Source organism: Canis lupus, chromosome 25, assembly GCF_048164855.1.
Source record: "Canis lupus baileyi chromosome 25, mCanLup2.hap1, whole genome shotgun sequence".
Taxonomy (NCBI): domain Eukaryota; kingdom Metazoa; phylum Chordata; class Mammalia; order Carnivora; family Canidae; genus Canis; species Canis lupus.
In genome coordinates, this window is record NC_132862.1 from 3,068,910 (window position 1) to 3,126,128 (window position 57,219).

The window sequence follows — 57,219 nt, forward strand, 5'->3', positions numbered from 1 at the left end:
GGGAAGCTGAGTATTCTGTGCTGAGTTGTGCTCAGGATCACAGGCCCACGAAGGGCTGTCAGGACCCCAAAACGCCGCGGTTGTGGGTTTTATTTTTTCACCACTCCCCATGATGGGCCTCAGGTTAGGTGTGCGGTTGCACATTAGCATCTCTGGCCTGGACAAGGCAGCCAGGAGCCTCTTGGATTTTACTGTGTACCTCATTCTTCAATCCCCTTTACAATCTCCATCCCCACAGGCATTCTGGTGAACTTGCTCATGTCTATTTTTTTTTTAAAGATTTATTTATTTGGGTGCCTGGGTGGCTTAGCCGGTTAAGCATCTGCCTTTGGCTCAGGTCATGATTCCAGGGTCCCGGAATGGAGCCTCACATCGGGCTCCTCGCTCAGCGGGGAGTCTGCTTCTCCCTCTCCTTCTGACCCTCTCCCCTGAATTTTTAAAAAAGATTTATTTATTTATTTGGAAGAGGCAAAGAGAGAGACAACCGAATTGGGGGGCAGGGAGTAGGGCAGAGGGAGAAGGAGAGAATCTCAAGCAGACTCCCCGCTGAGTGTGGAGCCCTCTGGGGCTCCATCTCATGACCCTGAGATCCTGACCTGAGCTGAAATCAAGAGTCTGAAAAAAAAAATCAAGAGTCTGATGCTTAACTGACTGAGCGTCACCCAGGTGCCCCTTTGCTAATGTCTTTAAATGCATACATACCCTTGAGAAGAATGTGACATTGTTTTGAATATGCATGCATTCTATTATTATTGCGGGGGTAGGTAAGAACACTTGACATAAGGTCTACACTCTTATTTTTAAGTATAAAATACAGTATTGTTAACGAGAGGCTGTATACTGCATAGGGCTCTAGGACTCATCTTATCCTGTATAAATGAAACTTTGCACCTTTGACTACTAACACCCTATTTCCACCTCCCCACGCCAGCCCCGATAACCACCATTCTGCCCTCTGCTTCTATGAGTTTGACTATTTTAGATCCCTTGTATAAGTGATATCTTGGGGATGCCTGGGTGGCTCAGCGGTTGAGCATCTGCCTTCAGCCCACAGTGTGACCCTGGAGACCCAGGATCAAATCCCACGTCGGGCTCCCTGCAAGGAGCCTGCTTCTCCCTCTGCCTGTGTCTCTGCCTCTCTCTCTCTCTCTCTCTCTGTGTGTCTCATGAATAAATAAATAAAATCTTTTAAAAAAAAAGTGATATCCTGTAGTACTCATCCTATTATAATTTCACTTAGCATTATGTCCTCTAGGTTCATCTGTATTCTTGCAAATGGCAGGATGTCCTCCTTTTTAAAATATTAATATTAATATTAATTAATGCATGAATAATATTCCATCATATATATATATCACATTTTCTTTTTTATTTACTTAGAGGGAAAGAGAGAGAGGTGTGTGCCTGAGCAAGTGGGAAGGGGCAGAGGGAGACAGAGAATCTTAAGCAGGCACCATGCCCAGTGTGGAGTCCAATGCAGGGCTCAATCTCATGACTCTGAGATCATGACCTGGGCCAAAATCAAGAGCTGGATGCTAACAGACTGAGCCTGTAGGCACCACTGAGAGATTTTATTTTTAAGTAATCTCTACACCCAACGTGGGGCTGGAAATTACAACCCCAGGATCAAGAGTCGTGTGCTCCACCAACTGAGCCAGCCAGGTGCCCCAAAATACCACAGTTCCTTTATTCATTTGTCTGTCAATGGACCTTTAGGTTGCTTCCATGTCTTGCCCATCATAAATAATGCTGCAATGAACATGAGAGTGCAGATATCTCTTTGGAGCCTGATTTTAATTCCTTTGGATATATACCCAGAAGTGAGATTGCTGGATCATATGGTAGTTCTCTTATGCATTCTAAATTTATATAAAAGGTACTGTGCTATAAATCTCATTCTCTTTTTGCCAATCAGTTCTGTATTTTTAAGATCTATCCACGTTGCTGTATGTACATCTGGTTCATTGGATGACATAAGATTCTGAAATACTCGTTTATAACATTTTACCTAGCTATTTCCCCATTGATGGACACCAAGGCTGGCTCCCTCCCTGCTGCCACAAGCAGCCCTGTGTTGAACTCCCTCACGCATGTCCCCTTGTGGACTTGTCTGACAACTTTGCCGAGATATGGACACAGAAATTGTATCGCACACGGGGTCCAATGGGATGGGCACACTGACTCTCACTAAATAATACTAAAAAGACTATGCCAATTTACATTTGCACAAGAATTGCGCAAGAGTTTCTATTTCCCCACATCCTTGCCAACACTTGGCATTACTCACTTTTCAAATTTTGCCAGTTTAATGGATGTTGATTGTTATACCACCTAAGTGTGCGTTTCTTGGATCACTAGTGAATGTGAACATTCCTTTCTTTTTTTAATTTTTATTTATTTATGATAGTGACAGAGAGAGAGAGAGAGGCAGAGACATAGGCAGAGGGAGAAGCAGGCTCCATGCACCTGGAGCCCGACGTGGGATTCGATCCCGGATCTCCAGGATCGCGCCCTGGGCCAAAGGCAGGCGCCAAACCGCTGCGTCACCCAGGGATCCCTCCTTTCTGTATTATTGGTCTTTTGGGCTTCTTTTTAGTGAATTGACTCTTTGCATCTTTGCCCATTTTTCATTGGGTCTTGTTGATGTGCAGGAATTTCTTGTATATTGTAGATATTAAAGCCTTAAAGTTTTAGGGATTACAAATATCTCGTTTCAGTCTACCATCTATTTTTAATTTTATTAATTTATTTATGTTAATTTTATTTATGGTTTCTAGTTGAAAAGTGAACTAATATCATCATATCTATATTATTTATCTGTTTTGCAGTTGGTGTCTTAGGGTCTTATTTAAGTCTTGCCCCACTCTCAGGACACAAGGAGTCAGTCCTCTTCCATTTCCTTTATTGGCTTTACAGTTTTGCCTTTCATATTTTGGTCCTTAATCCACTTGGAGGCCATCTTTACGTGGATGTAGAAGTAGAGACCCAACTAAATTTTCTCTCAAAATCATGATCTAGCATTCCCCACATTATCTAAACAACCTAGCCTTTCTTTTTTTATGTATTTATTTATTTGAGAGAGAGAGAGTGAGAGCACACAAGCGGGAGGAGGAGCAGAGGGGGAGGGAGGAGAGGGATAAGCTGACTTGGCGCTGAGCATGGAATCCCATGCAGGGCTCAATCCCACAACCCTGAGATCATGACCCCAGCTGAAACCAAGAATTGAACGCTTACCCAAGTGAGCCATACAGGCACCCTCAAGGTATATTATTAAGTGAAAAAAGTGAGGTGTAGAATAGTGTATATAATATGCTACTTTGGGGGCACCTGAGTGGCTTAGTTGGTTACGTGTCTGCCTTCAGCTCAAGTCATGACCCCAGGGTCCTGGGATTGAACCCAAGTCAGGCTCCCTGCTCAACAGGGAATCTGCTTCTCCCTCTGCCTCTGCCTGCACTTCCCCTGCTCGTGTGCTCTCTAAATAAACAAATAAATAAATAAATAAATAAATAAATAAATAAAATATTTTTAAAAATGTTACTTCTGTATAAAAGGCTGGGCAGGATAGGATCCATATTAAATTTACATATATATTTATGTAAATACATAAATATAAAGAAATATGTTTTCTATATATAAACTCTGAAGGGACAGAAGCATAAGAAACTAAGACTTGGTGATTTCTTTGGAGGTCAGGGAACTTGAGCAGACAGGAGACAAGGATGGAAGAGAGACTTTTGGCACTTTTGGTTCTGAATCATGTGACTGTATAAACCATTCAAAAAGTCACCTAAAATAAGAGAAAAATTGATGTAGCTCTTTAGCTACATTTCTGTTTTGCCATATAAAAGTAAGAATAAATTTGTCGAATTACTAAAAAGAAAAATCCAGCTGGAATCTTGACTAGGATAAAAACCCTTGCTCTTCGCTACTCTGCTCCTTCCCCAAGTATCAGAAGTGCAACGAAAGAGACAAGGTACCGAAGCCAGGAGACCCTGGTCAGGTGGGTACCAGGGCTGGAAACAGTTAAGAATTCAGGAGAAAAAGTCACCACGTGGTAAATGGCTGTTGTTTTCCTTTTAAACACTGGCCATTCAGAGAGCCAATCTATTCCACTCCTCTATGTTTGCCTAACAGTTTTATTAAGGAATTGCATCTCTGGGGAAGAAGGAAAAGAAGTATTGAATAGAGATCTTTAGAACACCTCCGCCAGGAGCAAGGGCTACTTGATGCCTAAGTGTTGAGTAAAACCTTGTCACCCACCTGGTGGCAGGTTATCTTAACTGCAGAAGGGTGGGGGCTGAGGAAAACTGCCTGTGTCCAGCTGAGTTTACAAATCCAAACCCAAGAAGGGCAGCCCAGCAGGCTTTGCAAACTTGTTTGCTTTGTTTATTTTTCTAAAGATCAGTCCAGCTTCTTGTCCTGAAGGATCATAGATTCCAAAGGAGTAGTCAAAAATTAATGAGATCTCCCAGTAATGAGCCTATGACTAAAATTACGGAAAATCCGCTAATTATAGACTATGCAGCCACCTAACCAGCACTTGGAGCCAGGCCTCTGTGGGGAGGAAAAGAGGGAAGGTCATGGATGCAACCTGTGCCGGACCATCCTTCCTTCCTGCTGCCACTGCCCTGCTCCCTGGGCTTGGGGGCCTCACAGCACCCAGCGCTTCCTGCCCCTGAGCTCTGACCCTGCACCTCCACCCCCACTAGGTCAGGCTAGGCCCTGCTCCTAAGGGCTCTGTAGGGCCAAATTCCTGGAAACTACAAAATAGGGCCCACAGTGGAGGTGGGGGCCTGTTTTCCCCTCAGTTCTGGGAAGCAACGGGGGAGGGATGCTGGGAGAAGGAAGAAGGTAGAAAAGGCAGACAAAATGCCCATTATACCCAAGCCCGTCAATTTCCTTTTTTCATCTCTTTATCAGTGTTTGCGACTGAGCTTCTTATCAACAGGAAACGCCTGCCTAAGGGGACGAGGCAGGTCCAAGAGGACTGGACGCCAGGGACTGGGAATTCTGGGTAGTGCACTGCTGCTGTCCAGCCTCACCGAGTGGCCTCATGATCCCCAGGACCCAGTAAGGCTCTTTGCCTTGGTATCCGGTGAATCCTTAGGTCTGTGTAGTGAGACCGCACACCAGACAGGCCCCGAGGCCAAAAGGTCTGCAGGACGGTGTGTGTGTGTGTGGGGGGGTGCTCCATCCCTACCCTCTGTGACCGAGGGCAAGTGACCAAACAGCTCAAGCTATGAAATGAGGTTTGCCCTTGGCCCTAAAACCCACCAAACCCCCTCCTTTCTAGCCAAGCAGAGGCCAAGTGACCTGCCAAGGTCACAGGCAACTTAGTGACAGTCACCCCAATTGGCCCTTCTAGTGTGTTTGCCTCGAGCCTTCAGAGGATGGCACTTGTGCTGGGCATCCAGGGCTGGGACCATTAGTGCTTGGCAGAGACTTCCAGACCAAGGGGAGGAGCGGCCCTCTAGCACTGATTGACCTCCTACTACGTGCCAGGTGCTTTAAAAACACTGATCACCAGACCAGGACGGGGCTCCCACATGGGGCTCCCAGGAGAGGGACGGACTGAGGGTCAGATTTCACAGGAGGCGAAGATCACATCTTAGTGCTGAAAATAAACGCCCAAGAGGGATATCTGGGCCAAGCCAGCCTCTATGGGTGGCTCAGAGGAACAGGTTTATCTAGACGTCTTTCTTCAAACTGCCAGAAGCCTGAATCCAGAGTATGAGAACTGGCTGTCCTCCTGGTTAGGAGGCAGGAAGGTTTACGTAGAACCGAGCACGGGCTACCTCGCTCCCCGTTCCTCTGCCCTCCGCCTACGAGCTGCTCTCCGGCCGCCACGCTCTGCTTTCGGCGGTGGCCAGGATAAAGGAAATTCCAGTGCGCCTCTTGCCCTGTCCTCGTGTCTCCCTGGACAACCCCACGCTTCCCCCTCACCTCATCACTTGCTCCTGCAGTTGGGATCTAGGTCAGTAAGAGTGGGTGGGTGAGAAAGAACAGAGAAGAGACTCATCCAGACGTGACACCCCGCAGGGCAGCAGTGATAACACTTTAACCTGGAATCTGCCCGAAAATAGACTGTGTGTCTATGACATTATGCAAATTATATGCAAAGTCAAGAAGCCCTCTGTCTCTATTTCTAGCAAACTGAATGTGGCCCTGGTGGAAGCAGCTCCTTCCAAGAGTCGCCCACCTAGAGTGACGCCGGCGCAGATAGCATCAGTCGCCGCCCTGGGAGACCGGACCCAGGACGTGCACCCCTCCGCTCTACCCCCAGGGCTGGGCCTTTGACACAGGGGGACTGTGTGCCTTGGTCCGTTAGTCTTGACGCAAGGGAGGACTCGGGGGAAGCAAAGCCCCCTCCTTGAAGGCTGATGTGGGGTGGGACAGAGGGAGACTGATGACCCGGACGGAGGAAGGGAACTGACCTTGAGGGCCTGACTACCTTGAGGCCTGGGCAGGGGAAGGGGTGGTCCTCAGCTTGGACGCTCACGCTCTAGACCACCTTCACCTGCCCCCGCCCTCACGTGGGCATGTTACAGACATTTGTCATCCCTTAGGGAGGTTTCTTTCTTTTTTTTATTATTTTAATAATAAATTTATTTTTTATTGGTGTTCAATTTGCCAACATACAGAATAACACCCAGTGCTCATCCTGTCAAGTGCCCCCCTCAGTGCCCGTCACCCAGTCACCCCCATCCCCCACCCTCCTCCCCTTCCACCACCCCTAGTTCGTTTCCCAGAGTCAGGAGTCTTTATGTTCTGTCTCCCTTTCTGATATTTCCTACCCATTTCTTCTCCCTTCCCTTCTATTCCCTTTCACTATTGTTTATATAGGGAGGTTTCTTATTACACAGATGATCCTCTCTCTCTTTGTACAGGTAAGGGAATTAGGAGTCTGGGGTCCCCCAGGAAAGTAGGGCAAAACCTGCAAAGCAGTCAGTGGGTTTTCTTCCTCCACAGGCAGACGGGTTCTCTAGGCCCCACGTGGGGGACCGCGGCTAGGACACGGTGATCTCCCAAGGACTCTTCTAACCCTGGAGGGCAATGGGCCAATTCTCCTTTCTCTGACCCTGGGCCATGCCCAAGCACAGAGAGGACATCAGGGCGGGAATGTGCGGACTGGGTCTGCAAGCACACAGGGAGGGGAAAGGCTGCCTTTGTAGGATGCCAGGAACGCTCTCATTTCCCCAAAGCTGGTCTACGAGGTCCTCTGGGAAGAAGGTCACCCCCTGGTTGGGGCAGGGGTGTAGGAGTTTGGGAGGGGGGGTCGGTGCGGTCCATGGACACAGGCACCGGGAGGCCTTAGCAGGCTCCAGGCATGAGGCCGCCTGGGGGTCTGCGGGGAGCAGGGTGGGCCTTCGGTGGTAGGAAGAATTAGGGTACCCCTTCTGCGGTTCCCTAGGAGGGCCTCTAATACAAAGACGCAGATTTTTCTAGGCTGGGAAGTCGGATGGATGAGTCCCCTCTTTCAGTACCTTTCTCCCCCAGGCTCTTCCTTGCCCCCAGGGGCAGGAGCAGTGCTGGGATGGGGGTGGGACAGGTGGGGGTGGGACAGGTGGGGTGGGACAGGTGAGGGGGGACAGGTGGGGGGGTCATCCTTGTAAGCCCAGGATGCCAAGATGTGACCCCGAGGCCTGCGCGCTCCTTCCCATTCTAGGGGGGTGAGCGCTGACTCCAGGCAGGGTGGGGGCCCCCCTGGGGGAGGGAACCGAGAGCAGAGACTTGAGGCTGCCGGGTCCACGCGGCCTCCGTGCAAAGCCGCCGAAAGCTCCTCGCTCGGTGCGGCTCTCCCTCTCCGGGGACAGTTCCTGCCAACCGAGGCCAGGCCGGGGCGCAGCGCGCGCCGCCGCCGCGGATGCTCCGGCCCGGGAAGGCCCGCGGGTCCCCGCGCAGGGGCGGGGCGGGCGGGGCGGGCGCGGGGCCGCCGGCAGCCAGCAGAGGGCGCTGCCCCCAGGCTGCTCCCGCCCGGACCGACCGCGGCCTGCGCGACCCGGGGTCGGGGCTGCGCCAACGTGACCGGCCCGGGAGGGAGGCCCGAGGCCGGCCCCGCTCCGCGTTCCCCTGCCCGGAGCCGCTGCAGAGGCGCCCGCCCGACAAGACTCGGCAGGAGCTCGGGATGCAACCGTGCTTTATTGAGGACCTACTAGGTGCTAAGCACGAGCTAAGCGCGCCCACGGCCAGTACCTCCAGGTAAGAGGCTGCATTTGGGCCCGGGCACACCTGCCTGCGCCCACACAGGAGCTCCCGGGGCTTCCTCCCCTCCCGAGCCACTAGAGCCACCAGAGCCACCAGCCAGGCTCACCCAGCGCTGCGGCCCCTGACCTCAGACCTTCTCCCCCTCGGGGGTTTTCCAGCCTCCAGGCCTTCGGATTCTGGCTGTGGAGTCCTCCCAGGAGAGCTTTGCCAGAGAAAATCTGGCACGAGGGTGGGGGGCGGGTGGAGGTGGGAGAGGGGGTTTCTGGCTCCTGGGCTGGGTGGGTTCCAGTGTCGGGAGGATGTGAAAGCGCCCCCGCCCCCCCCCAGCTCATCTGAGGACCCAGCAGGCCCCTCTCACTTTTTTGTTTTCACCCAGTTTCACTTCCTGGTTCTCCTGGGCGCCTTGCACAACCAGGGGAGATAGGCCTGGGAAAGTGCCCCCAGGGCGGAAGCGGGGCAAGCAAGCCGCCTGGGGAGGCTGTGCTGGGTCATTTACGCAGGAGGGGAGGAGGCTGTGTTTGTCACCTCCAGGGGAGAACTGAGGGTTCTTCTCCAACCCTGCCCCAAGGGCTGACATGCCAGGTCTTCCAGAGCTTGGGACTGACTGCGCGTGTCCCTGGCCTGAGCCCCCCCTTCCCCCCTCCCTGTCCCCCAACCCTCAGGCTCGACCTCCGATCCACCGACCTCCAGTCCATCCACCCGCCCGGGGTTTGGGGTAACGTCTTCATTGCATGGACATACACCCTTGACATTGCCAAATGCTGAACTTCCCGTGTGTTTCTTCACCGCCACCAGGTTCTTCCTAGACACACACTGTCTGGGGCCTGGCCAAGGCTGTGGGCCTGGGCCAGGGGCCAGTGGAGAGCAGGAACCTGGGCGCTGGAGGCTTGCTGGCTGGAGCCAAATTTCTTCTGAGCCTTGGAGGCCCTGTGGGAAGGGAGGCCCTTAGCCCTACTCAGTCCTGGATGGAGAACGCTAAGCCACGGAGTGGGGTGAGTGGCTGGTTGGCCTGCCAAAAGGCCCATGGCTGTCTGAATCCAAGGATGGCTGCTGGTTTGAACTAAGGCAGGAACTAGAGCTTGTAGAATCTGTCTATGAGGCCTTTCAGGCACTCCTGGCCTCAGATAAAGGTACTTTCAAATCCTCACCTTGGGGCAAATTGCCAGGGGCTGGGGCAAAAGGAGCCCAAGGGCCAGATGAACGGATCTCTGACATGGGCTGAAATTTCAAAGACAATTAGAGCTGAAAAAAACCTCAAAGGGCATCAGGACTGTATCTCAATATGTAGATGAGGAAACAAAGGTCCTCCAGAGTGAAGGCCTCTTTCTCGTCACCTAGGGCAATTGCCCAGGACCAGGACCTGGGTCTCCTGACTCCCAGCGGAGCCATTCCCCAGGTCTGCTCGGCTTCAACGTCTCTCTGGTTCTGAAAGTCCTGGGCCTCCTCCATCTGACCTACTACCTGCCCCACTGCCCTCTGACCCTGCCACACCTGCAGCAGGACTCCTTGGGCTTAATGCTGTAATAAGTGAGCTAGCACAGGGGTGGGGAAGGGGCCCAGGATCAGGCCCCAGCTCTCCCAGGCAGCTGGCACTCAGCTCACCCAGAAGACAGAGGCCGTAGGCCTCATGGAGCTGAGATACAAACCCACAGAGAGAAAATGATGGGCCCTGGGTGTAGGGCTTATGCCAGAGGCAGGCTGTCCACCAAAGGCTAGACAGGGCCCTATGTCACCCTCGCAGCTCCGGTGGGGCCGTGAGGTTGACCGAGGGCAGGGGGTAAAGTGCAGGCCTGGGCTCTGGGCCCAGGACTGGGATTCCCTGGCCCGGCTACCCTGGCTCCGGGGCCTCTTTGCATCCTGTCCTGGGGGTGGTAGGGGCTGCGCCCAGGGCATGAGGGTGGGGAGGGAGCCAGGCGTCAGGGAGCCTGCTGCTTTGAGCCGGCCAGACGGCGGGGGATCGGGTTTCAGCCCAGCTGTATTTTTGGCTGGATGAGCCGGCGGGGCAGGCAGGGCCGCCCAAAGAGGGGCACCCTCCTCCCCAGCACACATACTCACACTACCTCTACCCAGATAGGCCATGTCTGCCGCCCACCCCACGCGCGCTCTGCAGGCAGAGGGGAGTCCGGCTTCAGGCCTGGGGCTAGTGAATCACTTTGGACTTCTCGAGACCGTTGCTCAGTTTCTGTAGTGTCTTCTTGATCCGCAGCGCAGTGAGGCGGGCGGAGGGGTTGGGGTACCAGCACTCCCGCATCATCTGAGCCAGGCCGGAGAGGACCTGCAGAGGAGAGGAAGCGGAGACGCGGGTCAGGGAAGCTGAGCAGGCGGTGACACGGAGGGTGCCCCGGGACAGAGAGACATAAGCAGGACAGAAAGGGCGGGAAGAGGGAGATGGGAGTGTTGAGGATGGGAAGAGGAAAGCCTGCGAGGTGAGGGGGGGAATGGAGGCAAGGATGAGAGGAGAGACCCAAAGATGGAAGATGAAGGCAGTGGGGACGGGGGAAGGCAGCAGGCAGGGCAGGAGGAGAGCTGGAACTCAGCTCTTCGGGCGCACCCAGGCCCCCTTTGGTGAGGAGTGTCTGTGGAACACCTTACACCCACCCCACCCACCTCCCCCAAGATCCGAGGATTGGGAGATGTGCAAGCCCGGGGGCTCCCCTCTGCTCTCGGCCCCGGCGTGGAGGGCACGGACTCTCCCAGCGCCTCCTCCAGCCCCGCCTGGGCCCCCTGGAGGAGTGTCCAGGACGAAGCCATCCCAGGAAGCTCAGTGGCCCCAGAGTGAGCCAGCCTCTCCTCCATCCCAAAACTCAAGCTGGCCTGAGTGTACGTGTGTGTGCCTAGCAGCGCATATATGGGGCTGTTTATGGATAAGCATGTTGTACAGAAACACGCGTGTGTCTATGCACATGTACGTACATACATGTACTTTCCTTCCTTCCGGAAACACTGGTTGAGCACTCATTTGTGTGCCAGCCCGGGGACAGATAACAGGGATATAAGGTGGCAAGGGAGACACGTTCTTCGTCTTCAGAGGGCCGAGAGTCTGGCATGGATGCGCATGCCTGTGTGAGGACGTGTTCGTGCAGAGGCAGGTGCCCGCCTTTATGCGTCCACGTCCACGTGTGTATGTGTCTTATATGCATGTGGAGCGTTTTGAGAAAATAACGAAAACAGCAACAAGTTCAGAGCAAGAAATGCGGCAGAGAGGCTGACTTTTCACCGCGAGATAGAAGGTTCTGAAATATCTCCGAGTAACCCAAATCTCGGGGTTCTGCAGGCCAGGGATGTGGGAGGGAGGACCCAGGGAGGTACCCTGGCATCTCTCCTCCGGAATCCATGCAGGTGAAGCAGAGACCTCAGGTACGTGTTCCCGGGGCCAGAACTCCCAGCTGTGAGCCCCTACCCCATGGCATCCCCAGGCCCCCACGCCCCCGCCCCCGTGGAGGCCTCACCGGGTCTGCGGCCAGCCGGTTGGGGATGGTGGGAGTCTGCTGATCAACACACACCACCTTCTTCATGTCCTCGAAGCTGGGATCATTGGGCACCACGTCATAGAAGGGTGGCCTGTAGTCCTCCACGATGCCTGAGGATGGCGGGGGGACGGACAGTCACTCGGCACCCCAAGAAGACCCCATTCCATCCCGAGGAGAGCCTTGCCCCACCTTCTGCCCCAGGGTGCAGAAAACCAGTTGTCTTACCCGTGTAAGACACGGGCCACGATAACATCATCAATATATTTTCAAAGAATAAGGATTACGGCTGTTGATTTTGCGCTCACCAGGTGCCAGGCATTGTGCTATGAACACTTTCATGCTTTATCTCGTTCGTCTTTGCGACAACCCCACGGGTATTACCGTAACCTCTATTTTACAGATGAAGAAACTGATGCTCGAGGAAGTGGAGCCCAAGGTTACACAGCCAGGAAGGGCAGAGTCAAGGCCTGAACTCCTCTCGTCGATTCCTCAGCCGGACCCTGTTCCGGTCTCTCCACGCTGCCTCCCACCCCGGGCCTGGGCACCGCTCCCAGGCCCCAACTATCACAGATGCCCGATAAAAACATGGACTGGGCACGTACGCTGTGCCAGGCACTGTCCCGGCCGCACTGCATTAAATCCTCACAGCAACCCCGTAAGTCGCACTACCAGCTCCACTCTATGGACAATGCAACTAAGGCCAGAGGGGTGAGGAAACTCGTCTAAAAGCACACAGGTAGCGCGTGACTGAGCTAAGATTTAAGCCCAGATGGTCTGCACATTCTTGACCTGGGAGCAGTGCCGAAGGGAGGGGAGCTGGCCTGCTCTGGGGGGACGAGGTGGCGCGAGGAGAAAGGGACTTTTACCCAGGTCCACGTAACAGCCACCCCATCCCAGAGATGGCACAGGCCTCGCTGCGTCCCCTCGCCATCCCTTAGCGGAGCCTTCTCGAAATGCTGCCTGGGGAGCCGCCCACAGCTCAGGCAGGAGAGGCCAGGCCCAGAGAAGGTGCCCCGGGCACCCCCTGCTCCCGGCCTGAGGCTGGGGGCCGTGGCCCCGCAGCCGCAACCTCAGTCGAGCCTCCGCCAGCTGTTCTCCCCGTGGCGGGCTTCCAGGCCGGCCCCTGTGCCGCTCCGGCCCTAATCAGCGCTGCACAGAGGCCTGAGCGTGTCTAATGGGCCTTTAATCAGCGCCGGGGCTGACACCAGATTACAGTGTTTATAATGCGCCACGAATCTGTGTGGGGCTTTCAGAGCTTCCCTCCGCCCCAGGAGCCTGCAGTCAGCCTTCCCGTCGGCCCTGGCCGGCCCAGCCTTCCCTTCCTGCCCGCACCGGTCCCTCCAGGTGTCCCTTCCGCAGCCCCAGTCTTCAGACCCTACACAGGGAGTTCACATCTGAAGGGCCAGGAATCTGAGCCCCTAGAGAGTCTCCCACAGGGACTGGTGACCCCCCGGCCTCCACCTGTTGATGCTGAGGGTAAATGAGGCCTGGCATGGGGCTGGCTCCCAGCAGATGCTCAGGAAATGAGAATGTCCCTGTCCCCAAGGAACAGAGCGCTCCAGTCATATCTTGAGGTCGTTCCCGACCTGTCAGGACCTCCAGCAAGCCCTCCCCAGGGACAGCCGCCACACAGCCTGACGAGTCTCTCCACCTGGTCCAGAATACCACCCGTCATCCATACACGCACCCCCCCAACCCCGGGCCAGGAGGGCACGGGCCACAGGGCTGTCCCCATACTGGCCAGCAGGACTGAGGTCCCCCCACCTGCTCCCGGCCCCTCCAACGGCAGCCAAAGTCCCAAGGAGGCAGCGATAAGCAGGCAGCGCAGACACTCCCAGCGCCTGCATTTCTATAGCAAAGAACCCGTGGCCTCCGCGTCACACCGCCTGGTTTCGGACCCCGGTGCTGCCCCGAGCCAGCTGCAATTCTCTACCTCGGCACCCTCACCTGGGAAGGGGCTGGTCTCGCATTATTACGATAAACTGCCGCTGATATTTACTGAGCCCCAGAGTAGCTCCAGATCCCGCCCGAGGATCATCTCGACAACTAGAACCATCTTCATTCTCATTTTCAAGTGAAATTGAGGCACAGGGAGGTTAAGTAACCTGCCTGTGGTCGGGGGGCAAAACCGGGAGCGGAATCCAGGCAGTCTGATTCCCACCGCACGCTCCTGACCACAGGCCGATGCCAGCTTTGCCAGCACGGGATGTCGAGCTAAGATACTACACGGACACAGCAGGACGTCTGGCACACGTTTAGGCTCAAGAAAGCTTAGTTGCTACTGATATTTCTGTTATTACTACTTATCCAAGATTTCACAGCCAGCCTCCCGTCACAGCCAGGCTCACGGATTCAGTCACACCTCAAGGGTCACTCAGTTGAGCCCTCAGGCCACGGGCGCCAGCCGGGGCAGGAAGGCCCCTGTCTCCTGCCCGTCTGCCTGTCCACACGTCCGCCCCGTTCCTCCTTCCCCACCCCGTGCAGGGCAGGCCCTCACCGTTGACAATGGTCCGACGGGCAATCTCCCACAGCACCAGACCAAAGGCCCAGATGTCCGTCCACTTGTAGGACTCGAAGCAGTCGGTGCGGATCTGCTCTTCCAGCACCTCGGGGGCCATGTACCGCTTGGTGCCCACTCGCGGGTTGTTGCCGATGTCCAGGTAATCGCTACCCTGGGAGTGCATCACAGCCAGGCCTGTGGGCACCGGGCCTGTCACTCTTGCCGCTCGCCCGAGCCCACAGACAGGGTGGCCCTGGAGGCTGGGGTGCAGGAGGCAAGGTGGGGATGGAGAGAGGTGGTGGGGCAGAGAGCAGCAGGCAGAGGGACACCTGTCCTGGGGCGGGCGGGGGACCGCAGCCCCCGAGGACACCTGTCCCAGCGACGCTCTGCTCGCCTAAGCGCTCCCCCAAGCGCCCGAGGACCCAGAGACACGGGAGTAGGCAAGGCCGGCGTTGTCATGCCTGTTTCCCGGGCGGACCCCCGAGGCCTGCTGAGGGGCGCAGTGCAGCCAGCAAAGCCGGGGTGAAACCCGGGGCTCCCGGCGCCCCGCCCCGTGCTCCCAACTCCCGGAGCCAGGGTGCTGGGCCGGAGGAGTCGGGCCTGCAGAGCCGCAAGGCAGCCTGTGAGGCCGAGGGCGAGGGCACAAGCCAGCACAAGCCAGCGAGGAGGGGCGCGCTCAAAGCCCACCCGGCCGCCGCCCCGCGCACCCCGCACTCACCCAGGTCGGCGATGCAGCACTGCAGGTTGCTCTTGACCAGCACGTTGCGGCTTTTGAGGTCCCGGTGGGCGATGGCCGGCTTGCCCTGGGTGCCGAAGATCTCCACGTGCAGGTGGGCCAGGCCGCAGGCGGCGGACACAGCCAGCTTCAGGGCCAGCTGGGGCTCCAGCGTCTGCCTCTGCAGGAAGTCGTAGAGCGAGCCGTGCTCGTGGTAGTGCGTGATGAGCCACAGCTGCGTGCTCGAGTTGCGGGACGTCATGTCCGAGGCGATGAAGCCTGCGGGCAGAGGGTCGGGCGGCTCGGCCGAGGGGCGAGGGCCAGGGAGGCTGGGCCGATGGGGGTCAGGGTCGGGGCTGGGGACAGAGGGTAGAGGGTCAGGGCAAAGCCGGGGCCGCGGTGGACGCTGGTCCGGCTTAGGCCAGGGAGGAAGCTGGAGTCGAGGCCGGAGCCGGGGGCCCCGGGGAGCCCTGAGGACCCCAGCCCCGAGCGCTCCCCACGTGCCTAGGATGTTGTCGTGTCTAAGCAGCACCGTATTGTAGATCTCGGTCTCCCGGAACCAGGACTGTTCGTCCCTCGAAGAGAAGATCTTGACGGCCACGCTCTCGCCGTGCCACAGGCCGCGCCACACCTCGCCATAGCGGCCCTTGCCTGATCCGGTGGCGGGAGGGTGGGAGGAGTCACACGCTGGGCACACGCAGCCCCTGGGCAGGGCATCCCCAGAGGAGCCCCCCACCGCCTTGATGCTGTCCTGACCGCAGCTGCAGAACCCTCGATGAGGTTTCACCCGCTCCAGGCCCGCCCCCACTTGCCTTGCCACCCCCAGCCGCTGCAGAACCATCTAGCCCAGACCCTCTCCAGGCCACCGCCTACCCAGCAGCGTTCCCTTTCGGGCCGGGCCTGCCCGGGACTCCGAGACCAAGAGCTCGCTCACTCCCGCGAGCTCATGGGAGGCCCTGGTCTCATCCCCCCGGGGCTCCCCCACTGCTCACCTACACACTCCACCAGGGCCACCTGCCGTGCCACTGTCCTCTGCACCAGGAAGGGGAGTCCTGAGCCACTGCCTGTGGTACAGTCGCTGTCCAGGAGATCCTAGGGGGCCCGGAGAGGCCGCTGAGAGGCCCCCACCTGGCCCAGCCCGTTTCTTCCTCCTAAAGCTGGGCCCCACTGCTGCGTCCCCCTGCTCCAAACTTGCCCAGCGCCCACCCCCGGCCCCCACTCAGATCTCCGAGTGTTTGTGATTGTGCCTTTCTTGGCTGCTTGTCACTCGGCACCCCCTCTGATTCTGTGGCTCCTGCCTAGCCCCTCCCCTGCCCATGTCCCAGGTTCCCCCAGGCCCATACCCCCAGCATGCTGTCCCCCTGCTCCGATGACTTCAGGATGAGGCTGGACTCGCCCAGCTCGCTGCGTAGGCCCCGCTGCTTCTCCTGCCTCCGCCGGACATGCCACAGGCCCAGGGCACCCAGGGCCACCAGGGCCACCACGGCCAGCACAGGGCCCAGGATCAGAGGCAGCTGGCCATCTACTTTCGGCTGCTCCGGAGGAATTTGGGTGGCTGGTGGAGGGGGGACACCGAGGCCCAGCTTCCACCAGGCCGGATCCCTCCCCTGACTCAGATCCCAGGGTCCTGCCGCGCACCCCCCCCCATCCAGGCCAGAGCACAAGGTGGAAGCAGGGCAGGGAGGAAGGGTCTGAGAAGATGGGGAGGGCCTGCGGGGACCTGCACGTACCCTCCAGCACCAGGGACACGTTGTGGTTGCAGAGGGGGCTGTAGCAGCAGTAGTGGTTCACGAACTCGGTGGGGCGCCCCCGGCACAGCTCCTCGTTCAGGTTCCCGCAGCCCCGATGCTCCTGGGGGTGTCGGCCCTCCTCCCGCACCAGCACCACCGTGCACCAGGTCCCCTGGCAGGTAGGCCCCCTGCAGTGTGGGCTCTCACACGTGCAGGTCAGCAGCGGGCCCCGAGAGGGCTTCACCGGGTTGCCTGGGAGACACACTGGAAGCTCAGCGCTGTGGGCCGAACTCCTGGGCGGGGCCCAACACCGATGTCTGATCCATTGCCCTTCCCTCTGACCTCTCAAACATACCCCTGAGGCCGTGGGCCTTTAGTCCCAGCCTTGGATGATCCTTCCTTCCAGAACCTTAGCCTCTGACACGATGATGAGAACAAGGCTTCGTCCCCTCCCAGATCCGAGGACCTTCCCTCCTGGTTCTAGGCCCGGCCCTGGCCCCTGGCCCCTGCCCCAACCCTGAGGGCTCTCCTAGGCCCTCCCTGCCAACATCCCCATTCTCTGCACCCCCCAGATACAGGTTCCCACCCTGGAGGCCAGTAGGGCACCAGTCTGTGGGTTCAGATCAGAACATTGAGGGCTGGGGCAGCTGAGCCTGCCTCCCACTCTCCAGCCAAGCTCCTGAGTACTCACCCCCTCCCCAGCTCCTCAAATTCAGCCCCAGCAAGAGCTGACCCCAGCCAGCCCTTCCTCCATCCAGGTCCGTGTCCCCCACCTGCTTCCCTAGTACTTACCCTGGGTCAGGCCCCAGGCCATCAGTAGCATCAGAAGGCCTCTCCTGGGCAGGTCCAAGGTCATGGTCCCTGGAGAGGAGAGGGGGTTACCGTAAGATCCGTGAAATGTGTTCCCCTTGGTGTTTTTAGCCACCGACTGTGGGTTCCTCCCACCCAGAGGAAATCACTGGGAGTTTTGGGGGGGGGCAGGGAGGCCTCCTCCCTACTCCCTGTGTCTGGCTTTGGGGCGGGGCCTGCAGGGGAAGTCCTGGTTCACTTCCCCATGGAAACCATCCTGTAAGGGGTAAAGGGTGGGGGAGCCATGTTTGAGTGACAGAGAGCTTGGGGGACTCCCAGCTATTTACCCCTGCTCCTGGGTTCAGACTGGAGGACACAGAGGGCACGGGCCGGGGTGGAAGGCACTTGTCTTCAGCAGTCCCCCGCACCCTGTGTCCTCCGGCTCTTGCCCACCCCCCTCCCCGCGCCCCCTCCCCCAGTGCCCCCACCCCTAGCACTGGCTGCCTCAAACATAAACAGGCTCCTGTCTTCACTTCCTGCCATTCAGGGTCCCGCCAAGCTGGGAACAGGAATCAAGATTGTTTAGATCGGGGTCCGGATAGAACGGGCAGGAGTCACGCACAGCAGAGAGCTCAGCGTGTACTCTCAGGGCAGGCAGGGGCGCTGCAGGCTCTGGGGGAGCCACCTGGGGCTGCGACACCCCATGAGAGAATTCTAGGGGGACACCTTGGGAACCACAAAGGCCAACCCCTTATTCTAGAGAAGATGGAGATCAAGGCTTAGACAGGGCAGGAGACTCGTCTGAGGTCAGACAGGATTCGGTGGCAGTACCAGGAGTACGCCCCAGGTGTCCCGACTGCCAGGCCAGGGCTTTCTCCAGTCTGCCCCCCAATCCCGGGAGCACTGGGTCTGAGCCCTCAGGTTGTAACGACCATACAAACCCTGAACAGCGCTGGCTCGTGCCAGGCATGAGGAGACCCCTCTAGGCCTCAGCAGAGTGCAAGAGGCCCCCTGCCAGCCATTCCCGGCCCCCTTCCTTCTCCCTCCTTGCTGACCTGGGAAGGGCTGGGGGAGGGCCGGGGATGCGGGAGGGGAACTGAAAGAGAATTAAACACTGTTTGACCTTCCATGGCTGGCTAAGGTTGAACTTTTCCAGAAGTTTGGCGGAGAGTGTTAGGGAAGTAATTCTGATCTGTGATAGTCCCCAACCCAGGTCCCAAGCCGGCTAGTGCTCCAGAAGCCACATCCTTCTTCATTTCTCAAAGGTTTCAAACAAGAAGATAAGGTCTGATGCTGCAGCAAGGACTTTCTGAATGGTGGGGAGCGTGCAGGTGTGTCCCTGGGCCCCGATCCCCAGGCAGGGGCGGCTCTCGTGAGGGAGGGGGAGCGTCTTCTGGCCTAACCGTGAGCCCAGGAGGGCTGGCTGGCGGCCCGGCGCTGCAGCAGACCCACAGTCTAAGAATGGTACCAAATGGAGATCCACGGGGCTGCGGCTCTGAGGGCAGGATGGTTGTTGGGGGGTGGCGTTCACGGGCCTCCCTGGCTGGTGGCAGCTCTGGCCTTCCTGCCTGGGCTTCCTCTGCCCCAGAGGCCCAGGGCCGGGGGAGGAAACGGAGCCCTGGGCTGCTGCAGCTGTGTCCCCAGCCTCTGCTTGACCTCCTGCCTCTTGCCCCTCCCGGCAGGCAGGCGGTGAGTACTCCGCAGACACTTAGCAGGGGGGCGGGTGGCTGGGGAAGGAGCCCCAGGCAAGGCGGATTTGCCCCCGGGGGCAGGCGGGAAGCCATCTGTGGAAGCCAGGAGAAAGCACGGGGCAGGAAGGAAAGGGTGGCTAACAGTAAGGATGGAAGCGGGCATCCTTTTCGGATCCTCTACCCACGCTTCCACCTCTCCGACCGTACCCCAGAGTACCCTCTTACCTACTTCATAATGCATCAGGAGCCCCTGAAGCACTTGGTTAAACATGCACATTCTTTGGTCTCACCCCTCCTTCCAAATTCTCATTTCAGTCCACCTGGGACCAGCAAGAATCATGCCTTTTAAAAAGTTCTCCAGGTAATTCTCATCAGTTTGCAAGGGTCCCACCGCTTGAGAAATGTGTCCTACACGGTGCTAAGTCTGGTCCAGTGAAATGTGCAGGGACCTGTTGGGTGAGGGGAGCAGAGGGCAGAGACTCTCCCTCCTACCTGGGCACCTCTGCACCCCCCCAACACCCCACCTCCGTGGGCAGAGAAGGGACAGACGGGCTAAACCTGGAAGCCAGGGACCTGGAGACCCTGCAGGGGGGCCGGTGTGACGGCTTTGCTCTCAAGCTTCCCTAGACTGGGCCACCACGCTGGGGGGCCAGACAGGATTTGCAGAATCCGACTCTGGTCTAATCTTGGGAAAATGGGAGGAAAATTGTGACTCTCCAGCTTTTAAACGGGCCCAGCACAAAGTCAAGTACAGGAGGCTGCTGAGTCCTGACTAGTCCAAACTCAGAGCGTCCCTGAATGATTCGCCCAGACACCCGACTCCAGCACAGAGGCCTGGGTGGCATCCCTTCACTTCTAAGCAAAACTTCCTGAAAGATCTCCTGCTGACAGAAGCCTCACTGCCAGGATCCCTGGGTGGCTCAGTGGTTCAGTGCCTGCCCTTGGCCCAGAGTGTGATCCTGGGGTCCCGGGATCGAGTCCCGCATCGGGCTCCCAGCATGGAGCCTGCTTCTCCCTCTGCCTGTGTCTCTGCCTCTCTCTCTCTCTCTCTCTCTATGTCTATCATGCATAAATAATAAATAAAATCTTTGAAAAAAAAAGAAGCATCACTGTCCTTGGCCAGAAATCACAAATGCCAAACGGAATTTCAAATGTTAACTTACTACTGTGAAATCTTTAATAATAAGAATTAACCTTCTCTGGGGGCGCCTGGCGGGCTCAGTGGTTGAGCATCTGCCTTTGGCTCAGGTCGTGATCCTGGGGTCCTGGGATTGAGTCCTGCATCGGGCTCCCTGCATGGAGCCTGCTTCTCCCCCACCTGTGTCTCTGCCTCTCTCTCTCTGTATCTCTTATGAATAAATAAATTAAATATTTAAAAAGAAAAAGAATTTAACCTTCTCTGAATACTACTTATGTGCTAAGGACTCAGTCTTGATGGTTAATCTCATTAATCCTTCCAACAATCCAGTGGGGGAAACTGAGGCCCGGGATGTTAATTTTCTTGCCTGTAATTGCCACATGTGTCCCGATCAACTTAAATTGCTGGTAATAAATCCTCACTTGAATACTTATTCCTCCAACTCTTTGGTGCTCAGTGAGTCCCTCAAAGGAGGAAAAAGAGCAAGTGGGTTTTGTGGACAGTAACAGATTGCACACAGCTGCTGTCATCACCGGGTGCCCGATGCGGGTTTGTGTGGATGTGAAGACAGAAATCATCTGCTCACTGTAGGCTTAGTCCTAAGGGGGGAACCAGAGTAGGGGGGCGCTCGGAAGGTGGCAGTCAATCCCCTTCTCCACAGCACACCTGAGGCTTGTCCCAGGGCTGGAAAAGCCTCGCTTGGCGTGTCAGTAGGTCTTAGCTGAACAGCAGAGGGTTAGACTGAGCTACTCAACCCAGGCTGCCCCTTACCATACACGTAACACTTTCATGGGCATCACGGCCCTGGGCCTTCAGAGCAGTGGGATGTAGCATAAAGCCTGGATTTTCGGGTCATACAGAAGGCGCAGGCAGCACCATATGGCACAGGGGTCAGGATCATGGATACCTGGGTTCAAATCCTGCCTCTGCCACTTAGAGCTATGAGATTTGGGACAAGTTACTTAAACTCTCTGAGGCTTAGGCTTCCCCACCAAAAAAAAAAAAAAAAAAAAAAAAAAAAAAATGAGAATAACAGGACGCCTGGGTGGCTCAGTGGTTGAGCCTCTGCCTTTGGCTCAGGGCATGGTCCCCGAGGCCTGGAATCATGTCCCACATCGGGCTCCCTTCCAGGAGCCTGCTTCTCCCTCTGCCTGTGGCTTTGCCTCTCTTTCTGTGTCTCTCATTAATAAACAAATCAAAATCTTTTTTAAAAATTAGAATAACAATAGTGCTCATTTCAGGGAGACGATATAGAAAAAGTATTTAGTAGAACACTAAGTGGCACACAGTAAGCACCTAACAAGTGCTACCAAAAAACCAACAGCACCATTTACACCACCCATGGGGCTTTGGACGAGGGACTCAGGTCTAAAACTCTTTTCCGTTCAATAGAAGGGGCGTAATATATCTCTCCTGCTAAATTGTGGCCGGGATTACACAAGAAAAATATAGGTAAGTTATATCTAAGAAAACATAGTAAGTACTCAATAAGTGATAATCTATTTTTACTTCCCAATGAGATGGGAAGACATGCAAGTGGGGCAATGAGGGATCAGAGAGGGTAGATCTTGACTCAGCCAGAAGCTACCCCTATAGAGAGGATGGTGCTATAGTCAGTCCACTTTGCCCCTGTCCTTCCAGAAGAAAAGAGGGTGGGGTGGCCAGCCCGGAGATGCTCTAGACAGCACTGACCTCTAGGGCCCAGCCTGCAGGGAGATTGGGAAACCCTCTGGCCTGGATCCCCAGGGACGGCCACGGCATGGGCATTGTCTGACCATACAGGGTTGGAGGTGAGGTTTATAGGGTGGCATTACAGCATCAGATTCCTTAAGCGAGAACTGCAAAGGCTGGTCCCAGAAAGGTGGGCTTCAAGGGAAGGTTCAACAGGTTTGGAAGTCGACACTCACTCCCAGGTTAGGGCAGCCGCCTGGAGGGACACGTGACCCCTTCTCTGTGAAGAAGAGCAGGACTCCCTTCTGCCCATTTTACAGATGAGGCTAGAACAGAGAAGTAAGTGACCGGCCCCAGGAGCCAGTTTTCTGATTCGCAGCCCAGGTTCGGCCCAGCCCGCTCCAGTCTCTCAGATGGGGTCCGGAGCCGAGGCGCGCTACGCGAGGAGGGGGGACTGACCCTACGGCGACCCCTCTGAGAGGCTCTCCGGGATCAGCCCGAGGGGTGGGGGGGGGCGTGGGCTGCGGCGGGGGTCAGGCCGCCCGCGGACCCGCACTCACCTCTGGGCGCCTCCCCTCCCCGGCGGCGGCCACGGCAGCACCGGCGGGCGCTGGACGGCGGGCGCGGGGGTGCGCGGCGGCCCCGGGCGGCGCTGGGGCCCGGGAGGGGCTCGCTCGGCGCGGACGGCGCAGCGGCCTCCCGGGACTGGGAAAGGGGCTGGAGCAAAAACGTTCCTTATTCCAGCGTCTTCCTGCCTGGCCCGGCTCCACCACTCCCTCCTAATAAACCGTTTCCTATTGCCCAGCTAGCCGACGGGCCGCCCGCTCGCCCCTCGCTGGGGCCGCGGGCCCCGAGCCTCCCCCGCGCCGCTCCCGGACCCCGGACCCCAGGGCACCGCCACCCTCGGCTGCCCCCCGCCCCGCATCGCGGCGGCGCCCCCGCCCCGAGCCTCCCACATCCGCCTCCCCGAGGGGGCGGGCCTTGGACTCGGGCCGCGGGGGTCCCGTGGGAGCCAGGCCCGGAGCCCTGGGGCCGGGAGCCGAGGCGGAGGCGCGGTCTGAGGACTGGCCGGGGAGGGGATGGACAGGGAGGCGCCCCCTCCGGCTCCCAGCCGCGGAGGGGCGACCTGGAGTCTGGGACTGGAGTGGGGGGGCAGCGAGGGAAGGACCGCGGGGAGGGGGAAGGGGAGGTGACTTACCTGTCCTCCCTCCTCCTCAGCCCCTGGTCCTGGACCTCGAAGGCTCAGAGCCACCGAGGCAGAGTTTGGGGCTGGCGGGGTCGAAATGTGTTAGCCCCGCCCCCTCCGCCCCTACCCCCGCCCTCGAGGACGCCCCACTCGGTCCAAATCCTGCAGCCTCCTCCCTCCTGCCCCTTCGCCCCCTCTTGCTCACTCCTCTCTTCCGCAGCCTCTCTCAGCTCAGCGCTGGGTAAACAGGCCCAGATGGGGCTGCTCCGGGTCAGTGGTGAGAACAGCAGAGCCTCTCCACCAGCCCCGCAGCTCAGGGACAAGGCCGCCTCGCCCCACACGCTTGGCCAGATGCAGGGAGAGGCAGGGACTGCTCCCTTCCAGGCGGGCTCCTTACCCCCCCCAAATGGAGACCCACTGGAACCTCTGTGGGGGCACCCACGGGGCAAGGCAGACAAGGCCTTGGGGAGGGGAGCACAATGGCTCTTCCTCCTGATTCCCTTGCCAGGCTCCGAACGCCGACATCATTGTCTTGCTTGGCTCCAACCACTGTGTGCACCCTGAAGGCAGGATTTCGTTTCTGGCCTCCTGGTTATGCACAAAGACCCCGAAGTCTGGGACTCCAGACTGGTTGCATAACCTTAGACAAGTGACCCCTCTCCATGCCTCACTCTCTCATCTGCTAAATGGGCACAATCAGCAGTGCCAGCCTCATAGGGCCAGTGTGGGACCGAAAGCACGGATGCTTATCTCAGCGCAGAGTGAAACACCGGCTGGCTGTGCCCGCCACGGGGTAGGCCCTCCGTGAACATGGGACACTAATAAATGAAAAAGCTGGGGCGGTGGTCGCCTCAGAGCCAAGTGGGAAGAGTAGGTATTGGAAGCAGAAGTGGACCGCTGAGGTGTCTTCCTCTATGAAGATGGTGTAAAATGGGCCGGGGCCCCCCACCCTGTGCTGGGACCAGAGGCTGGGGGAGACATCAGCCGAGGGTTCCGCCAGCCATCAATTGCTGACTGACCTCACTTCCTCTGCTGAAACCCTCCCCAGCCCCCACCCCACAGCTGCTTCACAACTAGTGAGCCTTGTGAATTCCAGAACCAAGGCACACCCAAAATTCAGTGTCAGGACAGAGCTGTGTCCTGCAGCCAATAGGAAGTACTATGGGATTACGGTATCTGCTCTTTCAGATTATAGCGGCCACTTCGCAGTGTGGCCTCCTGTCCATCTTTCATACCCACTCTCCCCCCCGCCCGGCTCTGGCTTCTGATAAACTTCTCCCAATCCCAGCCCCTGGATCTCTGTCCTGGGGGGTGGAAGTGGGGGCTTCCCCAAGGGAAACATTCAGTGTGAGACATGCAGTGAGAACTGCAACAGTGACATGGCCAGCGCTGAGTCGCTGGCAAGAGTCAGTGGGGACGGGGGACTTTATCTGGGAAGGAGTCACGAAACAGATCAAAGCAGGGTCGGGTTTGGAGCAGGGAGACAGGGTCGGATGGAGACACCCCCCGTCGCCGGAGCGCTGAGCCCTCTGGACACTGGCTGGGGCTCCCTAGGGCTTCTGGTGACCCCCGTGCATTCTGTAGCACACAGAGAACCTGGGGATGGCTTCGGAGGGGGGATGCGGCGTTGGAGAAAGCCCTGGAGACTCAGCCCAATGAGGAAAGGGAAAAGGAATTACAAACTGTGTCCAAGTGCACAAAATTAATTACTCAGAAGGACCAGCTGTTCCCCATATTCAGTGAGGACAGAACAAGAGGAAACAGGCTGAAAGGGCTAAGATTTGAATTTAGATACTGAGAAGGATTTCCCTATGGTGTGTGAAGCAGAGGCCTGGAGATCCTAGGAAGGGTTCGTGGGATGAGCCTCCAGGGCGTTCTGACCTGTGGAAGGAAGGCAGGTGACGTGGAGTCCGGCATGGAGGCAGGAGACTGGACAACTTGAGCTTTCAGAACCGGCTGTGAGTATTGGGTTCGAGCATCGCTCTTGACACCGGAGCAGAGCCGACTTCATGGGTATCGACCCCTGCAGACGCACGGGCCCCCCGGCGTGGCTTACGGCTCTGCTGTTGCCGTCTTGAAGTTCTTAATGATGTTTGAACAAAGGGCCCAGCCTTTTCATTTTGCTCTGGGCCCCACAAATGATGTAGCTGGTTCTGCACCAGGATGAGTAGGAAGCAAAAGCAAGGGCGGGTGGGGGGTGGTAGTTAGCAGAGGGTGAGCTGGCCTTTGCTTCATTTAAATTGCAGTGTGGGAGATTTAGATCAGCCAAGCTCAGGATTTTTTCAGATGTAAGAGACACGGAAGCAGTGGAACGGGGTCCTACTACCTGAGGAGGAGAAAGAACTGCGGGTCTCCTTTAGGAGAGAAGTGGGGCAGATACCCATGAATTCCGTTTGTCCGTCTATTCAACACAGAGGACAGAGTGAGTTTTGTGGGCTGGACGCAGCCTGAGTTTTGCCCCGAGGTGGAGGGAGGAGTGATCTCTCTGGGTCTCCTTCAGCTCTCAGCGCCAGCACCGTCATGTCCTGAAGACAGCGGTAAACCAGGGGTCGTGGGACCCGGGTTTCAGGCCTGGATCACCCCTCTGGGCCTCACTTTCCTCCTCTTTACACGGAGGGGTTTAAACCGGATACTTCCAGAGGTCGTGCCCAGCCTTCTATTATCTTGTTTGGCTCTAAGATTCAGAAAATGGCCTGGTCCCATGCCCGGGGGTCACAGCTCAGGTAAGAAAGCAGTGTGGTGGGTGCTGGGGTTTGGAGAGGGTGGGGAGCCAGAGGTCGCCAGATTGCCCGACTTGGAGCCACCAAGTCACCCTCCTCTTCCTCTCCAGCTCCTCCAGGATGTCCCCTGGACGGGTTCATCCGCTCCTTGCCTACCCCTGAACCGTCAGGGTGACTCATCTCAGGATGGAACCTCTTAAGGAAGGGATGGCATGTCAGGGCAGCAGTCTGAGAGGAGGCGGTGCCCACACAATGCCTCAGGGGGAGTTGGCACGTGGCCTGGGCTCTGCTGAGAAGCTGCTCCGCACCACCCGCTCCGGGGCAGGCCAGCGACCCCTGCACTGCCCCAGCGCCGCCACCCTGCTCAGCCTCCTGAGGCTCTGACTCCGCCACCAAACCGGCCCCACCACTGCGGGCAAGAGTGGGGCTTGGACTTGGAGTCCCTGCGTGTGAGCCTTTGTCCCCACACCTGTGCCAGGCGCTGACAGTTCCTTCTCTACCACACCCGGGAAGAGTCCCCTACCAGCCGTAAGACCCGCACAGATGTCCCGGTTGTGCAAGAGAGGGAGGCCGACCGTAGGGTAGGAGAAAGAGCGCGAACCAGGAGTGAGGAGACTGGAGGCTCCGCTGTGCCACGGGGGCCTCGGTTTCCTTACCTGTTCAAAGGTGCGTACTAGTGCCTCTTCTACTGAGAGGTACTTACCTGAGGGCTTGTTACCCAGATGAAGGTATAGCCACTGCAGAGGACTTTGAAGGATGAAGGGACCGTTCTGAAAAAAAAAATTGAGAAATCCCAAATAAACACAGGGTGAAATAAAGAAACGAGATACTGCAGAGAAACTTAATACTGAGGGGCACCTGGGTGGCTCAGTCGGTTAGTGTCTGCCTTCCGCTCAGGTCATGATCCCAGGGTCCCCCGATCGAGTCCCGCATCAGGCTCCCTTTTCATCGGGGAGCCTGCTTCTCTCTCTCCCTGTACCCCTCTACCCTGCTCGTGCTCTCTCTCGGTATCTCTCTCTCAAATAAATAAATCAAATCTCTAAAAAAGAAAAAGAAACTTTATAACAAGAAGCACCTGTGTCCACCCCGACCCTCTTGCTACAGCCAACCCTCTTCCCAAAATCTCAGCTATTCCTTTCTCTGACGTTTACTTTGCTGACTCTAAATAGTCTCTCCATCTTTTTTTTTTTCAGCTTTGTTGAGGTTCAATTGACAAATAAAAATGTAAGATATCTGAAGTGTGGGGCAGCCTGGGTGGCTCAGCGGTTTAGCGCCGCCTTCAGCCCAGGGCGTGACCCTGGAGACCTGGGATCGAGTCCCTTGTCGGGCTCCCTGCATGGAGCCTGCTTCTTCCTCTTCCTGTGTATTTGCCTCTCTCTGTGTCTCTCAGGAATAAATAAATAAAATCTTAAAAAAAAAAAAAGATCTCTGAAGTGTGTATCATAACAATTTGATGTATGGATGCATGGTGCATTCTTCCCATCAAAATAACACATCCATCACCCCCATATTTATCTTTTTGTTGTTGTTATTATTGAGAAGTTTTTTGGTGAGTGGAATTTAAGTCTACATTCTTAGCTAACTTCAATTATACAACATGGGGTAATCCACTATAGCCACCGTATTACACGTTAGATCCTCAGAACTTCTTCATCTTCTAGCTGATAGTTTGTGCCTTTTCACCAACCTCTCCCTACATCCCCCACCCCTCAGCCCCAGCAACCACTTTTCTACTCTCTGTTTTATGAGTTTGCCTTGGTTTTGGATTTAACATATAAGTGACACCGTGCAGTGTTTGTCTTTCTGCTGCTCCTACATTTGAAAGCTTCAGGCATTATATATTTTTAAAGATTTTATCTTTAAGTAATCTCTACACCCAACGTGCGGCTAGAACTCATGACCCTGAGACCAAGAGTCACCCGCTTTACCGACTGAGCCAGCCAGGAGCCCTCAGCCATTATTTCTTTTTAAAAGATTTTATTTACTTATTCATGAGAAACAGAGAGAGGCAGAGACACAGGCAGAGGGAGAAGCAGGCTCCCTGCGGGGAGCCCCATGTGGGACTCGATCCCAGGACCCCGGGGTCACGCCCTGGGCTGAAGGGAGGCGCTCAATCGCTGAGCCACTCAGGGGTCCCTCAGCCATTATTTTAAAGCTTCAGGATTTAGGCCATTTATTTGTTTTTGTTTTGTTTTGTTAATTTTCTTCTTCTTCTTCTTCTTCTTCTTCTTCTTCTTCTTCTTCTTCTTCTTCTTTTTTCAAAATTTAGGCCACTTAGATTCTCTTTTCTTTCCCTTCTAATTATTGATCATTATATTATTATTTTATAAGTTTAAGTAATGCATCTTTAGTTCTTATTCTATTGGCGTCCCACAGTATCTCGTGACTTTTCGCTAATTAAGACTCCGCACCCTTCCCCAGAGCTGCAGTTGTGCTACCGTGAAGGAAGACGTGTCAAGTTGAGGTGAACATCTTGTTACTGGGGGATGTTCGGTTGAAAGATCGTTGGAGGTGCCTTGAAGGTCTGGCTGAGTGTTTAGGATGACACCAGAGTTCCATCAAGACTTTGGCCCACTCTAAAAAGTAGATCCCAAATTTGTGGGGTGAGGGTAGGCAGAGTTGCCCAGCAAGGGGGTAGAGGCCTGGTAGGCTCTTGGGTGGTGCCAAGGGGACCGTTACTGCCTAAGGAGAGAGTCTGTGGGGTTAAGGGGACTATCCCCAATGGGGAGGGCTTGGTATTTGGACAAGGAGCAGCTCCCCAGGATTTGAGAGCTGGTAATGGCCCCAGCGGGGAGAGATTGTTTGAAAGAGGGTCTGAGCGGCTGGGTGAGGCCACAGGCCAGCGGGATTTCCTTCGGCTCCAGCCACTCGGGTGGGTGGGACCGGATTGCTGGAACTGGACACAGGAATCTGCCTTTGTTTCCAGCTGGAGGGGAAATGCCATAAATCCTGCCCCTTTCCCACCCCTCCGGCATCCGTGCCCAGGCTCTGTCCTTGCAGTACCAGACAGCCTGGTATGGAGGGCCGTCAGCAAGTTCTTGATTCTAGGGCCCCCTCATCTGAAGTCCTCTGCCCCAAATTCCCCGAAAGCAGATCATGGGCACGGATGTAGGAAATAGTGGTTGGGAGGTATCCAAGGCTGGTCTGGAGTAAATAGCCACAAAGCAGGATTTAGGTTTTGACTTGCTCTACTCTCTCCTTTCCCTCCGAGGAGCATGGCTTTTCAGCGAGGTCTAAGGGTGAACGAGGCCCCCCTCCCCCCACCAAGGCCCACTGCAAGTCGCTGAACAGACCACGACTCGGAGCACAGTCACCTGGGCAGTGCATGGTGCAGACGGGACCCCAGGGAGGGGGAACCTGCCTTTATTTCCCCCTCTGTCAGTGGGTCTGTGTGCTTGTGTACCTGTGTGATGGGGTGGGTTCGTGTGTGCTTTGCCGGGGCCGGGTGGGCAGCCGGCCTGTGTGTACTTCTGTGCCTGGGAACCTGCAGGCCCCTGTGGGACCCTGGCTGGCCGGGTATTGGCCATGCTGTTGCCCATGTGACTGATGCAAGTGGCAGGGCCCCTCCCACGCCAAGCCCTGCCATCAAGTCCTCCCTCCAGACACGGCACCTTCCTCAACCAGGGTCCCCCTGAGGAAAGGGAGCAAAGTGTGCAGCTCTGATTCTCTGCAGGAACCCCAGCCAGGTGGTTTGTCAGTGAGACCAGCTGAAATCTGACGGGGGAAATGTCCTCAGAGGTCAGGGAGAGGAATGGGGGGGGGTGAGGAGGGAAGCGGGGCCTCGTGGTTGGTGTGGCATGGGTGTTTCCAACCATTTGGAAAGTACGACTGCTAGAGGGGAGGGAATCCTGTTCGGGTGCCCCAGTTTGGAAAAAAAGGGGCATAAACCAGTGATCCCCACCTGCCCCTCTGTCCTCCCTACATACGTGCACTCCCCTGCCCTCTCTCGGCCCAGCAGCACTTTTCTGGGGCATGCCCTGGGGTGAGTGGGGACACCGTGGCTCCTGGACCAGGACAGGCCCTACAAAGAGGAAGGAGATGATAAAGGGCCCCCTGAGCCTCCCAGATCTTGGTGGAACCTGAACTCCACTCTCGTCTATACACGTTTATTAAACCTGGACAGGCTGGGCTCAAAGCCAGGGACTAGGGAGACAAACCCAGCTTCTGCCCATGCAGGAGTGAGGGGAGGGTGTCCCAAGAGTCCTCACAGGCCTGGCTGACATCCCAGGGTGTCCAGAAGGCCAACTTCTCAGTCCTTTCTGTAGGATCCCCCCCATGGGGCAGGGTGAGGGTGGCCAGGGGCATTCAGGGGGCAGGCTGGCCAGCCATCAGTGCAGCGGGGATGGGCTGCAGGCCCAGCATGCACTGGGCTTGGGGGCACAGAGCTCACAGGAGCTGGTCTGGGAAGGCTGTCTGGAAAAAGCATGCGTTTCCCCTTCAGGGCCCACCAGATCAACATCCTGGAACCACCAGGAAGGCCACAGGGTTCCAAGGACGGGTCCACTGGCCTCCCCCATGGAGCTGCCCCTTGGCCACACCCTGGCCCATCAGCACAGACACAGAACCCATTGTCCGCTGGGCGCTGACTGCTGGCCCGGGCCACGCACAGTGCCCAGCACACCTCTCCTGTTTGGGCTGCAGGAGGACCCTGGGAAGCAGGGATTACATATTATCACCACTTGAGGTTACAGGTGAGGAGACTGAGGGACGCCTGGGTGGCTCAGTGGTTGAGCATCTGCCTTCGGCTCAGGGCGTGATCCCGGGGTCCTGGGATCAAGTCCTGCATCGGGCTCCCTGCGTGGAGGCTGCTTTTCCTTCTCCTCTGCCTGTGTCTCTGCCTCTCTCTGTGTGTCTCTCATGAATAAATAAATAAAACCTTTAAACAAAACAAAAAAACAAACAAAGAGACTGAGGCTGCGAGCGGTCCCTGGTCACAGACATGGTCAGAGGTGGGGCCAGGATCCAAGCCCGGGAGCTGCCCTTGGCCGAGCACAGCCAGGGGCCTGGTCCTGAGGCCCTCGGCCTCTGCTGACACGTGGAAGCTGCAGGAGCCGGGCTGGCGGGGAGCAGTGGGGATGCTGGTGGAGAGGCTGACGTGGGCTTCTTTCCTCCCTGGGGCCTGAAAGGCTGGCAGCTGTGAGAGGATTAGAGGTAAATGGCTTGGCCTGGGAGGAGCGCTTGCGGGACTGCAGGCCTGTAACTGGAGCGGCCCAGGCTGGCCAGGGGCAGACGGTGGTCTGCTTGCCTCTGCTGCAAGGTGGAGAGGCTTGCCTCTGCTGGAAAATTGACCCCCACCCCCACCCCGAGCCCAGATCCAGCCCAGATGCAGCCCACACTAACGGGAGGGAGGGAGAGAGCCACGGGGGGCTACTTCTCTGGTCCTGAAGATGCCCAGGCTGCCCCTGCGCCCTAGGACAACTCAGGCCTGTGGGACATGGCAGGGAGAGGCTGAGAGAGGACAGTGGTGATGCTAAGGGGGGGACAATGCAAAGTGCTCCACGCTCACTGAACGTTCCCAGCGGCCCCGTGGAACGTGTTTTCATTACCTCCACTCGAGGTGGGAGAGGCGGAGGCTCAGAGAGGCTCAGTGACTTGCCCAAGGTCGCCGGCCAGCTCCTAGGCTGAGCGTGCAACCACCGTGCTGTTCCAAGCCTGCAGATGTAGCTTCTTTCCCTGGCTTCCATGGGAGGAAAGGACTCGAGCTCCATCCCGGAGGCCTGGAAACAGCTCGACCCAACTTAGTTCCCCATGGCCCTTCCACAGCACCTCAAATCTTGGTAGCATTTTACAGTTTACAGTACGTCTTCACCATGTTATCCAACGGATCTCTCCCCAAACCCTGTCTCCTCCCATTAACAGACGAGAAAACAGGGGCGAGGGGAACTTAAGTGCCGTATTCACGCAGGTAGGAAATGATCAATTAGCCTTGAACTAGACTAATGGACTGGAGTGGCCCAGTCCACCATAGTTGCCTTCAGAAGCCTCCAGCAAAGGGGCACCTGGGTGGCTCAGTAGACTGAGCATCTGACTCTTGGTTTCAGCTCAGATCATGATTTCAAGGTCATGAGATCAAGTACAATGTCGGGCTCTGTGCTTAGCAGGAGTCTGCTCCTTTCTTTCCCTCCTCCCCACTTGTGCTCTCTCTCTCAAATAAATAAATCTTAAAAAAAAAAAAAAGAACCCTCTGGGGGAAATCACGCACTATCTAACCCAAACAAGTCATTGTCACTTCAGTGTGTCTGTGTGCTTTCCCCTATTCAAAGAACAGGTTTATTTTTCATTTTTTAATTTTTCAAAATTTAGTAACACATGACTAAAAAGTCAAAACGTTCTGTGCAGAATAATCCCCAAGTAATTTATGTAGATGCTCCACCTCCAGGAAGATGGGACATAACTCCCCACTCCTTCAGTGTGGGCTTCACGTAATGACTTCCTTCCAAGAAGCACGCTGTACAAAGGGGGAAGGAAGAGTGACATCACAGGGAGAAACCTGACAAACACGGCTTCAGGCAGGTGACTAAGGCTCCCTCACCGTGACGTTCACAGCACGTGCCCTTCATGTGATGTGATGAGAATGGCATGTCACCCCTGTGGTCTTCCTCCTGAAAGCTCATAACCCCCGTCTCATCATGAGAAAAACATCAGACAAATCCCAAATGAGGGATTTTTCTGCTAAATACCTGGTAAGTATGCCTCAAAATTGTCAAGGTCATCCGAAACAGGGAATATCTGAGAATCCGTCACCATCAAGAGGAATCTACAGCAACATGACAACTAAATGTAATGTATCGTGGTTGGAATTCTGGACAGAAAAGGGACATTAGGGAAAATCTAAGGAAATCGGAATAAAGGTTAGACTTCAGTAACAATGATGTATTAATGTTGGTTCATCGACTGTTTTTTTCTTAAGATTCATTTGTTTATCCATGAGAGACACACAGAGAGAGAGAGAGAGAGAGAGAGAGGCAGAGAGGCAGAGACAAGAGCAGGCTCTTCGCAGGAGCCCAATGTGGGACTCGATCCCGGATCCCAGGGTCACAACCTGAGCCGAAGGCAGCAACCCAACCGCTGAGCCACCCAGGTGTCCCTTGGTTCATCAACTGTAACAAATATACTATACTCGGGTCAAAAATAGAGGTCAGGAGTGGAGGGCGTATGGGAACTCTGCACCATCTCCACAACTCTTCTGTAAATCTAAAACTGTTCTAAAAAATAAAGCTGATTTTTTAAAAAGTCAAAAGTCTCAAAAAAATATTCGGTGGAAAGTTTCCCTTCTGCTCTTAGAGGTCAGTTGCTCAGTCATCTTCCTGAGCAAAGGGCCGTGTTTCTTCCCACGGAGGTTCCCGCGAGGCAGCCGGGTTCTAGCCCAGGGCCTGGCCTCCACTCCTCGATGGCTGGCTCTCAGTCCTGGTCTCTGTCAGTTTCTAGTGTGTGACCCCAGCAATTCCTTGCCTCTTCTGTGTCCCGTGTCCTCGAGGATAAAATCCTCCTAGGATTATTGGGAGTGTTAAATGCACTAATATATATAGTAAGCACCTTATAAACGGTTGCTTTTATTATTACAAATAAGCAAACAAATGTATTTATGGAGCAAATGTGTTAAAAAAAAAAATTCCCGGGGTGGGGGTGGGGGTGCCTGGGTGACTGGGGGTTGACAGTCTGAGGGATCCTGGTCCCAAGATCATGGAGTTGAGCCTTGTGTCGAGCTCTCAGCTCTGCTCAGACTCTGCTTGTCCTGCTCCTTCCCCCACTCTCTTTCTCTGTCTCTCTCTCATAAATAAAAATAAAATCTTAAAAAAAAAAAAAAAAGGAAAAAAGAAAAAAAAAATACCCAGGGGTGCCTGGCTGGCTCAGTCAGTGGAGCACGCAACTCTTAATCCCAGGGTTGTGAGTCTGAGCCCCGGGTTGGGTGTGGCCATTACTTAAAAATAGAATCTTAAAAAAAAAAAAAAAAAAAAAAAAACCCTGAGTCAAAAAAAATTGTAAATAAGGCACACACACAAAATTACTAAGTGCCTTTTCAAGAAATTTTAGATCATTGGCTAATAACCCCACCTATGGGTCATCTAGGGGAAGTAATTTTGTTTGACGTACTATTTACTCTTGATTGGGGCCCAGACTCTATTATATATAAAGTTAAGCGGTTAAGCTGTAGAAGATTGATAAATAGCAAATCATCTTTGTCTGGCAAAACCAAAAAGTGATGGTTTTGCCATGTAGGAGTTAACTTTTTTTGTACCTGCCTTTCCAATCTTTTTTTTTTTTTTTGAAAAATTGTTTTACATACTTTTCCAATCTTATTCAAGCATTCTCCCCTCCACTGTCAGTAATGGTTCTTTCTTTCCCTCCTTCGATCCCTCATTCACTAATAGTTCAACACATCCTGGTACTCACTATATGCTTGTATTAGTCAAGTTTATCTTGGTGTAAATTTTACTTTGACAAATTAAAAGTCGCATGCCGTACACGCTGCTCCACCCCCTGACTATTTGCACTTAATGCATCCTGAAGGTAGTTTTCCATCAGAACATAAAGAGCTTCCCTGGGATCCCCGGGTGGCTCAGCGGTTTAGCACCTGCCTCCGGCCCAGGGCATGATCCTGGAGTCCCTGGATCGAGTCCCGTGTCGGGCTCCCTGCATGGAGCCTGCTTCTCCCTCTGCCTGTGTCTCTGCGCCCCCACCTCTGTCTCTCATGAATAAATAAATAAAATCTTAAAAAAAAAAAAAAAAGAAAGAGTGTCCCTACCTTGTTTTACCACTGTGTGGAAGACCACATAGGGATGTGCGGTAATTAAGCCCAGGATCAATGTAGCTAGTCCTCTAGCTCAGGTGATGGACACTTAGGTTGTTTCCACTCTTATGATGGCAAACAACGCTGTATAAATAACGTCCTAGGTAGGTTAGAGTAGAATCATTTGCACGGAGGTGGGTGGGTAAGCAGAAGGGGCTCTAGAGGGCCAAGGAGCCTTAGGGAGGGCCCGATCCTCTGCTCCCAGCCTGGCCTAGCCCATCTTCCCCTGATTCTGTGCCCACCTAGCCTCCTCCTCCTGCCTCCTCCTCTCCAGCCTGAGCTCCTGGTATCTCCAGACAGGAAGGGCGAGCTTCTGAGTCTCTCGAGGCCTAAACTCTAGCTTGAACTGTCTGGGAGGTGAGGATGCCTTGGACAGGTGGATCTTGGGGGCCTGGGGCCTCAGGGTGCTACTGTCTCTGGGCTGTAGCCACTGAGGGCACACACTCAACATGCCCTGACGGCTCTGGTAGGGGATGAGGACCCGGGAGCCAGGGACTACCTGGGGGGGCTGCGGGGCTGGGGGCGGGGGCGGGGCAGTGCCCAGCAGCTCTGGCACAGACTTGCTCCGGGTGCCCAGCGTAGGTGGGCAGTCCGGGCACAGAGTGTGGCAGGCGGTGGTGAGGAAGGGACTGGCCAGGCTGGTCGTGATGGTCACAAGATGGTCCAGGACCCCCCTCTCCTGCGGAGGCTGGGCAAAGGGGAGGCTCAGGGTGGCCTGCAGTCGCTCTAGGAGAGATGGGGCGCCCTGGGCCTGGGCCTGGGCCACAAGCCCGGGCAAGGCTGGCCACTCGGGCTGGTACTGCTGGCTGAGCTGCTCTATGCGCGGGCGCCGCAGCAGCTTCCGGATCCTCTGCACGGTGTCGAAGCTGTCCGTCAGCACTGCCCACTCCAGGGCCGTCTTGCCCCGAACAGGGTCCACCGCGGTCAGGTCAGCGCCTGGGAGGGGGCACGGGAGTGACATGGGGTGGGGACAGGGATCGGTGGCTTGCAGAACGGCAGATTCTTTAGCAGCGGGACTGATTTGGGTTAGATTAAGGACCACAGAGTCCCATCCTGTTGCAGCTGGAATCTGGGAGCCGTCAGTGGCCACAGCCTCGGGCCACTTTATTAATATATGATAAAATTAAAGTCCAGAGAGTAGGAAAGGCGTCAGAGGGACCTAGTTGGAGGGGGCGGTCTCCAAACCTGGAGCAGAATAGGGACCTCCTGAGGCAAGGAAGGGATGGTGGGCAGGTTGGCAGAGGCCTGAGCTGTACCTGCTGGACAGGTAGAGGGGGGTCCTGCTGGCCCCACCCCCTTCTCTTCATCACCACACCCCTTTAATCTGGGGTGGGGAAATAGCAGCCACTTTGGGATAAAGGAGGGGTGAAAGTTTCCTCCCTCCTCACCCCAACACAGTCAGATGGGATAGGGAAAGGAAGAGTTGGAGGCTGGGGTTCCCCGGGGTGACCAACAGATGGCAAGCCCACCTCAGGGAATGGTGAAGGCCCAAGGCTGCATGAGCAGTGTGGACTTCACCCCAGAAAGACTCCACACGGCCACATGCCTCGACGACGTGTCATCGTGTCCCTTGGACCCTGGCTTGTCAGAGATGGAAGTCATCCCAGAGAAAGCCAACACCCTCATTGTATTGGTAAGGCCCAGAGAGGGAAGCCATCTGCCCAGGGTCACTCAGCTGGTGGCAGAGCCAGGACTAGAACCCAAGGGTCTGGTTCCGGATATCAGGGTTGTTTTTTTTTTTTTTTTTTTTCCAGCGGGTCTAGGTTATCCTCCCAAGCTTTCTTTTCTGAGACCAACATTCACAGTGTAAATAGAGCTACCAGTAGCTGGGTTTTGCTGGTTGTGAGAGGCTCATGCACACTCCCCTCCTCCAGGAAGTCAGCCTAGGTTGATCCTCCATCTCCACCTGACAACTATCCAGCTGACTTAGCATCAGGCTGGAAGGCTTGCGGAGGGACTGGAGGTCACAAATCCCGGTCCAGGCCCCATGCACCTGCCATGAGGAGGGCAGCCACGCATTCCGAACGGTCCCGCATGGCGGCCTTCATCAGTGCTGTTAGCCCCCGCTGGTCCCGGCGCTCCAGGTCCAGGCCCGGGTAGTAGTTGAGCAGGAGACTCACCAGAGGCACATGGCCTGCAGGGCACCAAGGATGGGGCTTAGCTCTCCCCCAAAAGAGGGTGATGAAGCCCCGGACCCCCGTCCACCAAACACAACAGTGCTTTGGGTGGGAGGAAGTTACACAAGAAGTAGGGGATTGTGACCCTGTGTGAAGGGGGGGAAGTGGTGGGAGGTAAGGCCAACAGTGTCTCACCTGCTTGGGCAGCCAGCATGAGGGCTGTGTCCCCTTCTTTATCCTGCTGGTTCACATCGAGGAAAGGGCAGCGGCTGAGCAGGGCCACCACACTGCCGAAGCCGTGGTAGCAGGCGACCATGAGGCCTGTCTGGGGGAGGGGCAGCTCAGCCCCAGCGCGCTCCTCCAGGATCCCCTTGGGGGCCTGTGCCCTCTCAACCCACACCTCACCCGGGATGCCCCGACCTCTGTTCAGACCCCCCCCTCACCCCCTCCTTTCCTCCCAAGGATCCAGGCACGGGATGAGTGTCGTGTGGCGGGGACACAGAGATGCCCAAGCTGCCCTGGGAAACACCTGGGGGGGTGTGGGGTGGGAGCTCACCCTCCCATTGCCATCCACCTGGGCGGCCTCTTCCGGGGAGACCCCACCGTCCAACGCGGCTTGGAGCTGGACAGGGTCATTGCGGACACAGGCCCAGTACAAGGCCCCCAGGCTGCAGCCCGAGGCAGGGGTCTCCGGGTCGGGGCAGGACGATGCCTCAGACATGGGGTGGGGGATGCTGTGCAACGGGCGGCTCCTCCTCTTCCAGCGCAGGGGTGGGAGGCTGGGGGCGGGGAGGGGGGGACAAGAGGACAAGAAGGCCCGTCCCTCCTCCTCATGCAGCTGGCATCTACAACACAGAATAGAAGGGAATGGGGTCTCCCTGGACCCCAGGGCAGCGCCCCAGCTCCCCATCCACCTTAGGGCAGGACAAGCTGTGGGCGGGAACCCTAAGAGGCAGAAGTAGTTGGTGGGGGGGACCCCAGTAAGAGTCCAGCAGCGGGGGCCGTCTCCTCTCTCCCTCGGGGCCTTACCCGCGAGTGGGGGCTCCTAGGAGGCAGTCACCGCCGGCGCGCCAGCATCCCCCGCACTCCTGGGGCACACTGGCGGGTCCCCGGGGCGGCCCCAGGGCGCTCTCTCTCCCCAGGAAGCGAGGCAGGTAACAGATGGCTGGACTTAGGGAGGGAGCTGCTGCAAACCCCCCCCCCCCACGGGGCTGAGCTGGATCAAGCTGGGTGAGCAGCCCGCACGGGGGGGGGGGGGGGGGGGGGGGGGGGGCTCCCCTCTCGCAGACACCTGACCCTCCCGAGACCCCGCCCCCAGTGGGCGGGGCCAGACCAGGCAGCTCCTCCCGCGGGGGGCGTGTCTAGGGTGAGGCCCCGCCCCCTCCAGACACGCTCACCTGGGCCCCCCCATCCGACCCAGAAGCGCGCCCCTCGGGACACCCTGCAGGGTGGTAGGTCGTGAGAGGTCCCGGCCCCGCCGGGAAAGCCCGCAGCCCCTTTCTCTTTGCGGATGGAGGAGGGGGAGGTGGAAGGAGGGGGTGCGAGCACAGACATCTCTTTGAACTGGGGGGACTGGGGGAGGTGGGGCTCCACGGATAACCTGGATCTTTTTTATTTTTATTTTTTTTGAGGTTCTGGGGAAATTAAGATACAGAATTGCCTAATTAGGGGTGCAGAAATTACGATCTAGTAAATCGCATGGACTAGTTCTGGTATGGTAAACTAAGTACGGGATATTTAAATTGCGTTGATGTTAGAACAATCAAATTATTTATAATTTTTATTATTTATTTATTATTATTATTATTTTTTAAAGATTTTATTTATTTATTCATGAGAGACGCAGAGAGAGAGGCAGAGACACAGGCAGAGGGAGGAGCAGGCTGCTTGCAGGGAGCCCGACGTGGGACTCGACCCCGGGTCTCCAGGATCACGCCCTGAGCCCAAGGCGGCACCAAACCGCTGAGCCACCCGGGTTGCCCCTATTTATAATTTTTATTTTATTTTATTTTTTAAATTCTTTTTATTTATAATTTTTAGAATGATAATTAAACCATGCTTTAAATTAAATTAATACTAAATATTAAATTTAACGGGTCATTTTTGGACCTCAGGTGTAGAAAACGGAGTCAACCTTGTTCTTCTGTTTATATCATTCCCACCATCAGCAGGTAGGAGATCTGCTTTTATTTTACTTTATTTGCTTGATCTCTTTCATCCCTGATCCCCAAAGCCCATTCTTCTCCTCCCTCCCTTTACCAATCGGCACTTACATATCCTTGAAAACGCACATTGCATTAAAAAAGGTAGTGTTGGTTTAGTATGGTTTTTAAAATTAATTTCAGGGGACGCCTGGGTGGCTCAGTGGTTGAGCGTCTGCTTTAGGCCCAGGGCGTGATCCTGGGGACCCGGGATCGAGTCCCACGTCGGGCTCCCTGCATGGGGCTTGCTTCTCCCTCTGCCTGTGTCTCTGCCTCTCTCTGTGTCTCTCATGAATAAATAAATAAAATCTTTTTTAAAAATTAAATTAATTTCAGAAGCAGGGTTTCGCGAGCCATCACTTCCATATAACACCCAGTGCTCATAACCTCAATTGCCCTGTTTAATGCTCATCACCCAGTTACCCCATCCCCACCGTCTCCCCTCCAGCAGCCCTCAGTTTGTTCCCTAGAGATAAGAGTCTCTTATGGTTTGTCTCCCTCTCTGATTTCCTCTTATTTTCCCCTCTCCTCCTCTACCTGGTTTATGTATGTTTTAACCAGCACCGTAGGACTGTGTGACAGAGCTCGTTCTGTTTTTTCCACTCCGTGCTGTTCTGGAGATCTCCCCTCGTTGCGTTCGGTGCAGTGTATCTGCTAGGAGTGTCTTTGGTGGTGAGCAACCAAAAGCTGGCCCCTGAGGTGTGGTGGCTGCCAACACCGATCCAAAACTCCTTTGAGTGTTTCTTGTGAACTACAGAAGCTGGAAAACCAAAAGGACACTTCCTCAATTCCCCTGGGCTAGAAATCTGTGATTTAGGTTCTGCTCTTGTGCAAGACATAAATTTGGAACAGAGCTAAATGCCATGGGACATCTGTTTTGCTGTCACGGATCAGGACAGATGTAGTGGGGCTCTGGTGAGCAGCTTCCTGATTCATCAGCTTCCTGTAGTATAGTGACTGATGCTTCCGATCACAGGCAAAGGTCATGTGCTTGGCAAAGCTGGGAGCTGTTTCTGAGCCTAGAACCTGTTTCTCCACTCCTTTATGTCTAACCGAGCCAGATCTATTTCTGCTGTCTGCTGTCGAACCCAACTGCCACAAGTGGCTTAACCAAATCGGGGTTTATTCTTCACACAAGATTAAGAAGTCCAGGGATAAGCTGTTGGTGTTGATATAAACTGATGGTGGCAGGGCCTTCTCTGGGAGTCTGTTAACTTTTCCTCATGGTCACGAGATGGCTACTGCACCTCTAGCCTTCACGGTCAAGTCTGGTGAATGCACACTATGGAGCTCTATGCAGCAAATAGAAGAAATCTACTCGATTAGGTGTTAGATAGCACTAATCAGATGTCACAATCCCTATCTGTAAACCACACCCCCCTTCTCTCTAGTCACTTTTTAGTGAAGTGTGACCACTGGCCACAATCTTGGCCAATGAAATGCAAGCAGTAGTCTAGTGGGTGAGGCTTCTGGAAAAATCTTTGCTCTCTTGATAAAAGATAAGGGGCATAGCTTTTTATCTCTTTCTTTCTCCCAACTTCCTCCTGCTGCATAAAGTTCTGTACTGTTCATCTATCAGATTTTTCTAATCTGTTCTTCCGGTGTTGCATACTAACTTGCCTCCAACTCTCTGCCGCTGCAAATAATGCTGCAGTGGACATCCTTGTACGTGTCTAGCAGCCAGACCTGCGACAGGGTGGTTCTGAGACTGTTAGGTCAGAGGGCACACGCATCCTTACTGACCAGGCTGCTCTCCAATTGGCAGTGTGCCCACCAGCAGTGCATGTAAGCCTCCCCACACCCTTGGCCAATCTGGTAATTATTCAGCCTTCTAATTTTTCTCTAATCTGATGGGGCAGAACTGTAAGGTAATATCACTAGTTTACACTGGATTTTTCTGATTATCAACACGGTGAGCATCTTTCCGAACACCTGAGAGCCATTCTCGCGTCTCCTCCTGCAAATCGCCTGCTCATAGCCTTCGTCCCATGTCCTGTTGAGCTTTCCTATCTTTTTCTCATTGCTTTTTCAAGAATTCCTTCTAATATTCTAGATAATAAACCCAGTGTCGAGTGCGTTTTAGATGTTGCCACTGTTGTATGTGCGTTTCTTTTAGGTTGATCTGTGGTGAGCTTTGCTGAAAGAAATCCAGAAGTTTGATGTGATTAAACTCATCAAAATTTTTCCTTATGCTTTGTGCCTTTGGGTCTTGTTTGAGAAGCACTTCTCACAGTGAAGTGAGATCACAAAGATCTTCATTTCTTTTATTAATTTTGCAGTTTTAATTTTAATAATTCTGTATGAACATCTGAAATTTACTCATATATAGCGTGAAGAAGGGATCTGTTATGGACTGAATTGTGTCCCCCTAAAATTCATACGTTGAAACCCTAACCCTCAGTGTAATTTTATTTGGAGTTGGAGCCTTTGTGGACAAACTTAAAATTAAATGAGGTCATGGAGTGGACCCAAATCCAACAGGATTGCTGTCCTTTCCAGAAAAGGAAGAGACACCAGAGCTCCTCCTGCTATCTCTCCCTTTCTATTTCTCTCCCCCACCCTCCACCCCCTCCTGAAGGGAGCACCATGTGGGACTTGATCCCAAGACCTGGCCCCCTGGGGGATCATGACCTGAGCCAAAGGCAGACGCTCAACCACTGACCCACCAGTGTCCCTAAATAGATCTTTAAAAAAAAATAATTTATTAGGTTAAAATCTAAGGGAGGGCAGGATCTCAGACAAGAAAACAAATCAAGCGGGCAGCCTAGTTGGCTCAGTGGTTTAGCACTGCGTTTGGCCCAGGGCATGATCCTGGAGTCCCAGGATCGAGTCCCGCATTGGGCTCCTGCTTCTCCCTCTGCCTGTGTCTCTGCCCCTCTCTCTCTCTCATGAATAAATAAATAAAATCCATAAAAAAAAAAAAAAAAGAAAAAGAAAAAGAAAAAGAAAAAAGAAAAAACAAATCAAGGAATCTGCTTTAGTTTGAAAATATTTGTTGAATTAGGCAAACTTCAGCTTCAATTTCCAGTCTTTTTTTTTTTTTTTTTAACTTTTATTTAAGTAATCTGTACACTCAACTTGGGGCTTGAGCTCATGACCTTGAGATCAAGGGCTTTCATGCTCCTCTGACTGAGCCAGCCAGGTGTCCCACAATATCCATAGTCTTCATCTTTGACAGAACCAAAGTAAATTTAATAGGAGATTTCCAGGGATCCCTGGGTGGCGCAGCGGTTTGGCGCCTGCCTTTGGCCCAGGGCGCGATCCTGGAGACCCGGGATCGAATCCCACGTCGGGCTCCCGGTGCATGGAGCCTGCTTCTCCCTCTGCCTATGTGTCTGCCTCTCTCTCTCTCTGTGACTATCATAAATAAATAAAAAATAAAATAAAAAAAAAATAAAAATAGGAGATTTCCAGAATTTTCCAGCACCAATGAAAGACAAAAATTTATAGATCCAAAAGCAGGATAGATTTTAAAAAATCCAAAGAAAGATAAACAGTAAGAAATCCATACCTACACACAAAAGTATAACTTTATTTTTTTTAATTTTTATTTCTTTTTTTTTCAAGAGTAAAACTTGGGGGGATCCCTGGGTGGCTCAGAGGTTTAGTGTCTGCCTTCGGCCCAGGGCATGATCCTGGAGTCCCAGGATCGAGTCCCACATTGGGCTCCCTGCATGGAGCCTGCTTTTCCCTCTGCCTATGTCTTTACTTCTCTCATGAATCAATAAATAAAATCTTCAAAAAAAAAAAAAAAAGTAAAACTTTACATTACCACAAGTAGATTTTAAAGGCAGCAAGAGAAAAAAAGACAAGCTTTTTTTTAAAGATTTTATCTATTTATTCATGAGAGACACAGAGAGAGAGAGAGAAGTTTTATTTTTTATTTTTTGGGAGAGAAGTTTTAAAGGAAAATACACTTGTTTGCAATTTTGTTTTTTGTTTGTTTGTTTTTAAAGCTTTTTTTTAAATTTTTATTTATTTATGATAGTCACACAGAGAGAGAGAGAGAGAGGCAGAGACACAGGCAGAGGGAGAAGCAGGCTCCATGCACCGGGAGCCTGATGTGGGACTCGATCCCGGGTCTCCAGGATCGCACCCTGGGCCAAAGGCAGGCGCTAAACCGCTGCACCACCCAGGGATCCCCTTGTTTGCAATTTTGTATGAAAGAATAAAAATTAGTGTGTGGGGGCAGCCCTGGTGGTGCAGACTCCCTGCATGGAGCCTGCTTGTGTCTCTGCCTCTCTCTCCCTGTCTTTCATGAATAGATAAAAAAAATAAAATCTTTAAAAAAAAATCAGTGTGTGTCTCATGAATAAATAAAATGTTTTAAAAATAAGATTTATTTGTTCATTTTAGAGAGAGCAAGCGAGAAAGCACAGGCATGTGGAGGAAGAGGGGAAGGGCAGAGGAAGAGGGAGAAAAAAACTCAAGCAGTCTCCGTGCTGAGCGTGCAGCCTGATGCAGAGCTCGCTCCCATGACCCTAAGATCAACACCCGAGTGGAAACCAGGAGTCGGACACTCAACTGACTGAACCACCCACCCAGGCGCCCTGCTATGTGGCCACTCTTCTATGCTTTTCAAATAATTTGAATTTTCTATTTTAACTAGTATTTTTACTGTTTTACTCGGTAGTATCAGTCCAGAGTCCAGCCACTCATGTTATTGGAAATAACATAATTTCCTAATAATTTCCTCTAATCCTAATTAATTAAAAAACAACCAAATAGTAATATGGGGAAAAGACATGGTAATTAATTCATAGAAGAAATACAAATGGCCAATAAACATATGAAAAGATGCTTAATCTCACAAGTAAGCAGGAAAAGGCAAATTAAAACAATAATGAAACATTGCTTTTGGCCCATCAGCTTAGCAAAAATGAAACATTAATAATATTAAGTGCTTACACTGTTGGGGAAATGTAAATTAGGGAAGTATTTTTGGAAAGCATTTTGACAGTATCTATCAAAATAACAAATGTACATACACATGAACCCAAAAATTCAGCTTTTAGAAATCTTTCCCAAAACAGTACTTGCATATGTGAACAAAGATATATTGTATATGCTTTGCAGCATTGTAATTATTTAAAAAAAGAAATTTAGAAATGACTTATATGTCCGTCAGTAGAGGAAGGGCTTGAAAAAAGCATGCACATAAGATTGTGCCTCCATTAAAAAATAATGAGATAGATCCATATGGCCTCCTTGGAAAATATCTCTGAGACATGTTAATTAGAGAGAAACAAGCTGTATATATATGATGTATGTGTGTGTGATGGGCTAACTTACATGTACGGAAATGCATAGAAAGGACTAGAACAGTAGTTGTTGACATTGGCCGCACCGTGTAATCACTTAATCACTTAAAAAAAAAATAGTAGCGGGGCACCTGGGTGGCTCAGGCAGTTAAGCATCTGCCTCCTGTCAGCTCAGGTCATGATCTCATGGGGCGCTCAGCGGGGAGTCTGCTTGTGGATTCTCTCTCCCTCTCCCTCTGCCCCTGGCCCAGCTCGCTCTCTCTCTCTCAAATAAATAAATAAATCTTCTTAAAAAGGGACGCCTGGGTGGCTCAGCAGTTGAGCGTCTGCCTTCAGCTCAGGTCCTGATCCCGAAATGCTGGATAGAGTCCCACATGCCCCTCCCTGCATGGAGCCTGCTTCTCCCTCTGCCTGTGTCTCTGCCTCTCTCTCCCTCTCTGTCTCTCATGAATCAATAAATAAAATCTTTAAAAAAAAAACACACACAACACAGCCAGAGCCCTGGGTGACAGAGAAATAGATGAGCTCTCAAACTTGTTAGAAAAATAAATTTAGGGACGCCTGGGTGGCTCAGCAGTTGAGCATCTGCCTTTGGCTCAGGTTGTGATCCCAGGGTCTAGGATCGAGTCCCATATCGGGCTCCCTGCGAGGACCCTGCTTCTCCCTCTGCCTATGTCTCTGCCTCTCACTCTGTATCTCTCATGCATAAATAAATAAAATCCTTTAAAAAAAAGAAATTTAAAAAATAAAAAATAAATAAAACAAAGCCAAGCAAACAAACAAACAAACAAAATAGTAGGGGCGTCTGGCTGGCTCAGTTGGTAGAGCATGTGACTTGTGATCTCAAGGTTGTGAGTTTGAGCTCCACGTTGGGTGTAGAGATTACTTAAAATAAGTAAAAGTTAAAAATCGAAATAAAGAAAATAAAATCCGGGAAGCCCAGGTGGCTCAGCGGTTTAGTGCTGCCTTCCGCCCAAGGTGTGATCCTGGAGACCCGGGATCGAGTCCCACGTCCAGCTCCCTGCATGGAGCCTGCTTCTCCCTCTGCCTGTGTCTCTGCCTCTCTCTCTCTGTCTCTCATGAATAAATAAAATCTTTAAAAAATAAATAAAATAAAATCCCCCCATGTGATTCTAATGTGTGGCCAAGTCTGAGGACTTTTGTAAAGAATGACTGATATTGAAGCGTTGCCAGGGACACCTGGGTGGCTCCATTGGTTAAACATTGGCCTTTGGATCTGATCCGGTCATGATCCTGGACTCTGGGACAGAGCCCTACGTTGGGCTCCCTGCTCAGTGGGGAGCCTGCTTCTCCCTCTCCCCCTGTTTGCCACTCCCCCTGCTTGTGCTCCCTCTCCTCCTCTGTCAAATAAATAAATAAAATCTTAAACATATATATTAAAGGAGGCTCCTCACCCAACGTGGGGCTTCAACTCATGACCCTGAGATCAAGAGTCATGGGTCATGCTCCACTGACTGAGCTAGCCAGGCACCCCTACCCAACCTGCATTGTACACAGAGTTCATCACTTCTCGGGGCGCTGGGGTGGCTCAGTCAGTTAAGCATCTGCCTTAGACTCAGGTCATGATCCCAGGGTCCTGAGATAGAGCCCCATGGCCAGCTCCCGGCTCAGCGGGGAGTGCCCCTTTCCCTGTTCCTGTTCTCTCTCTCCCTCTCTCTCTCTCTCAAATAATAAATAAAATCTTTTTTTTTTTAAGAGTCCATTACTTCTCAGTGTACCCCTGAACTTCACTCACTCATTCATTTGTTCAATAACTATGAACCGAAACGTGCCTTGTGTCGGGCAGGTACTTTGGCTCTTCACAGGAGTTATCTATCATTAATCTTGTGCTTGGCTGTTTCCCTCACCTTGGTCATGTTTTCCTTCTGCATCTAGCCCAGTCTTGGCCACTCAGGAAATGGGAAGTTCGCTGACAGTCCCTCCTCTGGCCTGAAGAGTCCCCTGACTACCACTCAGCAACGACTGTAGAGGGATAGGAGACTTTGATCTGTGCCGAGAGGCCCCAAGGACATCTAACTGGGTAAAAGGGAATTTCACATTTTGCTTTTTGGGTGATCTTTCCCCCCAGGCGGAGGTCACTCCCAGCCTCAGCAAGGGTCCTGTTCAGCCAGGCCACGCTCAGCCAGCAGGTGGCAGCCCTGGGCAGGACTTGGGAGAGCATCCCCACCCCGAGGAGCCTATGGCAGAGGGTCCTGGGGTTGGATGCCCGGCAAGGTCTTGGCAGGGCAGGGCACAGGAGGAGGGTGAATGGGGCCCAGTTTTGGTCCCACAGAATGGTAGCCGGGGGGTTTATTTGTGTAGATCAGCTTTAATCAAGCTGGCTGGTACCCAGATGGTTTGTGAGGTTTCTTTTACCTTCTGCCTGCAGCAAGGCTCCATCCATGCCAGGTGTCCCGTCCAGGCCTCTGCCCTCAGGCAGACCATTTGCAGGTCCCTTCCCACTCCCCCCTTTCCAGTTCCCCAGGCTGGGTCTTGACTCTCCCTGTGTCTGTCTTCGCTGATGGGGATGACTGTGGTAGAGGGGGGCTGGGGGTCGCTAGTTAATGGGTAAGATTCTGGATCACGTTCTGGGCGTTACAGGTACATCTCAGGGGCCTTCAGAGTCTCAGTTTGGCAGTCTTAAGGATTAAGGATTAACAGTGAGGAAGAGGGGGGATCCCTGGGTGGCTCAGTGGTTTAGCGCTGCCTTCAGCCCAGGGTATGATCCTAGGGACCCGGGATCGAGTCCCGCGTCGGGCTCCCGGCGTGGAGCCTGCTTCTCCCTCTGTGTCTCTGCCTCTCTCTTTCTCTCTCTCTCTCTATCATGAATAAATAAATAAAATCTTAAAAAAAAATAGTGAGGAAGGGGGGCACCCAGGTGGCTCAGTCTCAGTGGCTGAGCGTCTGCCTTTGGCTTGGCTCCTGATCCCGGGATCCTGGGATCCAGCCTGGTGGTGGGCTCCCTGCAGAGATCCTGCTTCTCCCTCTGCCTATGTCTCCATTTCTCTGTGTCTCTCATGAATAAATAAATAATAAAGTCTTTGAAAACAAAAACAAAAAACCAAAACAGAGAGGGAGGGTTATCCTCCCTTTGATCCCTGGGCTCTGATGGGAGTGAACCAGAATGCTCTTTTCTCGCCACCCTAACTTCCCTTCACTCTCCAGCTCTTCACTGCCTTCTGTCTGTCCATCTTCCTTCTGTCTGCCTGACTTCACTTCTCCATCTTTTCAGTTTTGATCTCATCTCACTGTCTGGACCTTTCCTTCTCTCTATCCCTCTAAAACTCTCTCTTAAGCCCTGGCAACACACATTGTCTGGAGCCGGCTTGACTCTCTCTATCTGGACTCCGATTGTCAGGCCGTATCTCCAGCCATCTAATGCCTTGGGCTGGGATTGGCAGGAATCTTGACTTGTGCAGTTAAGTCAGAAGGGGCGGGGGAGGGGGGGAGATTCGGGGAAAGGGCAGCAACGAATCTACAGAGAAAGAGCTCAGCAAACTCTTGAGTCAAGTTTGGAGCACAGGCCAGTCACCGTTAGAGAATCAAATGTACTGTTATCTCAACCTCTGCCTTCTTTCCAGGTTCTTTTTCCAGAACAAGCTTCCTACTCCCACCCTACAGGCCTGGTGGCAGGTACAGCTGGGACAGGCAATCAGTGGGGAAATGGCCCACCCTGCTTAAGGACTTAAGGACATGGGATAGGACCCAGCACGGTGGGATGGAGAATGGAGGAGGTGACCTCTGACCCCAGCTCTGGCCCCTTCTGGGGGTCCTCTGTGACCTGCCATAGGTCATGCCCCCTCCTCCCCTACCATGATCTACATCACAAAACCCACAGCTCATAACTCAATGCCGGCCAGGGAAGTCTGGGATTGATTTAGGGCCCCCTCTGACCAGTTCACTCCCACCAGACTAGGCCCCTGGGGTGGAGGTGGGGATGAGGGTCATGGGTGAAGTTCAGGCAGGAGGGTCCTGACTACCACTACATCATACCTGTTGCACTTTTAGTGGGTTTGTTGGGGGAAAAGGTCCAAGCACAGGGGTTCCAGGTTCTCACCGACTAGCCCCTCTCTTTGGCTCAGTTCAGGGCCAAGCTGACGGAGCAGTGGCCATGGCCTAGTAAGCGTTCAGGAACAGTGTCCTTATGATTCAGGCTCAAGGCATCCTACAAAGCAAAGAGATTCTTGTTATCCACCGAGAGGGCAGGCCCGTAGGTGCTAAGCAAGCACCCACTGCCCCCAGTCTCAGTTACACTGAGCTACTCGGAACCAGGTCTCCCCACCCCGAGGTCCACAGTCCAAGGCCCATTACATGTATTTCTCCTGGTGCTTTTCTTGTTGTTGGTTTCCATCCACCCACCTTCCCATTCTGGAGATACCACTAAAGGACTTTCTCTACTTGGAATATTTCAAACTTTTGGGACCATCACCCACAGTCAAATGCATCTACCTCTGGCCCCAGGACACAAGAACATCCCCGTAAGTAAAAGCAAAAGTTGTAGGTAACATTGTGATATGCATGATATTTTCTATCCTATTCCATTTTGTTGTAAGGAAAAGAAAGTTTATAAAATGATTTTTAAAAAGTCTTTAAAATGCCACTCTAAGGGGCTGGCACTTACAGTTTATAAGTAACCTCTTATATTTTGACACCTTCACAGGTTATAAAGCCCATTCTATTAAGAGAAAAATCCACATTATCTTCATAAAAGCCAGTGAGAAGGTAAGGCCGGGTTTTTCATCGACCTATTTTATAGATGAGGAAACACAGACTCTGAGAGGTTAAGGGACCTGCTTGAGATCCCCCAGCTGGTGAGCGGCCGAGATGGGGAGATGGGATGCGGAGCCAGGTCTGCCATGGGCTGGTTTGCAGGCCCCTGTGCCCCAAAGCTTCTCTCCCTCCCTCTCCTCCCCAACCCTCCCAGTTGACATCATTGTCTCTTTCCAGTTTGAGGCCATCCCCTTCCAGGAACAGGAGGGACAGAGCAGCTGAGTAATTCTGTTTTCTTGTCATCTGTTAACACTGCACCATCTGGCAGGTCTCCTCTCCCGGAGAGGCGGGGGTGGGGGAGGCGGCTGCTTTCCTGGAGTCTGGACCTCTGGGCCCCACTCACCCAGGGTCTCAGAATGTGCACAGAGAGCTACTTTCTCGGCTCTGTCCCAACAAGCAGTGACAGGGCCGCGTCAGGGAGCAGCAGGGGCGGGGTGGGAGGAAGGACTCCCTGACGTCATTGGGATAAAACAATAGGGTGCACCCCTCCCCTGCCCTCAGGGCCCATCCTGGGGCCTCCACACCTCCACCAGGGTGCCCCCGGGACTGAGCAGGAGCCCTGCAGGCTGCTCCGGGTGAGGGCAGACCAGGCCTTCTTATCCGGAGCCCAGGAAGATTTATGGGGCCTCAGGTGTGGCTGGCTGTTACTCAGCCTCTGACTTTTTAATTCCCCAGCCTCCTCACCCACCCCGCCTCCTCCCCAAGAGGGCCTTTGTGCAGGACAATGAGGAATCTATAAATTCCGGGGGACAGGGATGTGGGGGAGGGGGCGCCAGGCACTTTGGCTCAGCAGAGACAGCAAGGGGTGGCCTCCATGGACCTGCCACATCTCTTTGGGTCCCCACTAGAGCCTTACCTCTGTCTTTTACAGATGAAGAAACTGAGGCTCGGGGGCAGGCCCTTCCTCATCGTCTCCATCTTTCACCCACGTCTTTATTCTCCCTCTTACCCTCCCCCTGGCCTTTCCCTCACTTGGGCCTTCACTCAACAAACACCCGAGGAGTAGACTCTGTGTCAACGGAGAACAACTGGTAGACCCTGGCCCACCCTGGAAGGGTACGCGGCAGAGGACGGACCCAAGAGGGGCCATAAAAGTGTGGCTCTAACCCCAGCCTTTCAGGGGGGCAGCCTGCACCCTTGCCCTACCTCCTTCCCTCAGCAACCCTCTGCAGCCGATGAAGCGCTTTCATGGGCATTTCTTTTTTTTTTTTTAAGTCAATGTTTACTTTTTGTTAAAGATTTTATTTATTTATTCATGAGAGACACAGAGAGAGAGAGAGAGGCAGAGACAAGCACAGGAAGAAGCAGGCTCCATGCACAGAGCCTGACGTGGGACTCGATCCTGGGACTCGATCCTGGGACTCCAGGATCACACCCTGGGCTGAAGGCAGGTGCTTAACCGCTGAGCCACCCAGGGATCCCCTTCATGAGCATTTCTAAATGCAATCCCGGTGATAGCTCTGGCAGCTGGGCATGATGTAAGCCTTCCCCAGCATTTTGCTAACGTGGCCCCAAGCGGCTAAGGGGTTGCCCAAGATCACACGTCTGGTGGGCGGCAGAGGGCCCTCGCCTCTGCACCCTGGAGTGCCGCGCGGGCCCAGAGCAGGGCCTTGGGCTGTGGCCCTACACTTCCTCTTCTACCCACTTGCCCAGAGTAGCCCTGTGGGCACCCCATGCTGATCCTTCCCCAATGTCCTGTCCTCCTGTTCTGTCCACCTTCCTGCAGTCATTAAATGCCCCAGGCTCACCTCTGTATTCACCCATCTGTCCCGCGATGATAACCAACAGCAGCGCTTCGATGCCTGCAGGTGTTTGCTGAATGACCACGCATTCTTGGGTGCGTCCTAGTGCGTCTCTGCTGGTAAACTGAGGATGCCGTGTATACTTTGTTGTGCAGATTAAATTAGTGAAGCCCTGTAAAGCACTCAGAATGACGCCTGGCATGTGGTAAATGCTCAATAAGCCTTGGCTGCCAAGTTTATTGATTTTGGAAACCACAGGCCTGCCCATATATGAGGTATCTGAGTGAAACACCGGTGGGGACAGGGGTCTGTAGCTGGCTTCTCCCAAGGAGTGGCCCCCTTAGAAATGACCAAATGGACCCGTATCCAGTTCATTCCCCGGGGACTCCTGCATTCCTTAACTGCACGGAGTAGGCTGGGCATCCTGCAGGTTTGTGCCAGGCACCAGGCATCTCTAGCCGAGAACAAGGCAGACACCTGCACTCATCAGGCTGGCATTCTGGTAAGTGAGACAGACGGCAAACCAAGTGAAGAAAGAAGATAATTACAGAAAGCCGCTAAGTCCCGAAGAAACAGGGTTAAGTGCCACCGTAGATCAGGCAACTGGGTGTGAGGCTGCTGTGGTGTCGTGGTCAGGATTGATGGGGAGGCGACGTCCCTGTGAAGGATCCGGGCAGCGTGTTCCAGGCAAAGGGATGGGCAAGCCCAAAGCCAGGAGTGGGGAAAAACTTGTCAAGTTCAAGGAACAGAAAGGCAGCCGGGGTGAGTGGCAGCTGGACAGAAGGGACAATGATCAGCACAGGCAGGGGCCCGGGTTAGAAACTGGGGCCTTCCTCCAGGAAAGCCATGCAAAGCTGTTAGACGGGGAGGGACATGCTCTCGGGTTTTTTGCCTTGTTTTCCTGATGGGTAATTTTAACAGCCCCCCTGGAAGCCGTGTGAATTGACTCCCCCGGAGCCAGGGGAGCCAGGGGAGCAGACAGGAGCCTTTGCAGTTGTGCAAGGAGGGAGGAGGGGCTTGGACGCTGGGGGGGCAGGGGGGGCAGGGGCTGATCCCAGATTTATCTTAGAGACAGGAGGGACAGACTTTGCTAATGGATTGGACAATAGGGTCAGGCTGGGAGAAGAATTCAGGAAGAAGGAACCTGGGAAGCTCGACCGGTGGAACTGTCTCCATCCTGAGCCCTCGGAGTCCTCCTGCTCTGGCCCTGCCCCTGAGCCACAGAAGCCATTCCAGCCATTCCCCCCACCCCCAGATCCATCTACACTCAGCAGCCCTAAATCAGGGGTAGTCCCCGACTTTGGTTCATTCGGGCCCTTTGTGAGAAAAGGTGGCCCCTGCCTTCCTCCAGGGACAGCAGCACCTGCCAAGGCCCAAGATTCGGACTTCAGGCCCCTTTTAACCCCTCCAACCCGGCCCTTGTTTAGGTGGCAACCTGCACAACCGTACAGCTCCCCTCTCCCCAGCCTGGACCACTGGCCCAACCCGAAAATCCTCGGAGCCTTGAGACCTGCAGGCGCTGCTGGCCTGTTGGGACGCGGGCCTGGAAGCACTCGGGGGCGGGGCCGGGGCCGGGGCCGGGAAGGTAGGGCTCGGCCTTTCCTGAGGGAATCTCCCGGCCGGTTCCCGCGGGAAGGAAGCCGCCCCCCCCCCGCCCCGGCCCGCCCCGCCCCCGCCCGGGAAAGCGCTCGCAGCGGCCTTCCGGCCCGGGCTGGGCGGGGCGGCTCGGGCCCTAATTGCTGCCATCTGCTCCGCCTGGGGGAGGGGCCGAGCGCGCCGCACGCCCCGGGGTGGGGGCGAGTGCGGGGGTCCCCGAGAGCCTGGGGGTCGGGCTCCCTGGAGGGCTCTGGGGGGGCGGGTTCCCCCGGAGGGTCCTGGGGGTCGGGCCCCCGGAGGGTCCTGGGGTGTTGGGCCCCCCCGAGGGCCCAGGGGGTCGGGCCTCCCTGGAGGGTCCTGGGGGGTCAGTCTCCCTGGAGGGCTCTTGGGGGGGTGGGTTCCCCTGGAGGGTTCTGGGGTGTTGGGCCTCCCTGGAGGGTCCTGGGGGGTCAGTCTCTCTGGAGGGCTCTTGGGGGAGTGGGTTCCCCTGGAGGGTTCTGGGGTGTTGGGCCTCCCTGGAGGGTCCTGGGGGGTCAGGCTCCCTGGAGGGCTCTTGGGGGGGTGGGTTCCCCTGGAGGGTCCTGGGGGGTTAGGCTCCCTGGAGGGCTCTTGGGGGGGGTGGGTTCCCCTGGAGGGTTCTGGGGTGTCGGGCCCCTCTGGAGGGTCCTGAGGGGGGCGGGTTCCCCTGGAGGATCCTGGGGGTTGGGCCCCCCCAGAGGGTCCTGGGGGTCGGGCCCCCCGGAGTCCTGGGGGGGCGGGTTCCCGGGAGGGTCCTGGGGGGCGGGCGGCCTCGACTCAGCGCACAAGGTCCGCACGGGTCTGTGGCGGGCGCCGGCGTTGGGACATTGACGCATCGATCTGTCTGCACAGGACGGATGTGACTGTGGTCGGGGAGGGGGGACCCGAGGCCAGAGCCTGGCGCCCGCGGGCGGGGCGGGGGGCTGGCGGCGGGGCCAGAACTTGGCCCTCGGACACAGGGGCGGGGCTGAACCGCCTCCCAGCTACTACGCACTGGGGGCATCTCGCACTGGGGGCATCTCGGAGGTGCCTTCAGCCTCAGAGGCCTCGGAGTTGATTTCCTCCTCCATAAAAACAGGATCCCCAGGACCTACCTCTCAGGTGATGCCACGGAAGGCCAGTTGCTTTTCCTGGGGAGGTGTGGGGGGTGCTGTGCCCGCCCCGAGGAGCCCCTGGGGCAGGTGCGGTGGGTCCTTCGGAAGGTGCCGTAGCAGCTGGGAACCCAGGGGAGGCAGGAAGAGGGGTGGGGTGGGGTGGGCCAGGGGGCAGAGCGTGGGAGCAGCCCCACTGGTTTCAAGCCCATCTCCTGGCGTCTCTCAACATCAGCCTCAGGAGGTGAAGGTGTCCGTTTGACCCCTTTACCCAGCACTGATGGCAGCTCTGGGGCACGGGGGTGCTCACAGGGCCCAGGAGACTACTCCTCTGCCTGGGTGCCCAGACCCTTACTGAACACGTACACATCTTCACACCCTTCCCCCAGGGGTCTACACAGTCCCTGGAGTGAGGAAGCACAGATGATCCTGAGTGTGGGGAGGCCTCCTTCCTGCCGGGGCCACAACACTTCTCCTATGTCACAAAATGCCTGCTACCTCCCCCTCCTCCCGCCTTGCCAACGCTCACAAACCTGTGTTAGCCTTAAAGGCCAGCTCCAGAGGGGCTGAGATGCAACTCCTCCACCCAAACATCCCCACCAACCTGCTGGCCCATTCCTCCACCCAGGTGAGCCGCAGGGATGCCAAGCAGCCGACTCCCAGCCCCGGAGACGCTCTCCCTACAGGCAGGGAACCAGGCATGAGACATTTTGGAATCACAGGAACTAAGGAACCATCGACAACCCAGGGTACTGCCTTTGGGAGGGCTCAGGATGATGCTACAGAGTCAGTGGCTTCTGGGATGGGGCTTGAAGGAGCAACAGAAGTTCATGCCCGGGGGCACCTGGGTGGCTCAGTGGTTGAGCGTCTGCCTTTGGCTCAGGTCGGCTCAGGGCGTGATCCTGGGGTGCCGGATGGGGTCCCCGCATGGAGCCTGCTTCTCCCTCTGCCTGTGTCTCTGCCTCTCTCCCTGTCTCTCATGAATAACTAAATAAAATCTTAAAAAGAAGAAGAAGAAGAAGAAGAAGAAGAAGAAGAAGAAGAAGAAGAAGAAGAAGAAGAAGAAGTAGTAGTAGTAGTAGTAGTAGTTGTTCACTGGGGGCAGAAGAGACATGCTGTTCCAGGCAAGAGGAAGAGCGTGCACAAAGACTTGGGGGTGTGAAAGTCCGTGATGTGTCTGGAGGAGCGAGCAGATTGAGTGGCTTGGACCAAGGGTGCTGGAGGGGAGGAGTTGAAGGAGGGAAGAGGTGTGAGGGGTAGCTGAAATGACAGATACCCCAGGCCAAGGGATTTAGACTTGGGTTTGTTGCAGCAAGCCAAAGTGTCCGCTCCACTCCTGAGAGAGACAGACAGGAACATGAAAGGCTAGAAGGAGCAAAGCTGACAGGAAGTGAGATAAAAAGGTCAGTGCCGGCCCAGTGATAAAAAGGCCATTCACGCATCCTCTGGGGACTATGGTGCACATGTAAGCCCCAGGGACCCCTTCAGAAGGCCACAGTTGTTACTGAGCTCCAAGCAGTTATTGTCATGCTGCCGTGTGAGCTTAGAGTTGTCAGATATTTTCAAGAAAAATTAGAAATGTCGATTTTTATGGATTGCCCCTGGGTTTTTAGATGTTGGCAACTATTTTTTAAATTTTAAAACCGTGTGTGTGTGTGTGTGTGTGTGTCCAATACGCACATAAACACGAATGTGCAACTGCTGCAGAGTTGCAGGAAAGCCACTGGAAGTTTCGTCAAGAGGGAGGTGCTCTGAATAGCAGGCTTGGGTGTTCGGATGCCCACTCGGGGGCAGTATGGAGGAATGGCCTGGTAAGTGGGACAGTTGCAAGTGTCTGGACCAAAGGGGCCGAGGCCTGAACAAAGGCGGCTGACCTGGAGAGGAGGGAAGGCTCCCAGACACAGTGTAGGGGTCTTCGGGGATTAGCCCTTCCTGGGGGGGTTAAGGGTTTAAGTCTCCTATCCCTTTGTCCCCCTTAAGAGATTGCAAAAACATCATCTAGTGGGTGGGGAGGCCTATTTGGAGTGGGATGCTCCTGAAAATCCCCAAGGTTGCGCTGTGGCAGGCCACCCCGAAGGACTGGGTAAGACATTCCAAACAGCCTGAAGAGGGAGGGGCCGTGCTGGGGGAGGGGCTCAGGAATCCGCCTGGCCTTCAGGAAGACCCCAGCCAGCCCTAATGGGAACCACACGTGGGGTGAGCTGGAATCCCGGATTGCCTGTGACGTTTGGCTTTGGAATTGGACACTTGGCTCAGGTCACTCCTGACCCGCTGAAGTCTGAGGCCTCCCAGCTCAGCTCCCCTCCTAATTGCTGCCAGACACATTCTGCCCTGTACCCGGCTCCGGGGGCCGGCCTGGGTCCCCCATCTCTTGCTAGGAGAACACCTATGCTCTGAGGGAGTGTGTGTGTGTGGGGGGGGGGGGGTCAGACAAGAATTCTACAAGGCTTGATCCTCTCAGAATAAGCAGAACAAGAAGTCCCTTCCAGTGTCTCCCCAAACAGGACCCTCTGAACTGGTGCTAGAGCCCCGGGCTGCTTCTGGCTTTGCAAAGCCTGGTGCCCTCAGCCTCCGTCCTTCCCGTCCCCTGCAGCATCTGTAGGGTGCTGCGTGGCTCTGACCGTCTGAGCCTCCCCCATATCCATACCCTGCAGGGTTAATTTCCTGCGGGACCTCAGGCATGAGGAGCAGGGAGCAGTCCAAAGGGCAGGGAAGAGCCCTGAGAGCAGGTGCTTTGCTCCTGAAGATTTGCTGTTTGTAAAAAACGGGAGGGGAACAGGTCTCTCCTAACGTTTTCTGGTATTTTCTCTTCTCCTCCTTCAAACACCCCCTGGCCCAGGGATGAAGCTGTGTTACAGGATGTCTCCGCACAATCTGGAGGGCCTGCAAAAAGTCCCAGTCCTTATTTGGCTGGTTCACTCCAGCCTCTGGGCCGTGGCTGTCTTCACACCTGCCAAACCCTCTCTTCATATGGCCCTGCAACTATACTGTGTATGAATGGGGAGGGGGTGCTTCCTGCTTAAGTCCCAGACACTTGCCTTGCCAGTGGCCCCCTCCAGGCCCTCAGGCCCAGCCCCCTCCCCCTGGGTACCCTCCTTGAGAACTTCCAGGCAGCCTGCTCAGCATCAGGCCAGGGGCCCAGGAGCTTGGACTGACTGCATTCCTGGGGGAAGGGGAGAGAAGAGGAGGGCGGCACAGAGCCCCCCTCCTCCCTTCCAGCACAGACCCCATGCTGCCCAGCCCCAAGCTCTCTCTAGCCTGCTGTAGTTGGCTAGAGTAATGCCAGCAAAGCCGCTGGCAAAGCCCAGGCCAGAGGCCTAGGGGCCTCTCTTGAGGATGAAGCCATCCCTGCCTTGGAGCTCTCCGGCTCCAGCACCGATTGGGGGCCCCGGGTGGGCGTGGTAAGAGGTCGCTGGGGCGAGGCCACCAGGTGCAGAAGGGATGCAGGGCGGAGGGCTACAGCGGCCCTGGGCATCCTTTAGCACCGCAGGCCTGCGGGCCAGCGCCATCCCCTGAGCCTCTGGGGGGTGGGGGGGGCCGAGGGACTTGCAGAGAAATCAGGCCCAGCCCAATGGAACTCAGGCAGCGGCTGCAGGAGGCGGGCGTGCTGGGGAGGAGCCAAGAGGGGGCTGAGGCTGAGGCTGGGGCTGCAGGTAGTCCCTCACCCCCATCCCCCAGCCCCCAGCCCGGTTTCGGGAAGCTCTCCCGATGAATATTTAATAGCTCAGCGCTGGGCCTGATTGAATTTTAATGCGGGCGACCCGAGCCCGGAGCCCGAGTCCAGGCAATTAGTCAGGAGCCATTAACGCTGACGGAG

The 57,219-nt window shown here is 54.8% G+C and overlaps 2 protein-coding genes and 2 long non-coding RNA genes across 10 annotated transcripts; 2 read left to right on the plus strand and 2 right to left on the minus strand.

Moving 5' to 3' along the window:
- The first annotated feature begins 7,966 nt into the window (after positions 1–7,966).
- On the plus strand, positions 7,967–21,256 carry LOC140617061 (uncharacterized). 5 transcript variants are annotated; one of them, XR_012017320.1, is made up of 6 exons: positions 7,967–8,199; positions 9,001–9,197; positions 12,076–12,330; positions 14,160–18,740; positions 19,416–19,461; positions 19,821–21,256. It is a non-coding gene; the product is annotated as an uncharacterized lncRNA (long non-coding RNA). The 5 variants fall into 5 exon arrangements; XR_012017319.1 differs by having other exon boundaries at positions 19,912–21,256; XR_012017318.1 differs by having other exon boundaries at positions 14,160–19,461.
- On the minus strand, positions 8,121–23,125 carry ACVRL1 (activin A receptor like type 1). Of its 3 annotated transcripts, none has more exons than XM_072797852.1 (10): positions 23,108–23,125; positions 17,413–17,481; positions 16,621–16,872; positions 16,234–16,445; positions 15,883–15,982; positions 15,395–15,541; positions 14,894–15,169; positions 14,173–14,370; positions 11,655–11,785; positions 8,121–10,480 (listed from the first exon to the last, which is right to left on the minus strand). In XM_072797852.1, the coding sequence occupies exons 2-10, from the start codon at positions 17,474–17,476 to the stop codon at positions 10,346–10,348; spliced, it is 1,515 nt and encodes a 504-aa protein (XP_072653953.1). In that variant the 5' UTR covers positions 17,477–17,481; positions 23,108–23,125; the 3' UTR covers positions 8,121–10,345. The 3 variants fall into 3 exon arrangements, with proteins under 3 accessions (XP_072653953.1, XP_072653952.1, XP_072653951.1); XM_072797851.1 differs by lacking the exon at positions 23,108–23,125 and adding an exon at positions 22,470–22,805; XM_072797850.1 differs by lacking the exon at positions 23,108–23,125 and adding an exon at positions 19,326–19,526.
- A 1,713-nt stretch (positions 23,126–24,838) lies between these two features.
- LOC140617062 (uncharacterized) lies at positions 24,839–27,238 on the plus strand. Its single transcript, XR_012017321.1, has 5 exons — positions 24,839–25,053; positions 25,382–25,517; positions 25,596–25,818; positions 25,926–26,481; positions 27,009–27,238. It is a non-coding gene; the product is annotated as an uncharacterized lncRNA (long non-coding RNA).
- A 7,450-nt stretch (positions 27,239–34,688) lies between these two features.
- Positions 34,689–37,039, minus strand: ANKRD33 (ankyrin repeat domain 33). The gene is made up of 4 exons (XM_072797543.1): positions 36,919–37,039; positions 36,579–36,740; positions 35,649–35,684; positions 34,689–35,542 (listed from the first exon to the last, which is right to left on the minus strand). Exons 1-4 carry the CDS (start codon positions 37,037–37,039, stop codon positions 34,818–34,820), a joined length of 1,044 nt encoding a protein of 347 aa, XP_072653644.1. The 3' UTR covers positions 34,689–34,817.
- Between the last annotated feature and the right edge of the window lie 20,180 nt (positions 37,040–57,219).

What these genes read in the sequence shown, in the direction of transcription:
- ACVRL1 (XM_072797850.1), bottom strand. Translation starts at nt 19,377, where the DNA reads ATGTGCATGTTTAACCAAGTGCTTCAGGGGCTCCTGATGCATTATGAA. An exon ending in AGGGGGACAGCATGCTGGGG is followed by an intron (nt 15,983 to 16,233) that starts GTATGGGCCTGG and finishes CGGGCCCCCTAG; the next exon opens with GATCTCCTGGACAGCGACTG. An exon ending in CCGTCGGACCATTGTCAACG is followed by an intron (nt 11,786 to 14,172) that starts GTGAGGGCCTGC and finishes CGCCATCCTCAG; the next exon opens with GCATCGTGGAGGACTACAGG.
- ANKRD33 (XM_072797543.1), bottom strand. Translation starts at nt 37,039, where the DNA reads ATGGTCGCCTGCTACCACGGCTTCGGCAGTGTGGTGGCCCTGCTCAGC. An exon ending in CATGCTGGCTGCCCAAGCAG is followed by an intron (nt 36,741 to 36,918) that starts GTGAGACACTGT and finishes GGTGCCCTGCAG; the next exon opens with GCCATGTGCCTCTGGTGAGT. An exon ending in CTGCAACAGGATGGGACTCT is followed by an intron (nt 35,543 to 35,648) that starts GTGGTCCTTAAT and finishes GCCCCCTCCCAG; the next exon opens with GCGCTGACCTGACCGCGGTG.